This window comes from Ascidiella aspersa, chromosome 1, assembly GCF_963924565.1.
Source record: "Ascidiella aspersa chromosome 1, kaAscAspe10.2, whole genome shotgun sequence".
In the NCBI taxonomy this organism is placed as follows: Eukaryota; Metazoa; Chordata; class Ascidiacea; order Phlebobranchia; family Ascidiidae; genus Ascidiella; species Ascidiella aspersa.
Window position 1 is genome coordinate 29,145,165 of NC_139447.1, and position 57,040 is coordinate 29,202,204.

The 57,040-nt window shown below is 39.2% G+C and overlaps 2 protein-coding genes across 2 annotated transcripts in view; one reads left to right on the forward strand and one right to left on the reverse strand.

Annotated features, from left to right (window-relative positions):
* Positions 1–1,494, reverse strand: part of LOC146169619 (uncharacterized) — a 6,041-nt gene extending 4,547 nt beyond the window's left edge. Inside the window, exons 1-3 of the mRNA XM_083389363.1 lie at positions 1,278–1,494; positions 818–1,047; positions 93–414 (exon numbers count right to left, since the gene is read on the reverse strand). Coding sequence (XP_083245489.1) covers positions 93–414; positions 818–1,047; positions 1,278–1,472 — 747 coding nt within the window. The 5' untranslated portion in view covers positions 1,473–1,494. The remainder of the gene's footprint in view (positions 1–92; positions 415–817; positions 1,048–1,277) is intronic.
* Positions 1,495–5,634: 4,140 nt separating this feature from the next.
* On the forward strand, positions 5,635–51,526 carry LOC146169620 (uncharacterized). The gene is made up of 53 exons (XM_083386590.1): positions 5,635–5,740; positions 7,511–7,653; positions 8,737–8,891; positions 9,328–9,455; positions 10,920–11,024; positions 11,775–11,858; positions 12,329–12,510; positions 13,293–13,386; positions 14,720–14,854; positions 15,719–15,947; positions 16,575–16,804; positions 17,237–17,362; positions 17,765–17,998; positions 18,379–18,483; positions 19,152–19,401; positions 20,517–20,752; positions 21,410–21,532; positions 22,017–22,139; positions 22,274–22,381; positions 22,904–23,198; positions 23,686–23,909; positions 24,551–24,730; positions 25,062–25,169; positions 25,453–25,563; positions 25,906–26,013; positions 26,457–26,522; positions 26,833–26,943; positions 27,281–27,388; positions 28,180–28,332; positions 28,635–28,745; positions 29,083–29,190; positions 29,984–30,121; positions 31,144–31,455; positions 32,151–32,369; positions 33,009–33,221; positions 33,419–33,625; positions 33,995–35,629; positions 36,575–36,799; positions 37,398–37,619; positions 38,135–38,371; positions 39,423–39,653; positions 41,343–41,511; positions 42,158–42,348; positions 42,859–42,997; positions 43,362–43,449; positions 43,604–44,024; positions 44,168–44,257; positions 44,364–49,177; positions 49,306–49,435; positions 49,612–49,695; positions 49,863–49,947; positions 50,315–50,505; positions 50,997–51,526. Exons 1-53 carry the CDS (start codon positions 5,635–5,637, stop codon positions 51,122–51,124), a joined length of 14,748 nt encoding a protein of 4,915 aa, XP_083242716.1. The 3' UTR covers positions 51,125–51,526.
* Positions 51,527–57,040: the final 5,514 nt, after the last annotated feature.

Below are 57,040 nucleotides of genomic sequence, written 5' to 3' on the forward strand. Positions count from 1 at the left end.
AAAATCTGACACGGCTGGCTGCAAGGGCTTGATGATTTGACATGGAATACCCCCACTTGAAAAATATACAATTGCAAATGTACATGGCCTACCTCGAGCATGGTCTGCATTACAGCCATGATTTTCTCCCCCACATTAGAAAGATCTGATTTCTCCAACAAGGCGTCTTGCTCTTTTTCAAGTTCCACTGTGGCGCTTTGTCGATTCTCTACCTCATCTAATCTCTCTCTATGTTCGGTGGCAACCTCGTCCATGCGTGACACAGATTTCAGGAGCAAGTCATTTGTGGTCGAAGCTATGCCTTCGTTGCCACCATCTTCATCACTGGAGTCACTTTCAGAACCAGAGTCATCGCTACTTATAGGTTCATCATCAATAGATTTGAGATTTGGCAGGTGGTTTATAAGGGATTGCCTAGAAAGACAGAGGTATTGAGTAGCTGAAAGGGAAAATTTAGGATTGAAACCAGGTGTTTCTCAACCTATGGGTTGCGACGCAATATTGGGTGGTTACTGGTTACACTAATGTTTAGTATTTGGATGTGAAAAAAGGTTCCGAAAACTGGTTAAAACTATGTACACAACATATATATATATATATAAAGGATATGAAATTTATTTTAGAACATTTTTTGTAATAAATGGACTTAACAATGTTGTTAAAAATAAAGTGATTAGGAGGTGTTCCTAAGAGAAACTCTTTAGGTTACAGTTAAGAAACTTAAAAATGCAGCTTGACCTAAATACTACATGAAACAAGCTGTAGCGCTTAAAATTTTCACAATAAAATATTAATATTTAAAAAAATAAATATATACCTATAGTTTGATTCCAAACAGCAAGGATTGTTTTTAAATGATGCAAAAACCAAAGATACTGGCAACTCTGACAAAGTTAATTTTTTGATATGGTTTTCACTCAAGTCAAGAAACCTTAGTTGCTTTAACACAGCCAATCCTTCCAATCGTGTTATCTGATTTCCAGATAAAGTTAGGAATCGAAGAGTTGATGCCAGACATTCAAGGTTTTGTATTCTTGAAAGGTTGTTCTATAAAAATTTAGCGTTAAACTTTTAACAAATAAAATTAAAACAGGAGTTAGTTGATAAAGCATTTAACAGTTAAGATACTTTAATAAGAAGAAAAAGTTAGATTTGATTAAACAATTGTTATTGGACATCACCGTGTAAAAAAGGGACATTTTGCAATATAAATTCAGTACAAAGATGTATTAAATTGCCAAATCTTGTCTTTAAAACATTTGGTTGTATTAGCACACCTGTTGCAAATAGAGGTTCGTCACAGACCCAAGACAATCTAAATTGTCAATTTTGCTCAAGTTTTCGCGATCCAACCTTATATGAGTAAGCTGCATTACTCCCTTTGCCACATCTTCGCCATCGGTGTTTTCGGATTGATGTTTTTGCTTTAAATTCCTCCGAATGATTAGATCAAGTGTTAAATATCCTGACATCTAAACGTATTAAAATACGTTAAAATGTCTAATAAACACGCCTTACGGTATTAGGCAAGCATTCTTTCGTGACCTATAAATTAACACTACACCCAACACGATATTCATGCAAACCTATTGCAACGCACACAGCAACTCGTTGCCGTTTAACATTAAAAACAGCCTGTTAAACACTTTAACACCTACGTCAAGACGATGTTTAACATACATCCATTTTTGGTCTTTATTATAACTTATAAATATAACCCTTAATCATTTTAAAAGAGAATGTAAAAGCAATTAGAAAATTTATAATAAAGTTTATTCACGTAATGGGAACGTTTGGATTTGCTTTTCAGCAAATACTGGTTTAATTTGCTGGAAACGGCCAAAAAACAGTTAAAATAAACCGCATCTTCACAAAGACAATTTTCGACCGAATTTAAAATAAAACTTAAAGTTATTAAATATTTAAGTGCATTTGCATGTGAGTCAGATTAGAAAACAAGAAAAACAAATTTCTTTACTCTAGAGTGAAATTTTATTCCCTGAAACTTATCGCGTGTTGCTTTGAGAGAATTCCTAAAACAACCAACACCAAATTTGGGAAAGCCTATTTTTAGATAAGAACTTGTGAAATTACAAGTAGGCTACTTAGGTCGATATACATTGAAGAAAATAGTCAATTTGGGCAAAAAATGTTGTTTAGGATTTGTTTCTAAAATTAGCACTTGTGTTTCGACGTCAAATCGTCAAAGGTTACCGGTATAGTAACAAATGATGAATACAAATTAAGCGTCGATATAGGGCCTAAAGCCGGGAGTAACGTTAAACACCTATGGTGTGATAACGGTTATGCGTTAGTGAAATGACTAAAGGTGGCGCCGTATCGAATATCTAAATAAAGTAAATTACCTATATCAACTTAACTCGAGGAACAAGAATTTAGGACTTTAAAAGCGGTTAAAGAATGTGCGATGATTTCACTAGACTTTTATTTTATTTTTAAGTATCCCCTTTAACTATTTATTTTGTTATGACTTTCACTTTGTCGAATAGAATCGTTACAAAATTTATCCGCGACGCAGGGACTACCAAGTGTATGTAAACTTTGCGCCACCCGAAACCGTAAACAAAATTCTTGCCAAGCGAGATCCTGAATGAAACCGCCCCCAGATTGGCAAAGAGCACCGCGTTTAGATTCACATGACGTCTGAAGGCGGTCGTGGTAAAAGGAGATCCACCTGGCTCGCGTTATTTTGTCTTCTCCCTGCAATTTGCACGAAAGTAAGAAAACATATTTTCCCAACCTTTCCAACGAAAGGAGCGGCCGTGTATATTTATCTAGGTCTACTTTTGGAGTCGAGGCGGGTGAAATAAATGAAAACGGCGGCGTATATGGCGAAAATACGGTCTACAAGTCCGCCGACGAACTTTCCAACCGAGGCATAATTGCCGCGAGTGATCGCATTGCGCCCAAGGGCATCTGAAGGTCGGTTGACGGGAGCGGCCGCCGCCTCGATTTCGACCAGCACCGGGCTTCCAGCAAATGGGAAACAAGTTCACGTTCAGCAGCTAGCTCTACACCTGTCCTGTTACTGTTTGATAAAGGAAAGGAAATAAGCTATTCTCTGGTTTTGTGTTTGTCTCGAGTCAGGCGCAGTAAGTTATTGCTTCTTGTTATTTTTCTGTTCGAGAAACAGGCCAGCTTTAAAGAATCAACTTCGCCTAAGTCGCCGTTAGAACGATCGACCACGTTTGAAAGAATAGTAACAACAGCGGCTATGTTATGTAACCAGACAAACATAGATGATTGAAATATTCAACAGTCCAGTAAATCACTAGTCACAATTTTTTTTAATGTTTTTTATACCGTAGATAAATTGTTTCACTTAACGCAGGAATTTGTTTTTGTTTTTAATTGTTCGTCGTTATCTCTTGACATCTCATTCGTTATCATAGCCCAATATCAGTGTGTGCATACAGGTTCCGTTTAAAATTATATTGCGGTTTCTTTCTAGTTTACTTTTATTGCTTTATTGCACGCGTCCTAGCGAAATCACTTACATCAGCACGTGTTTTTGAATTTACTGCATTTTCCCAAGGAAGCTGCTGTAACCGCCGGGCCACGAATATGACTGCCTGGATTTTTAAAACGTCGTAAAACATTCAGATTTCTCGCCAATTCAAAACTGAGTAACTTTTTTTTCGGTAAACATTTACCATCAAACAGTGTTTTTATTTAACTATAGTAAAGATTCTGATACTGTATATTATATTTTAATTTTGCGTTCACAGCGGGCCCAATAATAAAATCCATGGTAATATCGTAATATAATTATTGTGGATAATAAGGCAGAGTGCGCAAAAATAGTTAACGTAATTTTAGTTTTTTTTAATTTCGAAAAAAATGTTTTTATGTAATGAGATTTTTAATCTATATTTTTTTTTCTTAATTTTTATGTGACACCACATATATTAATTCTCCCAAGGATTACCATATGCTTCAGTAGTTACCTAGGGGATGTAAATTAAAAAAAAATAAGTTTCTGCATTTTGTACATAAATGTAGTTCCACTGACCTGATGCTCAAATGTGTTTAGATTACTTAACAAACAGCAACAGTACGTGATATAGTTTGGCGACGATATGAACGTTGCCTGTTGACTAAATTTTGGATAGAAGTTTGCCTCCTAGGAAACGATCACAGAAGGAACGTAAGACGGTCGTCAGGCTCTTTAAGAGGATTAACCGCAGCGTTTAGCCGTCTGTGGACTTGACCAAGGTAAGAGCATGCACCAGTCCGCCTATTGTTTGCATTCACGCGCTACGGAATGCTGGAAGATTATACAGAGTTCGATTTGCCGGGGAAAATGTCAAAGCCAATAAGCTGTGCTTATAGTGTGTGTTTTACGGACGACATATCAGCGGCTCTGCGCGCGGCCACTCTGGTGACCTAACACTCTTCGAGAAGTTTATATACGCCCCCTCTTTAGACGTGGGAGCGTGAGTTTTAATGCCACTATTTGGTGATTCATGCCATGCAATTCTGAGCCTGGGCTTTTGATAACCTTTTCCGACGTCCGATAAACCACGGGATAAATCAATTTTAGTTTTTATTTGTGATGTAATTAAAAAACATCCATCATATTTGTTACCACAATTTGTTAAAAAAAAGACTATCATAATTGTGAAGAAGAAAACAAGTTTATTGACGCTAATTTTTTTAAGCTGATATTTTTGGTCTGTATCTCTACAAATATTTAAAAATGAAATAAAAGCTGAAGTTAACTGGGCTGTATGGAAACAAAATATTTTAATGGGACCGTTTTATGATAAAAACTATTGTCATCTATCTTGGCAAGAATTTGCGTCATCTTTATGAATATATACCAAAATTGTCAGAACCCTGAACACATGAGTGATGTCACTGCGTATTGACCGGGTTACGCCAGGGCTTATATAAGCAGGAAACCCAGTAGTATCGAGCTTTATAACGCATAGATGTGTAGTTATCACAGTGCTGACACAGAGTCTTCAGCAAGGGATATTACAAGGACAAATTGTTACGTCACGACCACCCTTTCAAATCTCTCCGGCGCTCATAGTTTTGATGAAGCGGTTTAATGGTTCCCTCGGCCCAAGCTGCTATTGCTGGACACACCCGATCGGGCGCACAAGCGGCGCAACGGCGACGTGTCTGGCCGGTTTAATGTTGTGAAGGTTGCGGAACTTTAGCGTGGCCCGGGGCGGTCGGCCTCGCGTCGCCTCACGTCATATCGCGCCTCGTCGATTTGCCGGAATCACGGCGGCAATTTGGGAACACAGGCTACTGCTGGCGACCTACCGCACAATTAAGTCCACCGTCCGAGGGAAAAAAGAGCCTTGAACCGGTCGAAAGACTCCGGATTTACAACTTAGGCTCCAAACGAGGGAAAACGCGCCACGATCTCGGCTCTTTTGTGCACTGGAACACCCGTCCATCTAAATTCTCTCTAATTTGTCGGGCCCGAGGATGTGGCAAGCGTTTCATTAGCGCTGGCGAGTGGCGAGTGAAAGGCGCGGCACCGTTGCCCTCCATTAGCAAATACTATAATTGCCTCATCAGCGTTTTCTTTGTGGAGACCGGTTTGTTCAATTTCAATCTAAACCTTATCACCGTTTGTTTTTAGATCGGTCTGGCATGGCTTCGACCAATCGCGATCTGTTTCTGCTAGCTGTTGCTTCACTTTGTATATTCTCTGCTGTCGCGCAGGATGCTGCAAGCAGTGCGAGCGCCACAGAAAAACGTAAGTTGTGACTGTTCTTGCCTTTTATCATGCTTTACACGCGTCGTTAGTGTAGTGTTCCGGCTTCCAAACAGTCCACGTTCACATTATTTTGGTAAAAATGCACTCGACAACCGCATACTGATATATTAGTCTTTGGCCCAGACTTTTTTTAGGCAGATTTTTCCTGTCTATCTTGATTGTTTGACCATTGTTATTTTTGGCAAGGTTACCCTACTACCGGCTAACATTTATTCTGAATCCATATTGTTTGAGCATGAGAACAGCTCTATAAGAGCCTTCAGGATTGTTTCCTGGTTGTTCAATTGCACCTAAATTTTTTACTGGCCATATAAACACGACTTATTTACTTATATTTACACGTGCTTACACGTTCGTGCGTGGCTTTATGCCATCGTTTTATCCCGAAGGCGTTTTGCCCAAGTACGCCTGAATGACGCTATACATGACTATTTGTCCACCAAATATAAACATCTACGATAAGTCATGGGAACATTACGCGGCATATAGGATACAGCTTTGTCAATCTGATATTTAGCAAAATCTCGCTACGTAACATAATAATTTAAAAGGCTTTTGCATTACTGCACTTGTGTCACAGAAAAAACTATAAAAATATTTAGTTGCTCCATTGGGCACAGACAAATACCACTTCTATTGTACAGTAGGGTTAGTTATATGTGGATGAAAAAGTTGGAAGCGTATCCAATTTTTTACACAAAATACACCAAATTATTTGTCCAAACACTTCACAACATTTTTTTAATTTTTTTTTGTTAAATTATTAGGACTGTTGATGTTAATACACTCTAACGTCTTATGTTAACTAAAGTTGGAAATAAATTCTAGTATTGTAAACAAATCGTTTTGAAATGACGTAACTCCACGTCAAGTCGTTTTCAAAAAATAGCAAGCCAGTCAAAATCCAAATCAACAATCCCAGTCCATCAACACATTGTAATAAGTAAAATTCAAGTCACATCATTTACATAAAACAATGTTAAACTTAGAAAAATTAAAAAGCCCATCAAATAGCAAGTTTATAATAGTGTACAAATTAAAGAGATTTGTATTTCTATTTTTTGTTCCTGATCGTACAACGAAATCTGTGGCCCTTTAATAAATTAGTGCAAAACGTTTCTCCTCTATCTCGAAAACTTGCTCTTTAAGTAAATTGAATAGTTTTTTTGACACAACGTAATAACAATGAAACCCTTATATAATGTGGCGCAAAAAAGCTTTGTGTTTGAATTAAATACAGAAATAGTTGTTAACCTTGGCGGCCAGACTCAAACCTGCTATAGTCACACATACAATGTTTTTTTAAGGTGTTTTTTTTTTATTTCTCCAGCGGTTTCCCAAATTTTGGACTTGCAACTTTTTGGTATTTAAATGAAACACTTGCGGTCTCTTAAAACTACTTAGCGGTCACCCAAACCAAACCTTAAAAAAGCCCTGCACACATATATGAACCGCCCCCATTGTGATCTTCATACTTTACTAAACCCAACAAACTTTGAAGCGCAGATATCCCGTTATAATTGTTTTTGCGTCAGTAACACGCGTCTTGGCGAACATGTGCCTGTGGATATGTTAGACCTCATCATACCTATCGTCTTTCACTAGCACTTTTTCTTCTTATTCGTTCATATTATTTATTTTCATTTCTGCTTTGACCTGATGAAACACGGTTGTGCAAAAGCTTGTCGAGAATTGAATACAGTTTGTCGTCAAATAGTACCAACTTATTGCCCTATTTATACTTTACAGCCAACGTCGCTGGAACCTGTGGAGGGGTCATAAGCGGCAAAGCCGGCGGCAGAATAGCCAGCCCCAACTTTCCGAACTCCAATTACCCACCCGAGATTAAGTGCGAATGGGAAATTATTGCTCCGAGCGATTCAGTTGTTGTGGTGAGTATACGTCGGTTCCTAACCCTTTTTAACCGTCCTTTTTTACAATCGTCCTAGCTTTGCCTTGCATCCTCCTCCTCAGACTTAATAATACCAAAAGCAATTCGGTAGTTGTTGATCACACAACAACCAGAATAACATGTAAATACTAAAGTTGATCGTTTGCGTAAAAATGCGCGTAGTTGGTGGAGATCGGCTAAACTTTAATTTAAGAAACGGACAAATCGGTCACACAAATGTGTGAATTGCTCGTGTTGTAATCAATCTGATATTGACAAACATGTTGTGAGGCTAAGCTAAATAGAAACCACGTGAAAAGTGGCCAAAACTGTGTAAAAAGGTATACATTGCGTAATCTTGTCTTAAAAGGTGTAATGCACAAGGCAATGACCATATTGCAAGAACATCATAGATTTACACAAACTGGGTAGCCTGGGTAACCCGTGTATACTTTAGGCTAAAACACATGTCATACAATGTTATGCGCAGATATAGTTTGAACTAAAAATGTCTATGAAAGACAATAAAATAAAAGCGTTTTTTTATTTTTGCAGTTTTTTAGTGTACTTTGTGGTCGGGATGTCGTGGTACCGAACCCGTGACAAACAAATCACAAATCGATCGTTAAAAGTATAGCAAATTGAGAAAAAGGGGACCAAACTCCGGGAAACTACTTATAATTACCTCATATGCAGTTTAATGGCTTGTATTCCTACAGTGAAAAATACAGCTATTAAACTTACAAAAAGGTTTATTAAATGTACATGTGTAATTTTGGAACGCATAAAAGAAGAATTAACACAATACACCAATCGCAGCATGAAATCAATACAAAAGGTAGATATCAGAGAACATCACGCTGGGTTGGCGCCATCTCCCCATTTTAGGGGTATCGTAAAGTACTAAACTCAGGTTTAAATTAGGTACTTTTCACTTCTTGATTAAAGTGATTACTATTCGTTTATTTAAATGCAATTTTTTGTCAATTTTAGTACTCAACACTTTCATTCTGTCAATTTAAAGAATAATACTAATACTTTATTGTGTGTGTCTTATTGTCACATTTCTTAATCTTTTAATTAGTTTTCATCGTCGTATATGCATCTTGAGCCGTGGGACAATGATCGGTGCTACGACGAGCTCCTGATTTATAAAACGGCCAACCTGTCAGACAAACCTGACTTATATTGCGGAAACGACACGATCTATACTCAGACCTCTGTTGGACCAAAGTTAATGTAAGTTGTAAAGTAAATGCATGAGAGCTGCACAATCTTTGGGCATGTTTTGCGGACACCGATATTTGCATTCTGCATGTTTACCTGACTCTAATAGTTAATATAATACATTCAATGAAAATTACAATTTAATGTTTACAAATATATTGCAGTTATGTTAAGCTTCACCAAACACTTTTAATTTATAACATATGTTTACAAAAAATTGACTAAAATAGGACCGAACAGCGTGTTGTTTTAAATATAAAAATAAGGGTATGCTTTGTTTTCCTTGATTTAGCGACCATCCAATGATCGTCTTGTGACTTGACAACGCCTTTTGCTGTGTCACATTTTTCAGCGAGAAAAAGTGTAAAAAAAAAAAGATATCAGCAATATAAAAAAGTCTGACGGCAATCTACAGGTTAAAGTGTATAAACTTTATTTTTATCTTCAGTGTGAGATTCACAAGCGACTACTCCAACCAGACGTCAGGCTTTGTGTTGAACTGGTACGTGTTGGACCCCAGTCGAATGGCACCTGTGATCAACTGCGACTTTGAAGGCCCCCTCGGATTATGTCCTGGTGAGTTGAACAACTGTCAAATTGTTATTGTTCGTTAGTTAAAAGAATTAAAACGTAGAGATTCCTGCATATTTAGTTTGTTTGTTTCGGATATTGTGTCCTGGTGAATTGAACAATTCTCAACTGTTATTAGTCGTTAGTTAAAAGAATTTTAAAATCGTCATTTTTGGCGATTAGATGCGTCCGATATCTGATGTTTTAAAGACAACGCGATCCAAAACGATCCGACGCTAAATGACGTCATCACTATGTAAAACAAGCGAAATCGGCCAAATTGAAGTGCAATGGTAATGTTTTTAGGGCATTGCGACGATATATAGGTTTGATTTACGAACCCGATTTATTTTAGGTTTTATTGTAATAGTTTCTAAGAAATTTAGTAAAACTACAGCATGGCTTTAGTACACAAATAAAATTGATGGAAGGATTATAAAGCCAAATCTTAAAGATTTCTGGTTGAGAACCATTTTCATTACCTTAACGTAATACTTACACTTCCTGTATAATTGGAATTCTTGTTTTTATCGCGAATGATCATATTAAACAAAATTGCGTAATTCGATTTACAAATTACAAAGGACACATCGCTTGTTACGTACAGGGCAACTTTTAAATCGAATAGTTGGAAACACGACACTGCCTAATTTTTCCATGTATATATAGTTGGATCACCTGATCATTTGTTCTCCTCGTGAGTCACTATTGAAATTAAATCTCGTTTTTGACGATATATATGAACTTTTGGTGATATCACATAAATCAAACGTATACCTGACAGATCATCAGTCTTCGAATAGCGGCTTACTTTCGGTATTACTATATAATCGACTTTGGCACCTTAAAAAAGTACATCTTTTTTTTGCAAAGCAACTCAAGTGTATATGCCAGTGTTGTACGGAATCACGTTAATAACTTGACGTAATTCGTTTGGGTAAAATTACTTGACTCGACTTAATTCTTGTGCACAAAGACTTTTCTTGGACTTAAGGCATTGATTTAAGTGACCTGGGTCGATATTAAGTTTTTCATTTAATATTTTGATATAAAATTGATACATTTAGCTCAAGGTTTCCGCGTAAAACGATCAGATCTACATGATTTATTTGTTACTTTTAGTTGATGTAGTGCTCATAATTGGTTGAGTTCACCAATTTTGATAGTTTATCATTTTACTCGCGTATTATAGTTATTACGTTTGACTTTGAGATGCCTTGCTTTAATAATGATTTGACTTAGACTTGACGTGGGCAACTGTTGACTTGGAATTAGACAAATACTTATTATTTTTTAAAAGGCTTGACTTGGACTATAGTCATTTAACAACTTTGGGGATTTAAGCCATTTCAAGATAACTTGTTTCCAACACTAATACATGTTAAGCAAAATTGGGCGCCTATACTGAGCTCGAACCGCCTATCGCTGATAAAGTTGCGCCCGTGGTTGTAAACCTACTTTTATTCGCAGGTTGGACACAGAGCGCCGACGACCAGTTTGATTGGACGATCACCCGAGGACCCACGCCGTCAAAAAACACGGGACCTTCAGCGGATCACACAACTGGCACGCAAGGTTGGCACCGGCCGATATTTAAATTTATCGGTTACACGCGTGTTTTATAGTATGTTTGCCTGCTAGGTTTCTCATTTTGCCTTTTCAATCAACCACTAACTTTTACGTCGGTCGGATATAGGCATTTGTTTAAAATATGCGATTTGGAAAGACTAAATGAAAACCAGAGGCGGATCCAACGTGCCAATGACCAATTTTTTTGTCTATTTCAACTACTTAAAGGCTTTTTTTCTCGCTCTGCGTGAATATAAATTATGTTTTATTTGATAAAATCGCTCATTTTGACGAAATCGTTTTAGCCCAAGGCGTCCTGCGTCCCAAGGCACCCACATAAATAAACGTTTGGGCAACTTGAACAAAATTAAAGCGTTTTTGTGCTTTGCGTAAACTAATAACATCTTTGTTATGTAGCTTTTGTGTTGAAAATAACACCCCCAACCAAATATTTCGACATAATAAATAAACTGTGTGGTGTTGAGGTTACTTTTTATGACGTCTTTTGACGTAGCTTTGTGACGTCACGTTATAACGTTGCATAGTTACGTCATCTTTTAAAAAAGTTTCATGCCCTCCAAAAAAATCAAAACCTTTTTATAGGATTCGATATACTTGTTCACCGCTATCCTATATTTGTACAAACGCACATTTGTCCAAAATTATTTCTTTTGCCCTCAAGCTAATTATCTAAAACGCAACAGGATTTTTCTGTATTTCGATTTGCAAGCAATTTTTACCGTTCGTTGTTTACAGCGGGAAGGTATGCTTTCATTGAAGCATCGTCAAAGAACGCCGGAGTGACTGCTGTACTACAGACACCGCAGGTTACGCTCAACGGTATGCACAACTTTAACGAATGTTTAAACTATTTCTCTCTGCCTTGTTTAAACAAACTAGCAATTAATGACAAAAAAGTAATACGGTAACCTTTTATGCTTCTGAAATATTTTTCACGCTTTTGTTGTGACAAGTGCTCTAAAAAAAAGTTAACTTCTAAAATTAATTGGATAAGAATTTTTCAGATCCATGTTTAGAATGACACGTTTACGTGAATAACACATTAGCATACAATAAAAATGTAAACAATTGCAAGTTGGGATAATAATTTTTTGTTATGATTGGTGAAATATACTTTGTCATTCAGGGTTACAAATACCACCGTAATGTTGTCAAATTTATTCTTTTTGGCAATTAATCACAGACTATAAGAGCCACAGCTATAGAGAAAACCGGGAGACTCACTAAATATAGAAGGCCTGAAAAAGTTAACGAAATCTTTTGCCAATCTAGAAAAACTTTTTTCTCAGCCGGAACCGATTACTGCCTCGACATGTGGTACCACAAGTATGGCACAGGGAACGGAAACATAAGCGTGGTGCTCCTATTTCCCGCCGGCAACGGTAGGACACTGCAGTCACTGACCAAAGAAACGGACAACAAATGGGAGAACGTCTTCGTGCCTCTCCCGCCAAGCGACGTACCCGTTCGCGTAAGTGCGACATGTTTGGGAAGTACTTGCCTCGGCTCAACATGTTTTGGCTGGATAATTGTCGGGTGACTTGGTTTGATTCACTGCATACCTGTACTTAGGGCAGCGTTGCTTGGTCAATTAAACTGCAACGTGGATTCGTCTTATAATGGACCTACAATTTGTTATCAATAAAAATATGGAAATTTCGCCAGAAAAATAAGTTTTTTACGTTTTGTAAATTGATTACCTCTTTGTTATTGTTATACGCGTATTCCACTATAGTAACAACGAAAAAGACACACAATAAAGGAAAATGTAGTTGGAAAATTCACACTATTTCTATTTAATGTATCCCTTAGCTTAAAGGCTTAAACGTTACAATAAAAAACATAGATAAGTAAAAAGCTTCGACGTGGTGCAGTCGCGGAAAAAACATTTGAATTAAATCAGACAGTATCCTGGAAAGAAAAAAACAAATATAATTCTGCTACAAATATAAGCAACAATAAACACCAAACACAAAATATTGAGGACATTTGAGCATTTTGCAGTATCCTATAAGGTGACCATTTAATTTTGGAGAAATACGACAAATTCTCCTAAAAGGGGATTTAATGCAATCCTATATGCTATATAGCTTACAGAAATTCGAAATATTGCCAAGTGTTATGCAAAACAACGGCAAAATTTAATGTTCCAATATTATTCACGACAATACATTTTGGTTAATCCTATTCAGGAACGACCTATTCCCAACGAATGTATTTTAGTTATCTATGTTGTTATTTTAAATGGATTAGATTGGATTCGAGGGCATTGTGGGAAGGAACTACAGATCGGACGTCGCCATCGATGATATTAAGCTGATACCCGAAGCGTGTAAAAAGGAAGAAGGTAAGTTGAACTAAACTTTTAACTTCTTAGTAGATTTAAAGAAGAAATAGTCTCCCTTTAGATTACAACACACTAAAATACAACCTTGTCACTTATAGATGTTGATAAACTTTGTTTATCAACAACCGAAAATACATTTCATTAAGGGCGAATATTCATTAAGGAACTTGGATGCATTTCTAATATTTATCAATGCGATTAATCAATGAAAGTCAAAACTGTAGAAAACTTTTGCATAAATCGAACAGCAGTTCACCTTTTGTAAGTTCAAGTCAAAGTGTGAAATTGGTAGTTGATAAACAATGTTCTAAAAGTCTAAATTACTTAAACATACCTGAACGAAATTTTACACCAACGCCGTGTGTGTAAACCACAGGTTTCGATTTACATTTGTTTACATTTGCCTGTCGTTAGAGAATTTCTAGTTAACCTGGACAATAGAACACCTCTGCAAACAAGGTTTAGCAGAGGGGTTCTTAAACTTTTTTTACCACGGACCTCTAAATTTTTGGGGGGCTTTGGGTGGACCATGGTTGGCAAATTTTTTCAAAAATTGACGTCATAAATTTTCACCACAATACGAATAGACTTTCAGAAATATGCTGATAATTTAGCTAAAAGTCTAAATACATTGAGTGCTAAAACGTTTTATTTTTAATTAAACTCTTTCCTTAAGTACTTTCTTAAAAATACACTAATATTTTAATTTGGCCTTCATGAACCTCCTAAAATTAGTTCACGGACCCCAATGTGTCTATGGACCCCAGTTTAAGAACCCCTGGTTCAGCAGAATGGTTTGGGTGTGTACCACTAATTACAAGGTGTATAGAGGGCAGAGGCGTAGGCTACTTGTATTTTGGTAGAAACTTATATTTGTTTAAGCTGTGGAATAAACTACTGCAAGACGATGCTTACAGATATAATATAATAGTATTTTTTGTTAGTAGAAATCAGGGGTCAAAGTAAAAACGTTTTATGACCAGATAGATAAACATTTTTTTATCAAAACGCATAGAAGCTTCACAAAGTTACGTCATAATAGAATGTCTAAAGCAACCTTGGCAAACCTAAACGGTTTGTCCAAGGTCGATCACAAATTTGCAACTGAAATTGTAGTTCAAACAACATGTTTAAGAAGTTGGTGGAATTAGCCTAGTCCAAAAGATGGATAACGTTAAAAAAAACTTTTTTATCGGTAAGGCCGACCTGCAATTTATTTGCCGGAAAGCCTACTTTTATACTTGTGGTTAAAATGATTTCAACTTAGGTCTTATGTTGTCCGTTTATTTTCATTGTTTAACAAAGGAACTTATCGAATTTACTTTTGCAACAGTTATCAACTGCACCAATGAAGAATTTAAATGCGCGACGGGCGATACGTGCGTACTTGAAATCTATAGATGTGACTCCACTCCTGACTGCCCCGACAATTCGGACGAAGAAAACTGCGACGAGTTTGTTTTCGAAAGTAGGTTTTTGCCGTTCTTTTACTAATTTGTTCTTCCAGGAGCAGTAACGTTCACTAAACCATAATGGATAAGGCTTGCTACTAAGGCGTTAATACAGTGTTGTAAACAAGTCATTTTAAAATGAAGTCCCAGTCCAAGTCATCTGTTGCGCAAGTCAAGTCACAATTAATTCGTACTTAGAGCATGTCAACGTTAAGTTAAGTCCCTGTCACAAAAATAAAACGTTAAACTGGAAAAACTGGTAGACGCGTCCGTATATATATATAAATATAAAATATATATAAAATATAAAATATATATATATATATATACCAATCATTTTACTAGGCCCGCGGATCAATTGGTATTTAAACTTTTATAGGGAAAAAAAGCTTTGACATTTTTTTCTTATAATTTCCTAATTTTTTTAACTAATTTCACTTGTAAGGCGTTCTTGCCGATTAATAGTACCAGCTTTGCCAAAAAACCTCTTTTTTCGTTATATATGTAGGCTATTTCAGATGCCCTTTTTGACTCGGCCCTCCATATAAATTTTGTTTCTTATGTGACCACCTGTCTTAAATAATTACCCATCCCTGAGATAACCTTACGCCAACACTAATAATCCCATACATATTTTAACGCAACAATTTTTTTGAATGCCTCGCAACCTTTAATTTTACAAAAATTTTACGCACACATATAGGTAAACATCACTGGGTTTCGTGTCTAACAAAACATAATTTAAAAAGCTAAAGGTTATAACATAAGGATACACATAGAGCTTCAGGTTAACAGGGTAGGTTGCCGTTGTTCGAGGGCCGAACTGAAGCGTAGAAATTCCGAAGACAAGATTGTTAATATGCCCTATTGTTGATGAACAGACGAAACGACAACAGCGGCCAACCTCGCTGAGCCTGTCACTACGCCGCAAACCGATGCCACCGGCGCCTCAGATCCGAAGGTCTGCGGTTCGAACCAGGTGTACGTCGTATGTGCCAAGTCGTGCGTCCATACCTGCTACGATGGGGAAATCGCACCCCCTTGCCCGGCCCTGCAATGCGTTGCCAGATGTGCCTGTCCTCCGGAACTACCAATACTTTACCAGGGAAAGTAAGTGTTTATATTTTCCTGACAATAATTGTTAATCATAAACTTAATATAGAGTTGACATATGTTCAAAATTTTCCATTAAAAAAATATTTTTTTGTGTCTTAGTTAAATGAGAATAATTCTACAGACAAAGTATGCGTAATGGGCGCTCCAGGAAACGTTTATTGTGATTGTGGGTATATAATGCCATAGTTTTGCTTGTTTAGATAGTCAACGCCTAAATTTTCGGTAGAATGTAAAATCCTATGCGTTACGTTGCAAACATTTTTACGTATACCATTGCGTTGTTGGTAGCAGTACCAATCTGAATTCTAGATCACCTAAAACAGCGGCAAAGTTAAGTATTGCAACAAAGCTGTTAATAGAGCTGTACCGGTCATAATTCCAGCACTTCGAAATAGGATAATAAAAGCACAATTTTCTAACAGCAATAAAAAAACAACTTATAACGGAATGTCGAATGTCAACCACGATTTAGGTTCAGCGATTTTTTCAAGAATCATTTGCCCGCACCGCGCTTCCACGCTCAAGCTTGCTCGGTTTTCAACTAAAACATCAAATGTTTAAAAAAAACATTACAGCTCTTTGTGAAAGAGTTATCACGCTTAACCAAACAACGTTTGTCAGGTGTATCGAGTTCAAAGATTGCCCCGCGAAGCCTGAAGAGGTTCAACTGACGCTAAAGAGGACCGGACCCTCAAAAGTGCAGGTCACATTCAAAGAGGTGCCCAACGCGGCATCATACAGGGCCATGATTTACGAGACCGCAAACCCGAGCAGATCTGGTCTTTCCAACGTCAACGCCTCGTCAAACCGCAACGCGATTGTTACAGTGTCGTTTGCCGAGCTTTTTTCAGGTGAGCTATTCCTCCTAAAAGAAAAAAAGCTTAAGTTAGGCCTACTAGAAGAAACAGTGGTAGAACACAGTGTTTTATTTAAATACGACGACAAACAAAAATCAAATAAATACTACTCTTCTGCTTTGTGTTTAACGTCTCATATTTAAAAAGTCGATCGGCGGAGAGATAAGTAATTTGTTTATTTCGGTCCCATTTCCAAAGCCTAAACATGAGTCGCGATATCCCACTTTCAATCTACGGAATAAATCATCGCGAAACCAGGAAGCAAAATACTTACATGTATTATGGTGGCTGATCCGTTGTATGTTCAGGAATAGATGAAACCTGCTGTTTGACTAATTTTATTAACTTGGTGGTAACTCGAAGTTTAAAGTTGTTTACAACGTTTTCTAAAACTCCGATGGTGATTTTACTTTTCCTGTTTCACAGAGACTGAGTACTCGGCTCAGGTGTTCAGCATAAACGAAGGTTGGGAAGTTGCTTCCAAGATCATCTCACTCAAAACAAACGCCACCACTACGGCGATGCCCAGCACCACAACCCAAAGCGGAACTGGTTAGATGGTTTATAATGTTAAAGCGTAAGGGCGAATCTTAGGATAGGCACCAGGCCCTGTTGCCATACTATTTTTTTACTTAACAGTGCTCATTTGCAAATTATTCTACCTGTGTGGTTTTCTAGTATGTTTTCAGTATTATGCTAACCCTACTATATTCGAAAGTAATCTTTTGACATTTTAAACTTAATTAACGGATATTTTCTCACTTTAAGCGATACGACGTAACTTCAATCACAGAGTTACACACTATTTCGATATTCTGAAACAACAGTTTTGCTAAGGTTGTTGGTTTAATAGATAACTTTTCAGCTACAAGCAAAATTAGTTAAAATTCCAATAAAATTGAGATTAAACACACAAATACAGCATTACATACAGTCGCAATTCCTTAATTTCAGTATTTTCCACCACCGAAATGCCAGCTCAGTCACCCCTGAAAGTGACTCAGATCGAAATCATGAAAGCCGGTCCCACCAGCGCCAATGTATCCTTCATCGGGGTGGCCAACGCCGATTCGTACCGGATCAAGATCTTCGAGACGGCGAGGCCGAGCAATCAGGGCGAGCAAACCTTGGCCGGGGCGGGTACGGACAAGGCCAACATCACGATGGTATTTAGCGGACTATCACCCGGTAAGAAATCGGTCGGTCTGGAACCAAATCAAGAGTGTATTGTTTGCTGCGAATGTTTCTACCGAAAGCGGGAGTGCTAATATGATGCTGAAACGTTAACTGATAAAACGGATGTCTATTAAAATTTAGGATGTCTATTAAAATAAAAAAAAATTTATTAAAATAAAAATCTCCTTATTTTGCGAATAACGCCAAAAGTTTTTACCTAACGGATTGTCAAAATAAATTCTTGTGGTTTATATTCTGTTTGATGATGTTTTGCTAAGTTGACTTACAGTAAACTCTTGGATCATATTTAAACCCAAATTTATTACCCAACTTTTAACCGCGTACTGTACCTGTCTCTTGACTTAATAATCTTCATTTTGTCTACTGTTTAGAAACATCTTACTCGGTGCAGATTTTTACAATCGGAAACAACACAGAAGTGGCATCTCGTGTAGTTACTATTGCTACTTCTGTGTCGACGACCGCCGCAACTTCTAGTAGGAACCTTTTTGTCTTAATTGCACTTAACACATTTCTTTTTAACTGACATGTGGCATTATAAAAGTGACGTTCTCGCTTATAGAAACAGCCGGAAAATAACATTAAAAATGATCAGCTGGTAACCTGAAAATAACATTAAAATAACTAGCTGGAGACCAGCTGGTGACTGCTTATTTTTAACGATGAAATTGTAAACATTTACCATTTCTTATTTTCAACTATATCACACGTCAATTCCAGCAAGTGAAATATATATTTTAGACTCTATCTTTTTTTTATTGTGAATATGGGCGGAATCAGGGGGATGGCACTACTATACTTTAAGCCAACTATGACAAGTTAAAGCAAGAAATGGAAACCTTTCGAATCGTTTTGATTTGTTAATATATTTAAATCCGTTTGGGAAAATAGTTTGAAGTCTGCTTTAAAATATATTTCTACCAAATAAACGCACATTTGTTTCGCGATGCGCGTATCTTTATTGTGTTAGTTATGATAATGTTTATGTCCCCTCCTCGAACAAAAATTCTGGCTTCACCCCTAACTGGCTTTAAAACTTCTAACCTACCACATTGCCTTGAGTATAGGGCCTACTGTTCGTTACCTTCACGTTAAAGCACTGCCAGTCTCACCGCGTAAAACCGTTCACTAACAAACTTTCCAGGTACAACGACTTCGGCGTCGTCCACCACAGAATCACCTTCATCGACGCCAACACCGACAGCACTCACGATCGCCACAACCCGAGCAACCAGCACTGCTGCGGTCCTGTGCGAAAGCAACCTGGTGTACAATATGTGCGCCAGTCCCTGTAACCACACCTGTGCTGACGGAGAAAGTCCCCCGGCATGTGATCGACGATGCGTGTCGCGATGCGCCTGTCCACCCGAAACTCCAATACTGCTCAAAGGAAGGTGGGCGATCGTTTAGGGTGGATATTATCCCATAAAAAACTCAATGGCTTTCAATAACCTCTTTTTTAAATTATAAAGTAATGGAATGCAATTATTTTATTGAAAAATCAACAAGAAAGTATAAAACTTTAAACCAGCGGTTCTTCAACTTTTTTTACCGCGGAACCCTAATTTTTTTTTCTTTGCATGCCAAATGTAAGCAAGAAATTTTTAGAGATGACGTCATAAATTTACGTCATAATACCAACATACTTTACAAATTTGCTGTTTTCTGTCCTAAAAATGTGAAATAAAATGAAGTCTAAATATATTAAGTGCAAAAAGTGTTTATTTTTAATATATTCTACTTTTTTCGTTGAAAAATTGATTGGTTAAATATACGCTAATAGTTTAATTAAGCCTTTCATGGACCCCTAAAACTATTTAACGTATCCCCAAGGGGTTCATGGACCCCAGTTAAGGAACCCCTGCTTTAAACAGTCGAAAGCCTTAATGATATAATCTCCTATCATTGTTAAATTATCCTCATAAAATACCAAACGCTCCGTATAAGGGCATTACTGGCAAGTTAAGAACCACTTGTATAATACATGGAAACAGAAGATGTTGGATAGTAAACGATGCCAGCGATGTCATGGGCTTGGGATTTTTGTTTTATAGTAGTTTAATTTTTTTAGATAATTAATTGTTATGCCTTTACGATTAAAACACATGCTGTTTTTATGCTAAAATCAAACAAATACAGACCACAATTTTTTCAGGATTTGAGGTCGAAACTTTCGTGTGGAAAAGTAATGTTACTTTCATTTTTTGACGTGATTGTTTAAGATCCTTCTAAAGAGATCACAGTTTTGGATATTGATCTCTTGTTAGGCGTCTGGGTTTTGTTTTTATACCTCTTTACTTTTGCGGCCAGTGTGAAAGGGTAACCCAGGCAATTGTTTCAGAACCAGCGATGCTACGGGTTATACTCGAGGCCTGTCGTCGCCTTTTATTGTTCAATTTTGATGCAGAAGTCCCACTTAAAATACTTAAGGAAAACATATAAAAGACAAAATTGAGCAGAGTCGGTAAAATGCCACTTAAAATTTGACCCTCTTTTTGATCCATTCCAGGTGCGTGACGTTCCAAGACTGTCCTGCGCCAACCTTGGGCAAGGTGGAAAACATCCATGTGGGCCAGGCGACTCCAACCAGTGCCACCGTTTCATTCAAGGAGATCCCAATGGCAAAATCGTACAAGATAAAGATCTTTGAAACATACAACCCGCCGAGCTTTGGTGAGAAACAGGTCGACGCCTCCTCTTCGCGAAATGCCAACGTGTCGATAAACTTCAGCGGACTGGTTCCGGGTAAGATTTATTAATAATAACGTATTTACGTTAGGGTGCCATTAATTTGGCGGATATTGACAACCAGTTTGCTTGCATGACACGTTACCAATGTTCAAATTATAAACGATTTGCTCGATTCTCAGTTTGCGCCCAAAGTCATCTATGACAGTAATGTAAAATATATGACAGTAACTATAAGAACCAAACATCGCTTATCATATGAATTGTCGCTAAAGTTAAGTTGTTTATTTAATAAAAAAATATTAATATGTACAATAAAACATCTAAACTTATGTTCGATAATGTAAAACCATGAAACTTTAATGACGAGTTTTATACCTAACGTCCAGCGGGAGAAATTTAGCCAGCCTTATAGAACACGCACACTAGTGCAGGAAAGGCATAATTTTGGTAGATTCTAACTTGAAATTCAGACATGCCGCTGTCAATATAACAACACAGCTGTTACAGTATATGCCACATGACGGTGGTGATTTTAGTTTTATAGAAGGTACTATAAAGTTATTTGAAAAATACTGAATGTACTTTTTTATGTTGTCAAAACTTTAATTTTTTAAGTAAGTACGTGAAATAGCTTTTGTTGCATCTATTCGGTAGCTTAACTTTTTTTAGAGAAACTTTAATGACTTTACTAAATTGTCTTTGCTTCGACAGAGAGATCCTATTCGGTGCAGATTTTTAGTTACGCCAACGGCAAAGAGACCTCCTCTCGTATTATTGAAATTAACACACCAAAAACGTCTATGGCACCCGTGATTACAACAACGTCAGCTCCAGGTAATCACTTAAACCTCTCCGAACCACTTTATGTTGCTAACCTGGCAGCAATAAGGTTTATTTTTCAAAAGTATAATCTCATGAAATCTTTTGTCATTTGAAATTTCAATTACACAATATCAATTTAGAAATGATTCGGTAATTGAAATTTTTGGGGGAGGTTTAGCGACATCCCAAATTGTTTACCGTTTAAACAAGAGTTGTCCCATGAAATCGGGTCTTAAACCATAGTCAAATGTTACATTTAATTATCGATGTTAAGTTGATTTTAAGGTCGTTCTCTTCCCGGAAAAGATTGAAAAAGGGGGATTCACAGCTATGGTAAGCTGTGCAACCCATAATTTATCACTGGTGAAGATGCTGATCGTTTAATTGCTAAGTTGTAAAGATCCAACTGCGGTCACTATAGTTCGAAATCCACTATTTTGGTAACTGTGTCATTTGTAGGCTACCTTAAACAAACGAACAAATGCCGTGTTTTCAGGCTTGAAGTGCAGCGATACTGAGATTGCCTGCGACGGCGGGTGTCTTCTTTTGGAGTTCGTGTGTGACGATAACAACGATTGTGTGGACGGAGCTGATGAGAAGGACTGCAGCAATTCAACAAGTAGGGTCTACTCTATAAAGAGTCTATTGTCTTTGACCAACGTATAAACATTTTAATCCTTACGTTTTTATTTACGACTGAATATTTTTTCAACTGCTGACGTTTATTTATTGTTTGTGTTTTTTTTAATTTAGGTTGTGATCCAGGTCAATTCAGTTGCTCTGGCAAATGCATCGAATCGAGTGCAGTGTGCGATAATGTTGTGGACTGCGACGACGGAACAGACGAAATTGACTGTGAAGGTTTGGCAATGTTTTATGAAGAAAATTTACAATAAATGATTTTCTGATTTTCTACTTTGACCTGATGAAGCACGTTTGTCCGAAAGCTTGTGAAGATTTAAATACAATTTGACTATTTATAGTTCCACCTGATTACCCTTTTTACAATAAATGAGAATAATTATGCAAAATAGCCAATTTTCACAGTAGCAGATTTTTGATCATGGTAATAAGATATAAAAAATAGTGTCAAATTGGCAGTTTTTAGGAAATTATAGCTTTATGAGGAAATAAAAACTTGACATTGAAAAACAAGGGATTTTTGCCGTTCAAATAACGATTTTTTCCAAAAATACTTTTTGTGATATATATTTTTCGGCATCATTTTTCTGTTACAAATTGGAACACTAACATAAACAAGCACTTTCCCTCTAACCTATGATCGAAAGTGCACTGGCAAATTACAGCGGGTATAACAAACAGCAAAACTTAAAGTCACTGTTATACCTATTCATCTGTAAACAATCTGTCGCTTATAATTAGAAACCACGACAACACCTTCGACCAGCACAGCGGCAGAGGTTATCACAACACCGACTAGCGCTTTAACGCAAGCCGGACAAAGTCCCACCACCCTAACAACAGCATCAACAGCAGCGCCAGCAACGCAAAGGCCAACGACCCCCGGAAACAGCTGCGGTTCGAACCTGGTCTTCGACACCTGTGCCAGTCCTTGTGACCACAAGTGCACCGACGGGGAAGCCCCGCCACCCTGCAGCAAGCGTTGCGTGACGAGATGTACCTGCCCCCTCGCCGCTCCGATCTTGCACCAAGGAAGGTTTGCATCGCACTGTTTTAGCGCTTTTCTTGAGTTCAGAAGTTTGCAGCCGTTTAAACTCCTGTTTATGAGTGAACCTTATAACTCAACAAATTTTCATCTCGAAGTAATGCAAACTTCTCACTTCAAACTTTGTAAAACAGGCTCCAATTAAATTCTGATGAAAAAAGCAAGTCATATCTCAGTTTTACCATTTTAAATAATCATATATTCTTGTAGGAAGGAGACTAGTCTCCACCAACACTGTAGAAAACCCACATTCAGGAGTTTTTGTTTCTTGCTTTAACATCATATTATGCCAATCGCAACGGAAGAGTTATTTTAATATTTATTTTCTATAACAAGTTAATTCTTGGATGTAGACTTCTTTAACACTAGGCTATACAACCAAGAAACTGTAACTATACGTCGTTATCATACAGTGCCAAATTTTCATAACAACGCTTTTCAATGTACTACCCTTCAAAAAAATATTATTGCTCCAAAGGTGCATCACGTTTCTTACCTGTCCGGAGCTTGAACCGGTTACGACGCTAACGGTTCCAAAGGTTACCGACACCTCAGCTGTCGTATCGTTTGGCTCCGTGCCATCGGCGGGAAGCTACAGGGTGGAGTTCTTCCAGACCTTCAACCCTTTTGACACGATCAGCAAAACCGTGCCACCCGGCAACGGTTCTAGGACGGAAGTTCTTGTCAGCAACTTACAACCAGGTTCGCTTGGTGAACTTGTAGTGTATAACTACTGCTTGTTTTACTTGTTTACAATGTCCAACATTGCAAGTTGTCCATCCATCTTTATACCAATGCTTTTCGATGAACTTATGCTGTTTTAGGGTGTAATCCCAACCTTGGTATTTTATAACTTTTGTTTCTTTGACAATGAAAAGTAGTTCATAGATATTTCGACTTCTTAGTTGTTTAACTTAATGTATGCTAAAAAGCAGGCTAACTTTATATTTAGACGAATAAAAAGCATCGTTTGGAAGTGGTAGGCTTTAATGTCATTTGATGCTTTACAGATACAATGTAGGAGCCAATGCAAACATTGCTGCTAACATAATTGTCTGGCATCAACATAAAATGAGATGACATTGTTATATAGCCAAAACGTTTTACATATAGGCAAATATCACGGCGAACGGCATAACCCGTTTCTCCAACAATTGATATGACGAAAATAGGGATAACAAATTGTTTCAGAGTATAAACGACTGTTCTCCGACTAATTGTAAATCATTTTTAGTAAGGCTATCTTATAGAAAAAAACTTCCATCAAGTGAAAAAGTCATTTTTTAGTTAAGTAAGCTGTTAAACCCGTAGGCGCACTCCATAACTTGTATTTTAATCTTCAGACACGCGCTACTCGGTTCAGGTGTTTAGCATCAGAGGCGAGGAGGAGGAAGCCTCCGCCTTCGAACATTTCAAAACCGAAACGAAGCCGACCAACCCACCTCCCGCGACGACCACACCCCCTCCAACAACGACTCGTACAGCTCCACCGACAACGACCACAGCCACTACCACCACCACTGGTAAAATTTATATTCTAAGCAATGATGGCGCAAACCAGTGATTTAATGCCAAGTATAGTTAGTGGGAAAGTAACAGATTTATGTAGGCTCTACTACTGAAAATTGATAATCTCCACTATAAAACGCGAGGCTATAGTGATGCATACCCATGTGTCGAAGCAAGACGTTAACCAATTTATTTCTTTTGTAAATTCTCAACACATGTCTATAGTTGGCAGAGTGACTGCAGTTTCTATGAATTGAAATCAAACTATAGTTTTGTCTGACCCTTACCGATAGTGTTTATATATATTTTTAATTATATCTTTCCAATGTCCACCAATTTCGATAGGTTCCTCATCTTTTGTTGTGGACACAACCACAACTTTGCCGCCTGTTCAGATAACATCCGCCATCACCAGAACGCCGACAGAACAGGATGCCTCAGTCAATGCGGCAGGTAAATGAGAACTCTGAAAAAGTGCTGATTTTTCTGGAGCTTTCTAAACAAAGTGACATATTTCATTGGAAATTAAAATTGCATATGAAACCAAGAGAGTTACATTTCTCTTAACTTCATCTTTTCTCGCGGATTGACTTCCAACATTTCAAAGAAATGGCCGCATGAGCAGCAGAGACCGGTTGAGATATTATATAATTTTCTTCTGTCGTAGACATTTTGAAGGTCACTATCAAGTTCGACGTTTCCCTCTTTCTAAACATGCTCTATTTCTATTACGTAGGATGTTTGACTGACGAATTTACCTGCAAAAACGGCCAGTGCATTCAGGGGAGTTTCAAATGCGACAATATACCCGATTGCGACGACGGATCTGACGAAGCTAACTGCACAGGTAAAGGGAGTAATATGTATTTTCATGCTGCAGACAATAACTAAAAGTAAACTGTGAGGAATTACCGTCACGTTAAATCCAGTACAGGTAAGTGTCACGCCATTGGAAGTTTATTCATTATAGTTTATTTTACTCTTACCGAAGTGAATTTACATTAGTTTGTCTAGTCTGATGTAAATGGATAGTTCAAATACGGCAACAAAACCTATTTCGAAATCCTGACCTTTATGCAATACAACACGCAAATCGTATTTCATATGAGGATTTATCCAGTTAAAAGTTTTTTTATAGCCTGTACAAAAGCGATTACTAAATGAAAGTTCTCTAATGGAATATTTGCAGCTTGTCAAGACGGCCAGTTCGCTTGTGTCGACAAATGCATTGAACTTACCCAACTCTGCGACGGGGTAATCGACTGTGCGGATGCATCCGACGAGAAGTTATGCCCAGGTAAATCAAAGGCACGTCTTACCTCAAGTTGTGTTTAATACTATATTTATTATGGCACAACTCATTCCCAAACAGCCTAACCAGTAGGCTTACAACTGATGGTAGTTAAATTTCTTAATATTAGTCTATTTTGATTGTTAGAGCATAGTAATGACGTCATTGATATCGGATCGTATCGCCCTACTTTTGTCTAAAATATCAAGTATCGGTAATGGATTAAACTAAGTATCGGACATCTCTAACAGTGAACATAGCTTTTAGAGATTCTTTGTTACTATAAGACCAAACAGCTATTTGTAACATTCTTCTAATGTCCTTTTAACTTTTTGTTGCCTTAAACTACTATAAATTTTTTCCAATAAGAAACAACAACAACTGAAGCCACGACCACTCAAACGACGACAACACAACCAACAACCACAAATCCTTCCACTACCAGCCAGCCAACGACAACCAGAGCTACGACTACCAGAACAACAACCAGGAGAACCACTACGCCACAAGCTACAGTACCAGGTTTACCAACAGCACCAGCGATCACACATTTATTGCGGTTAAAGATTAGTGTAAAGCCCATAAATGTTATCTAAAATAGCTTAAAATCACAACAAGGAATGCAATTCGAACAGGAGCGGTGACACTTATTTAGTGTGAGGCAACATTTCTATTATATTGAACTTAAACATCGATAATAGCCTTATTTCATATCAAACTGCATAACCTGTCTAACAACAATTGACACGACAAAAATAGGGCTAAAAAATTGGTTCAGAGTATAAGTTTACCCCTTGCTCAACATGCCCTTTTTCTGTTATGCAGGATGTTTTCCCAACGAATTTACCTGCAAAAACGGCCAGTGCATTCAGGGGAGTTTCAAATGCGACAATTTACCCGATTGCGACGACGGGTCTGACGAAGATAACTGCACAGGTGAAGGGAGTAATATGTATTTTCATGTTGCAGACAATAACTAAAAGTAAACTGTGAGGAATTACCGTCACGTTAAATCCAGTACAGGTAAGAGTCACACTGTTGAAAGTTCATTTTTTATAGTTTATTTTACCGAAGTGAGTTTGCATTAGTTTGTCTAGTCTAATGTAACTGAATAGTTCAGATAGGGCAACAAAACCTATTTCAAAATCTTGACCTTTATGCAATACACCACGCAAATCGTATTTCATAGTAGGTTTTATCCAGTTAAAAGTTTTTTTTGTACCCTGTACAAAAGCGATTACTAAATGAAAGTTCTCTAATGGAATATTTGCAGCTTGTCAAGACGGCCAGTTCGCTTGTGTCGACAAATGCATTGAACTTACCCAACTCTGCGACGGGGTAATCGACTGTGCGGATGCATCCGACGAGCAGTTATGCCCAGGTAAATCAAGGACACGTCCAAGTTGTCTCACCTCAAGTTGTGTTCAATACTATATTTTTTATGACACATCTCTTTCTGTTTGCTTTGCCCAAACAGCCTAACAAATGAAATTGTTGACGAATTGCTTAGCATAGACCGGCAATAGGATAGTTTTCTTACAACTATTAGACAGCACTACAACGATAGTGACCAAAAGGTATTCCAACTGCCATTAATGTTCTGTAACAAAAGATAGGCCTAAGCCTGCTACAAAGACCAAATGAATTTGGCAAAAACTCCTAACAAAACCCAACTCATATATCATAAATCTTAACTATAGAAATGAATAGAGATGTCCGACTATAACGTATTGGAACCGATACCCGATGCCGAGTGGCAGTGTCGGTACTATAGAACCCCACTAGGGTAGTATCGGTACCGATCCGGTACCAAATTGTTATCGGTATTTTTAACCTGATTTGCCATTCAATGCAGTAATTCCACATGTTAAGGTATAGATTCACAAAATAATACTAGGCTTACAACTGATGGTAGTTAAACTTCTTAATATTAGTCTATTTGGATTGTTAGAGCATAGTAATGACGTCATTGATATCGGATCCCATCGCCCTACTTTTTCTAAAATATCGAGTATCGGTATTGGATTAAACTAAGTATCGGACATCTCTAACAGTGAACATAGCTTTTAGAGATTCTCTGTTACTATAAGAGCAAACAACTATTTGTAACATTCTTCCAATGTCCTATTAACTTTTTGTTGCCTTAAACTACTATAAATTTTTTCCAATAAGAAACAACAACAACTGAAGCCACGACCACTCAAACGACTACAACACAACCAACAACCACAAATCCTCCCACTACCAGCCAGCCAACGACAACCAGAGCTACAACTACCAGAACAACAACCAGGAGAAACACTACGCCACAAGCTACAGTACCAGGTTTACCAACATCACCAGCGATCACACATTTATTGCGGTTAAAGATTAGTGTAAAGCTCATAAATGTTATCTAAAATAGCTTAAAATCACAACAAGGAATGCAATTCGAACAGGAGCGGTGACACTTATTTAGTGTGAGGCAACATTTCTATTATATTGAACTTAAACATCGATAATAGCCCTATTTCATATCAAACTGCATAACCTGTCTAACAACAATTGACACGACAAAAATAGGGCTAAAAAATTGGTTCAGAGTATAAGTTTACCCCTTGCTAAACATGCCCTTTTCTGTTATGCAGGATGTTTTCCCGACGAATTTACCTGCAAAAACGGCCAGTGCATTCAGGGAAGTTTCAAATGCGACAATATACCCGATTGCGACGACGGGTCTGACGAAGCTAACTGCACAGGTGAAGGGAGTAATATGTATTTTCATGATGCAGACAATAACTAAAAGTAAACTGTGAGGAATTACCGTCACGTTAAATCGAGTACAGGTAAGTGTCACACCATTGGAAGTTTATTCTTTATATTTTATTTTACCGAAGTGAGTTTACATTAGTTTGTCTAGTCTAATGTAACTGAATAGTTCAGATAGGGCAACAAAACCTATTTCAAAATCTTGACCTTTATGCAATACAACACGCAAATCGTATTTCATAGTAGGATTTATCCAGTTAAAAGTTTTTTTTGTACCCTGTACAAAAGCGATTACTAAATGAAAGTTCTCTAATGGAATATTTGCAGCTTGTCAAGACGGCCAGTTCGCTTGTGTCGACAAATGCATTGAACTTACCCAACTCTGCGACGGGGTAATCGACTGTGCGGATGCATCCGACGAGCAGTTATGCCCAGGTAAATCAAGGACACGTCCAAGTTGTCTCACCTCAAGTTGTGTTCAATACTATATTTTTTATGACACATCTCTTTCTGTTTGCTTTGCCCAAACAGCCTAACAAATGAAATTGTTCACGAATTGCTTAGCATAGACCGGTGATAGGATAGTTTTCTTACAACTATTAGACAGCACTACAACGATAGTGACCAAAAGGTATTCCAACTGCCATTAATGTTCTGTAACAAAAGATAGGCCTAAGTCTGCTACAAAGACCAAATGAATTTGGCAAAAACTCCTAACAAAACCCAACTCATATATCATAAATCTTAACTATAGAAATGAATAGAGATGTCCGACTATAACGTATTGGAACCGATACCCGATGCCCAGTGGCAGTGTCGGTACTATAGAACCCCACTAGGGTGGTATCGGTACCGATCCGGTACCAAATTGTTATCGATATTTTTAACCTGATTTGCCATTCAATGCAGTAATTCCACATGTTAAGGTATAGATTCACAAAATAATAGTAAGCTTACAACTGATGGTAGTTAAACTTTTTAATATTCATATATTTTGATTGTTAGAGCATAGTAATGACGTCATTAATATCGGATTGTATCGCCATACTTTTTGTCTAAAATATCGAGTATCGGTATTGGATTAAACTAAGTATCGGACATCTCTAACAGTGAACATAGCTTTTAGAGATTCTTTGTTACTATAAGAGCAAACAACTATTTGTAACATTCTTCCAATGTCCTTTTAACTTTTTGTTGCCTTAAACTACCATAAATTTTCTCCAATAAGAAACAACAACAACTGAAGCCACGACCACTCAAACGACGACAACACAACCAACAACCACAAATCCTCCCACTACCAGCCAGCCAACGACAACCAGAAGAACAACCAGGAGAACCACTACGCCACAAGCAATAGTATCAGGTTTAACCAACGTCAACAACGATCACACATTTATTGCGGCAAAATATTAGTGTAAAGCCCATAAATGTTATTGTATACCTTAAAATCACACCAATTATGCAATTCGAATACGAGCGTTGACACTTATTAATTGTGAGGTTTAGCATCGGTAATAGGCTTATTTCTGTGTGTAGAGTGTACACTAATCAATAATAAAACTCAAAGTTTAAAAACCAGAGTAAAATCAGGATAAGACATACTGACATCGTCAGTTCCTATAAGTAAAGTTAAATACAACGAAAGATATATCCCTTTCAAAATATTGTCTGATCCTGATTTTACTCTGGTTTTTAAACCTTGAGTTTTATTGTTTATATGCGCGTCAGCGGAACAGTGATCGACAAGCAGAAACCTGCTGCCAATGTTTTTGGAAAGATACGCGCTTCTATATACACTAATCAAAGTTTGTTACAAAAGTGTAATTTAAGGGAAATTGATATTTGCTTAACTCACACAATACCACCCGAATACGTAAGTCTACCTAGCGCCACCCATCAGATTTTCCTAAGTTGACTGTTTATATCCCCTCACTAGCAAATTAACTTTAGATGAAGCGATAATTATCAATAAAGCGATAATTAAAATATTGTGCAAGTAAGAATTTGACATATTTTCGAGTTCGGGTGCTGCCACATAAAGTACAGGTCGAATATTGAAACCGGTATTTGCTATGTGGGGTGAGATATCACTAGGGGTAACTATATTTGTTGTGCAGCCACACTAATGTGAGAACAGGCGCGCAATGAGTATATAGGTAATATTGAATACCAAAGTAAATCGGCTTAAAAGTTCGTACTCCGATTCGCAATTCCAGGCCAAGCCATTAGAAGGCAAGAGTCGGTTTTCCTGAATAAGTCTTAAAAAACATTTAAACTCCTGGAAGTCACACAATCGTGACTCAAAAGAAATGTTTCTTTAACGATCTGATATTGTAGCAAGTTGATTAAGTGTTATAATCTGCCAATTGTGAAGTTCTTTGTTAGACATTTTTGAAATCACTTTTGAGAGTATTGAAACCGGCAATCGTTATGTGTGGTACAATATTACTAAGGGTACCTATATTTGTTGTTGTGCAGCCACACCAATGTGCGAACAGGCGCGGAACGAGTTTCTACGCCAACTGCCAACCAACCCAAGTCTGATGTCGCGCTTTCCAGACTGCACCGGCCCCGGCCTGTACAAGGACGTGCAGTGCGACCGGGCCGCCCGGACCTGTCGCTGCGTGGTGCCCGAGACCGGCACCACAGTCCCTGGCACCCTTACCCCGACCAGCGACGGAACGCCGGACTGCACTGGTTAGTTGGAAAATATATTTGGGCAATTTTGTTTCTTTTGGAAAAGTGATGAAAACATTGGAAAACAGAATATAGAAACGATAGGTGTTATTGAACAGTAGTGGTATATTGTATTGTTGGAAATTTTTTAAAAAGTCTTTGGTTAGTTGTGAAATGAGTAAATACTTGTTGGTGTTGTTGGAAAACAGTTGAAAATTAATTTGTTTTGTTGAAAACGGAAAACTTTTCGGTTTTGTTAAAAAATAATTCAAAAAATTGTTGAAGTTGTTTAAAATTTAGTTGAAAAATGTTAGTGTTGGGAAAATCATTTTTGGCGCCGCTGTGCTACAGTAAAAAAAAAACAATTTTCGAACACAAATGATTGAGAACTCTTTGGTTTTCTATTATGTAGTCATTTGGTCTCCATTGTAATAAAATAGGTTTATTACGTATGTTCGCTTTTCAACTGCACCCAGTGTAAATAAGTGTTTTGTGTACTGGCCAAGATGTTTTTTGATAGTTCGGAAACAATATTTAAAACTTATTTTTACAGCTGTGTTTGTGCAATTCCCACATGCTATTTGCTACGGTTTACTTATGTTTATAGCGGAAAATGTTCGACTTTGTATTTAACTTTATTGTGCTCTCTATAAGTCTCTATTAGTGTCTGTTTTCGTACCTCTAATATCCGCGTAAATAATGTCTTGTTTGTGCAGCGCTTACCGAATGTCAGAAGCAATTCGTCGCGGTCTCCCGGAACCAGTTCCAGAACCCCACCAGTTCGACTGGCGAGCTTCCGAAGTGCAACGACAAGGGCTTGTTCATATCTAAGCAGTGCAATAAAGCCCTGGGTAGTTGTTGGTGCGTGATTCCGGAGACAGGGGATACAATATCATCGACCGAAACGAACGATGGAAGTCAGCTGGATTGCAGCAGTAAGTGGCATCTACCCCGAATTTTGGAGCAGAAGTTGAATTGTATTGTAGACACTGGAAATGTTTGTGTAACCTAACGTATTGGAAGAATGTACAATAATCTTGACGATTGGTCTTTGTGGTATTCTAATAAAAGCCGAACCACTTACATTCTAAGCCTGTTTACATGTTCTATATACGTAGTTTCTTTTTATATAATAATTTTGTAAACCGATTGTATTTTGTCATTATGTCATGAACAAAATTTTGGTCGACCAATATTTCACAATCATGAGAACCCTACATTAGGAACACAACACAGGACCAGGGCCGGATTTAGGGTACTGTAGGCCTAAGGCTGTTTACTAGAGAATGGCCTTATTTTGCAATCCAAGGTACTAAAACTCACACACAAGGCACACATTGAATCGACTCAGTCATTTCCTTTTTATGCAAAATACTGTACTGTACTGGTACTGGATCTGTATCACGACCAGCCATATTTATCCCTAAAAAGATTGGGGACCGAATTTTTCCAGGCCCTAAGGCTATAGCCTTCGCCTAATGGTTAATCCGGCACTGCATAGGACAATGGTTTGTGTTGCCATTTCCAATAAACTTGTTTAAATAGCAAACGTAATCCTTTACTGCCTTTTACAGAACTAACGAAATGCCAGGAACAGTACTTGGCTACCGGGAAGTTTATAGCAAAGAACCCTACGGTTCAAGATGGTCCGTCCTACCCTGACTGCGCCGCCGATGGACTTTACTCGCCCAAGCAGTGCAACGGCTTCACGAACGTCTGTTGGTGTGTGGTTAAGGAAACTGGCGATGCCATTCCCGGAAAAGATACCGCACCAGTCGACTGTACAGGTATGAATGACCCTATGAAAAGTAATTTGTTTTAGCCCCATGTTACTACAATACGGATGCGTTTTCACGATATAGATAACACTCGGTAAAGTTTTACTTTTGACTCAACTTTAAATTTAAGCTTAATCATATAGCGCCTGTGTGCTTGCGTTAATTTATTTCGCAGCATTTGTACCAATTTATTATTTAACTTGCAGCATTCACCAAGTGTCAGGAACAGTTCATAGCGAGCAGCCAGGCAAAAGCAAAGAACCTAACGGATCCGCCGTCGCCCAACTGTGCCGACAACGGCCTTTACGAAGCGAAGCAGTGTTCGGAGGGCGTTTGCTGGTGCGTTGGGCCTTCCACAGGGGACATCGTACCGGGAACCGGTCGTGCCTTGGAAACTCCACTTGATTGCTCAGGTTTGGTTTTTAGTCACGACTATAGTTTCCGTGATATGTATTGCGAATTATTTCCTTATTTCCAAGGAACTTTAGTAGTTGGAAATGTGATGGCGTATGCGACAGGTTTTTAGAGGTTTGTGGAATAATTTTATTTAAACCACAGATGTTGTTGTGTTTTTATTTTATTTATTTATTTATTTTTCTTAGGGTTAAGGTGTACTGTAAATGTATAATGCTCCTGAAGGCTCGAATATTCGTATTGTACCTTTGTTAAATTGTGTGGTTCGCTTTTGACCAAGTCAATGTGGCCCGGCCTGTCAAAAAATCAAAAAGTGTTGTTAAGGCCACAACATCGTCGTTAACCAATCTAACTGACATGTTTTGCAGAATTTGCTCCAACAATTGAAGCTCCAACAACTACAACACAAACAGTTACTTCCACTTCGACTACCGAAGTTGTTCCAGAAACCACAACCACCAGCCAGACCTCCACTACAGCAGAATCTACTACGAGTGTCGAAACAACGGAGGAGAACTTTTCAACTTCAAACGACATTCTATCTGAAACAACCACACATCGAAGTACGATACCGTTAGCAGAGACAAGTACTGAAACAACAACAGAAGCTATAGCAGCCTTATCGGAAAGTTCACAAGATGTCACAACGTCAACATCATCTACTCCATTTCATTCTTCTACAGCATCATCTCTACCTACTACGGAAGTTCCAAGTAGCACAAAAACTGCTACATCTTCCCTTTTAACGTCACCACCTACAACAAAAAATCCTGCCGCTGAAACTCCTAAAACAACCAGCGGGACAGAGGCGCCTAGAAGTGTTACATTTACCACAGAAACTCCCACAACGACAGAACTCCCTTCAACCACAATGGTTACAACCGAACCTCCTACAACAAACACCAGAACAGAATCGTCTACAAGTGTGACATTTACATCGGAAATTCCCACAACGACAGAGCTTCCTACAACCGCAACGGTTGCAACCGAGCCTCCTACAACCAATACACCAACAACCACCAAAACGTTTGCTACAACTCCAATTCTAACTACGCAAACTCTCTCTACTGAAACCGAAACTCCCAGTACAACAGAGACAACAACAACGCTTATTCTTCCACTTGTTTCAGAAACAGAAACAACAACAACACGATTTGAACCTCCTATAACAACAACAAGGACAGAGGCGCCTACAACTAAAACGATTTCAACTATACCGCCTTCCACGCCACCACTACCACAAACAACAACAACAGAAAGTCCTTCGCTGTCAACAGAAACAGAGACATCAGCAAAAACTGATCCTCCTTCAACACCACTCCCACCACCTCAAACAACGACAACTGGAAGTCCTGCGCTGCCTACAGAAACAGCAACAAGAGAACCAAGTTTAACACCACCACCACCACAAACAACCACAACACAAAGTCCTCCGCTGCCTACAGAAACAGCAAAAATCGAACCAAGTTCAACACCACCACCACCACAAACAACCACAACAGAAAGTCCTCCGCTGCCTACAGAAACAGCAACAACCGAACCAAGTTCAACAACACCACAAACAACCACAACAAAAAGTCATCCGCTGCCTACAGAAACAGCAACAATCGAACCAAGTTCAACACCTTCATTAGCAACAACAACAACAATGCTTGCAACCCCAACAGAAACCTCGACAACGACAGAGGCGACCACAACCGTAATTCTTCCACTCATAACAGAAACAGCAACAACAGCAGGAACAGATTCACCTCCCCCGCTACCGGACACCAAGGCTCCGACCGCTGCAAAATGCGCCGAAGAGAGGCAAAATATCCTCGACCAGCTTTCGACCACGCCTTCCTTGATGTCGAGCATGCCTAGTTGCGCGCCCGACGGCACTTATCAGCAGGAGCAGTGCAACCGCAAGACCAACATGTGCCGCTGTGTAGTACCGGAGACAGGCGACACCATTCCCGGCACCGAGAAGCCGCAGGACGGAGGACCAACTGCAGATTGCAGCAGTAAGTATTCTCCTTCTTTTTTTCTAAAAAGGATGTGCTCTTGTCGTTTGGCGAGTCGGAAAATACGCGGCGATATATCCATTGTTTGTTTAGGATAATTGTCCTGTTCCGTTGATTTAAGTGTGATATCACAGAGGCATTCCAATTTAGGCAAATTAAACATTGACAAGGAAGCAGATTTAGGTAAAACACCAAACGCTTTTTTATTCCACCGAACGTATTATAAATTTATTTTTAAGCACAATTGGTAGACCTATTGCTTCTAAAAGTTTCGAAATCTAAATATTTGCCAGAGATGAAAGATACACATATTTATATACGTGATCAACAATTGTGGTCTAGCCCTTATAAAGTCGCTTTTTGGCCAACGATAACGGCGGCCGTATCATATACACCGGAAGCCATCACAGATTACCTGAATCTGTCGATCAATGGTGCAATCAAGGCAGGCTAGAAAAAAACACCTATAGCCTGCAGTAAGGTTCGAACTCACCTCCGGCCGTACCGGGACCTTCGCTCTGCCAACTGAGCTACCCACGTTCAGAGAAGAGCGAGTCGCGAAACAACAATGGCACCGTTGTCACTGCATCCCGTTTGTAAAACTAGTCCGCAGTGAGGTTGGAACCCGACCTCTGGTCATACCGGGACCGTCGCTCTGCTAACTGAGCTACATAGGCTTAAATAGGAAGATTCGAGAAACATCGTGAGTTCAAAGCTCACGGCAGGCTAGTTGTTTTTCAAGCCTACCATGCTTGCATCACTACTGTAATTAGTCTACGATGGCTTCCGGTGTGTATTTATCAGAAATCGGCAAATTGCCTTCGGTTAAGATGTACTAAATCTCCGAAAAATGTTTCTCGCAACAATAAGTTTGAAAACCTACAAAAGTTCAAAACTGCAGTTGCGGTTTCTTTGCCAAACTATTCATCTTCGTCTCATTGTCAGATCTCTCCGAGTGCCAGAAACGCTTCGTAGGCATCGCCCAGTTCATCCACAACAACCCGGGCATCGCTGACGGCCCGAGTTTCCCGGAATGCTCAGCAGACGGGCGGACGTTCGCTCCTAAGCAGTGCAACGGAATGACCGGCAGCTGCGCCTGTGTCGTACCAGAGACAGGAGCCCACATTCCAGGCACTGGCAGGGAGAACGGCAGCGAACTAGACTGTTCGAGTAAGTTACCTTTTTTTGTTGCGCCAATTTGTTGATCCAAGCGGACTAAAAATATGCTTTATTTGAAAAACGCATACTAATTCTAAACAGGCAAACATTTAGGTCTAACAATGCAGTAACCAGTTACAAAAAAGTGTTATTTCGTGAATCACTAAGTGAACTTAAGTCACTGTTTTTACACAATTGGCTCACCTAACAGAGTAGCATTTGTTCTATAGAGACAATTCGGAAAGCGCCCAATTTTTCTAAAAATTAAATTGACAAGAATATTAGGAAGAATAAAAGTATGTTGAACTAAAAGGTTCCGTTTTCGCTATCATCAGTAGAGCTGACCCATTTTATTTGGTACAGTAACCTGTATTCTACAGGGAATTGGTGTTTGAAACAGCTTTACAGTAAACTTAAAACGCAAACTAACGCAATTGAATCTAGTAAAAATAGCTATTGCGTTACAAAATTATTTCAAATTATGTCATTGCTCAAAATGTGCAAAAATGTGTTGGATTATGTTTAAAATTGTCCTGATCGGAGGATTAATTAAAGGAACACTTTGTAGTCAGTAAGGAACCAATGCTACATTATTCTATTTAATATGCAGAACTGACGCCGTGTCAGGCGAAATACAAGCAGACCGGCCAGACGATCGCCGCCAATCCGACCCTGATGGACGGCCCGCTGTACCCCGACTGCGACCAACAGGGTCAGTACAAGACCAAGCAGTGCAACGGCTTCACCGGCACCTGCTGGTGCGTGCTGCCAAACAGCGGAAAGGTTGTACCTGCGACCAGTAACGAAAACGGCAGATCCGTCAACTGTTCAGGTAAGCGCAAAGACTGAGCTAAAATCCAAACAAAAGTACACACAGCAAGAAATGCGCCAATAGGAAATATAAAATATGTTTATTGGGGCGTTATATATTAATCTTTTACATTTAAACAAATTAATTTCATTTTTTAAGTTTCATAGTTGGTCAGATTTTCAACCATTAGAAATACAAATATTTCTACTTTTGAAACGTGATCCATACCTAAAGGTTGTTTTTAAAATTTAGTTTTTTTGCGATTAAACTCCAAAGAAGAGAGTTGTTTTAGCAGTAGCAAAACACGGTACCTAAAATTAGCTAAAATGTCGTCCTTATTGCGGACTTAAGCCTTTTGAGGCCCTACTGCTTCATAAGCCCGTTTTATCGTTCATTTATGGAAGAAATATCGAAAAAAGGCGTACAAATCCACAAAATATCGTGGTCCTATGAAGATCGTAAATCCTTTACCAATCCGTGAAACACCATCAGCGTCCTTCATAGGTTTTGTTAAGCGACGCATTTTTTCTATGCAGTGGCAAAGCTGACCAAGTGCCAGCAGCGTTTCGTTGAGATCGGAAAAACAATCGCCGACAACCCTTCGCTGGCGGACGGGCCCGAGTTTCCGAGCTGCTCTAACGCCGACGGACTTTTCGATCCCACGCAATGCCTTGGATTCAGCGGTGTGTGCAATTGCGTCGTGCCAGAGACTGGCGATGTGATTCCCGGAACGAGCTCGCTTCGATCCCAAGGGGCAACGTTTAACTGTTCTCGTGAGTTCCATTAGTGTCGATTTTATTTTTTTGGCGTGAAGTTGTCCGCTTGCTGCTCAATTTAGGACTTTAAAGCAGTGGTTCTCAACCGCCGGTCCGCGTCAACTTTCCTGCCGGTCCGCCAAATATATTACAATTTTATATCTCAATTTCAAAATGTCAAATTTAGAACTTCGCCAGTTACGTAATCCGCAACAGTGTTACGTAACATAGAGTTAATGGTCTACTTTTGACTTTATCGTACGTCACAATGCTGCAAGTTTTGTGCCTAATTGTTTACGAGTACAAACTCGTTCAAGTCTTAAACTTTAAGACCAGTTTTATGCGGAAAACTTTAATAGAACCACGTACAACACATATAATGTCAAAAAGACAGTAGCAAATTGCTCATTCAATTAAAGTTTCCATTTATGCTTTTAAGTTGCATACTTTTGTCGTAATTACATTTTGGGTAGATTTTGAGTTTTGAAGGTCCACCGGTCCGCGGAATTTGTTTTGAAATTTTACCAGTCCGTGAGCTAAAAAAGGTTGAGAACCACTGCTTTAGAGTATTCGTTAATGAATAATAATAATAATTTATGATTCTTGTAAAAAAAAAAACTATAAACTCTAACTTGGAGTTATGTGTTGATTTGGAATAATTTTCAACCATGCAGGTAAGCAATATAGTCGTAACAAACAATTTTTAAATTCATTGCGAAATTATAATACGTCGCTGATTCTTAAAAACCACAAGCAAATTTAAATTAGCAGATTTTGTAAACTTTTGTATTCGCCTTAACCATAATTTTGCATTTTTTTTTAATTTGTGTGGTGACAAATGGCTCTAGCGCATAGGGCGTGATAGGTCTAGGCTTACAATTCTTCAAGCCCAGCATAAACAGACAGTAATGTCTTCTCAACGGTAGGATCACAACAACCCTAAAATTAAAAGATTATGGCCTTAATATAAGAGTTTACTACGCAACATCAAGTCATAACTAATATACCTAACAGGATTTAGGACCTCAATATCAAGGAATACGTAAACATAACATTCGGTTACATTTAGAGCTCACCAAGTGTCAGAGCGAATACAAGTCGACAATGGAGTTTGCGGCTCGCAACCCAGGTCTGATGGACGGGCCCATCGTCCGGGACTGCGATCCAGTTAGCGGCCTGTTCCTTCCCCGCCAATGCAACGGCTTCACGCAAGTGTGCTGGTGTGTGCTTCCCAACAGTGGCGACATGATTCCCGGCACTCAGACCGAACCCGACCGCGGTTTCGCACTCAACTGTTCAGGTAATTTTTATTTAAACTCGTTGTGTGTTTTGTAAGACCGTTGGTTTAAATTCAAAATCAGTTATTCCTTGGATTGGACAGTATATCCCCGACGACTCATCAAAGTCGATCATGTCATGGGATGTTTGAAATAAGGCTATTCCTTGTTAAACGAATTCACATATATTGCATTAACACTTGCTTTGCTGACCACTTAAACTTAACAATACAATCATTTGACAGAAATTATGGCCGTGTAATTCTTTATCTATATGTGTTGTACGTTAAATACGTATATCAATATCTTAAAACTATACAAACATATTATTTGTCATATCAAGTACCAGTCTAAAGTACAAATTAAAAATTTAGTTACGTTTTTCACACTCAACAACACATAGTGTCTTGAGTCATTTTATGGCAAATCATAAAATCATCTCAGGGCATTGCAATCGTACAGTACATTCGCACGCATACTGCCATCCTTGCTTGCTATAGCATGCCAGTTATGAAGCATGATGACATAACTTGATTTGACTCGAACCATTGCTGTAACCTAACCTCTAACGCTTTAAACATTAAATATGTTGAGTAAATTCAAAATGTAACAGTTCAACTAGATAAGTAATTAAATAAATTAATTTGGTCTCGATCTGCTAATTTTGAAATATAAATGGGAGGTTACTCCATGGTAGTTGTCTAATTCATTGGGCTCTTTTTATCTTTATAAAATAATTGAGAAACCTATGAAACTTAATGAGAAGGATTTGTTCTGGCTTATATAGTTTACCAAGTCACATGATTTTAAATGGGAAATATCACTTTGCCTTGATGTTTGGTCATAATTTATACAGAGTTTGTCAATTTATTGCGTCCCCCTTGTGAACCACCCCCCCCCCCCACACCCCCCGCCCCAGTTTAAGAACCACTGCTCTAATCCACTTACCCAAGTTTAAGAACCCCTCGTCGCTTCCACCTGGAAATAACACTAACTGCAAATACTAACCGCAACCTCTCTAACGCGTATGACGCAGCGCTCAGCAAATGCCAGCGACTCTACTTCAACGTCGGAATGTTCGTGGCCGCCAACCCGGACCTTGCGGGCGGCGCCGTTTTCCCGGCCTGCGGCGCCGACGGAACCTTTCTGGCCCGTCAGTGCGACGGCGCCGGCCGGTGCCGGTGCGTCGACCCGGACACCGGCGACACGGTGCCGGGCTCTGACGCGGAACCGGGAAAACCCCTGAATTGCGCAGGTAACCTTCTGACTTCGGTACGGCAAAGTTCATTTTGGGACTTCTCGTGCTGGAAGTGGAGTGGTTTTAGAATGTAAATAAGGTTTTATGAATCATCAATCAAGTACAGCACTTTCAATTTTAAAATCAACAAAAGATAATTCTTGCTCATCTTTGGTTCCTTTACATACCTGTATTTAAAGGAAAAAAAATATATGTTTGCCAAGAGTGTGATAATTTATTGCATCTTGCAGACCAACAATAAATAAACATTGCATGTTGCTTTTAATCCAATTTAACCACAACTGTAATCCGCTGCGACTGCGGTCAATTTGGCAAGGATCATAACGCAAGCAAAACACTCTAATTTATTAATTTTTAATAACAAAGGAATCGACAGCATTGTAATCATATCACTACATTAATAATTAAATTATAGATATTCAAACCTTTAATTTGTTACTGAAAACGCCTGCAGATGTACCTCCACCCATGACCGTTAAGTGCGGGGAAAACTTTACCGCCATTTCGGGTACGATCGAGTCACCACAGTACCCGCAAATGTACTTGCCCGAAGGCGAGTGCGAGTACAAGATACTCACTTCCGATCCGGGGCAGTACATTCAACTCAAGGTCAACGATTTAACGTGAGTTAGCTATTTTTTTAGAAAAACAATACAGCTATAAGTTTATAACTACACGACAAGGCTGTGAGAAAATTCTTATTTTTAACAATTATCCAAGGTAGCCTACATTGAAGTCTAACATACATTTTCAAAACTTACCACCTGATGTGCCTCGACACATGGTTTAACAACCATTTTTCTAACGTATATATTTTTCTTTAGAGTACGGATTGCAGGCAAATTTTCCGAAACGACGTCACAATATATATTATCACAGAACATCTAAAAAATGTAACCTAGGAAACATTCAGTTATCGTTTTAGGAAACATTAGGTTGTCGATTTAGTGCACAAATATACTCAACTCAAATCTTGGTTTAATTACATTTAAGAAGATAGCGGGCGGGCCCAGTTGTGAAAAAGGAACCTAGACTGACACAAAAGGCATTGCTTTACCGGAACGGCGCACCCGGTGCAAAACTTATTTTGACCGAAACGCCGCTCCGGGCAGTTCCGGGTAACTTTTATGACTTTTTTAGTGTAACGCTTTATATACAACGTTCAAACAATAACATAATGTGCTATTCGCGGGTTCACTCATGCTCTTTAATGTCCGAATTCAATCGCTTACGCGCAAATAAGGGCGTTGTTCATTTTTTACATAACAGGATGCCGCCGCCCATCACCAATGGCGTTTGTAGCGACGCCAAGCTGGACTTCAGTTGGTCGAATTCGCGTGGCTTCAGCTCCTGCGATCCGTCCACCATTCCTCCCGCGCCCAAATTCGGCTCGGACCTTACCATTCGTTTGGTGCCAGGCACACAAGCTGTCAAATACTCGATAAACTACGAACTCAAATGTAAGCGAACTCTTGCTTGATGAACTGAACCGCATTACTTTTTTCATTTATTTCGTGTACATTTAGATTACCCAAGATTGGGCTAGCGGTTAAATTAGAAAAGCGTATACCTTGCAATACCATGTCTCCAACTATAAAACAGTATTTTATTTAAAATTTTATTTATAATTTTTATGCATATTGCCTGAGTTTCCACAGCTATCCTGAGTTTCCATAGCTATACAGTAATTGTAATTCGGTCGAATGTCTATAGTCCCTGTTTGGAACAATTGTGCGAAACTAATTGTAGTACATTTTCCTATTGAATATTGCAACTGTCACGTATAGTGTTTCGAGTTTATTAAAATAGTGCTGTGTATGACATGTTATCATAACAATATATTCGATATAGCAAAAAGGTTAAAAATTTCACTGCTTTAACATCTACACTAAATTATCCATCTTCAAACTTTGAACGTAACAAATCAAACTCTGGTGGCCAAGCGTTTAAAACAAATTACTCCCTTTTAGATTGTGATGTAGCCGACCAGCGATACAGGCCTGGTTCGGCTTGTGACATCACGTGCGAGAATCCGAGCCCAAGATGTACATTTAACGTGGTAGAGCGATGTATGTGCCCGCCTGACCTACCGGTTCTCCACAACGGAAGGTATGCAGCGGGGACAAATAGTGCATTTTAAACTTTAAGTATTAAAATAGCACAGACCACGATTTAATGAACGCTGATAAACGGACTCCGTATAAAGTCTAAGTCATCAGTTTTCCAAGTCCAGTCCCAGTCAAGTCATTGTGGAGCAAGTCAACTCCAAGTGAAATCCTTAAAACTAGTAACATTGATAAACTTATTATAAGTATAACGCAACTAAAAAATTAGCAAAACATAACATTTAGCAAGTAAATTGTTTTATATGAATAAATTCGGATAAATAACCCAATTTTATAAAAATAAACGAAAACACGTTATTTTAACGTTGTGTCGTAATCCGTTTTGAACTTATGTTTTGTACGTAAAGGTGTATCAAATCATCAGAATGTCCAGCGGCGCTGCAGAGCTCTGAAGGATCAGGCGTGACTGATGCTGCTGCCTTTGCTAGCGCAGAGGTTTGTGATTTCCATACAAATATTGTAAAATGCGAGTCAACTGTTACGTAAAAGTGTAGGCCTAGATATAATGTGTCAGCATATCGATGCCATTGGGGTATTTACTATGACAACATATAGCTTGTTCTATTAACTGGTCCGCCGCAATGTTTAGCCTTCGACATCTACATCGCAATACTCTTCAACGCAACGCACCACCGAGCCATCCTTGGATTCCAGTATGAGCCCCTCCTCAGATTCCTCTTCCAGAGCACCCACGGGGTCCCCCACTAACCCGAGTCCATCCCACCGAGCATCTGGGTCGACTTCATCCCAACCCACAGGCACTACCCACATGCCGACCCCTGACGACGCAACCTTTGGGTCCCCCGACCTGCTTCTGCAATCCTTGTCGGTCGAAAACGTCACAGCGACCAACGTTTGCCTTAATCTTCGCGGAAACAAAAACGCCGAGATGTATGTGATCGAATTGTACCGCAGCGACAAGCTCGATTCGCCGCTTGGTTCATTCAACGTCAGTCAAAACAAAAATAAGGGCATTCTATACGTGACGTGCATCAACAAGCTACCGAAAGGTGCGTTAAGTTATACTTTGTGATTAAGATGATTTTTCAAAGAGTTATCATATTTGTAGGGTGATTTAGACGACAGTATAAGACCAATTGGCGTAAATTTCTAGTATTATTGTATACGAAAAAATTATTATGTTTTGGTTTAGATACGGATTACACAGTCGTAGCTTGGGCAAGAAAAGGGTTCGACACTGGAATGTCAAGAATGCTTCATTTCACAACCAAAATGAACCAAGGTAACATTTTGCTCATTCATAAACCTAAGTGCATAAATTTTGTGTTTACTCCACTATTTGTGAAAAATATTTTTTATAGGTAATATATTTTCCGATTTACTTGCAGCATCAAACATCAGTAGTACGGAATCAACTGGGACTTTAATGTCATCATCGTCAACTAAGGCAACCGGGGTTAAAACGACAGCTGCTTCAAATCTGGACACAGAATCGAAATCAACCAACATACCAGCTTCATTGACAGATGTACCATCTTCACCAACCAATACACCTGTCAAAACAACCGGTGCAACGGTATCATCAACCAACGTTCAACCATCTACAACTGATGGTTCCATTGCATCAACAGATGCATCGGCATCTCCAACTAATGTACCTGTTACATTAACTAGGAAACAAGCTGCGTCAACAGCTCTGCCAACCCAAACAACCGATCAAGCAAAGGCCACCTCCGGCACACAAATGCCAACAACCGATGGACAAGTGCCTTCAAATCGGCCACTTGTGTCATCAACCAGCAGCACACCATCCTCACAAAACACAAGTCCAACAGAAAGTTCTGCCCAACTTCGGGAAACAACCGTGGTTTCAAGTTTCGAGCAACCAAGTTCCATGTCAACTGATCCAACCATGGATGGTTCCGGGTTTAGTGTTGATGGGTCATCAACTGACGCACCAGTGTCAATGCCAGATGCATCAGTGTCATCAACAGATGCACCTATGTCATCAACCGATGCACCAGTGTCATCAACAGATACACCTATGCCATCATCAGATGCACCTATGTCATCAACAGATGCAACTATGTCGTCAAGCGGTGCACCAGTATCATCAACCGATGTACCAGTATCATCAACCGACGCACCAGTGTCATTAACTGACGCACCAGTGTCATTAACCGATGCACCTATGTCATCAACAGATGCACTAGTATCATCAACTGACGCGCCAGTGTCATCATCTGGTGTACCAGTGTCATCAAGCGTGCCACTATCAACACAAAAAGTCGATCCAACAAAAAGCTCTGCCCAAGACCATACAACAAGCGTGGTCGTAAGTTCTGAGCAGCCAAGTTCACTATCAACTGATCCAGTGACCGATGGTTCTGGCTTTAAAGCTGACGGACCATCAACCAGTGCAAAAATGTCATCAGCCAGTACTCAAGCGTCATCAACAGTTGCACCAGTGTCATCAACCGGCGCACCTATGTCATCAAGCGGTGCACCAGTATCATCAACTGACGCACCAGTGTCATCAACTGACGCACCAGTGTCATCAACTGACGCACCAGTTTCATCAACTGACGCACCAGTGTCAATGCCAGATGCACCAGTGTCATCAACTGACGCACCAGTGTCATCAACTGACGCACCAGTGTCAATGCCAGATGCACCAGTGTCGTCAACAGATGCACCAGTATCATCAACCGATGCACCAATATCATCAACCGATGCGCCAGTGTCATCAACTTACGCACCAGTGTCATCAACTGACGCACCAGTGTCATCAACTGACGCACCAATGTCAATGCCAGATGCACCAGTGTCGTCAACAGATGCACCTATGTCATCAACCGATGCACTAATATCATCAACTGACGCGCCAGTGTCATCATCTGGTGTACCAGTGTCTTTAACCGTGCCACTATCAACACAAAAAGTCGATCCAACAAAAAGCTCTGCCCAAGACCATACAACAAGCGTGGTCGTAAGTTCTGAGCAGCCAAGTTCACTATCAACTGATCCAGTAACCGATGGTTCTGGCTTTGAAGCTGACGGACCATCAACCAGTGCAAAAATGTCATCAGCCAGTACTCACGCGTCATCAACAGTTGCACCAGTGTCATCAGGCAGTACTCAAGCGTCATCAACAGATGCACCAGTGTTATTAACCGACGCACCAGCGGCCGCAACAAATGCAACATCTTTATTAATCGACACACCAGTCTCATCAACCAATGCACCAGTGGTATCATCTACTGGTACACCATCATCACAAACAATTAATTCGACAAAAAGTTCTGCCTCACTTCAGGAAACCACAGTAGTCGTAAGTTCCACGGAGACGAGTTCATTGTCAACTGCAGCGCTCACGGATGGTTCCGGTTTTAATGTTGATGGATCAAACAATACACCAATGTCATCAACTAGTGATCCAGTGTCTTTAACCGATGCACCAACACCAACAACTGGCGTACCAGCTGCCACAACCGACGCATCACTGTCATCAACTGGTAGTCCAATGTCATCAACCAGTGAACCAGTGTCTTCAACCTATGCATCAACGCCATCAACTGATGTACCAGCTGCATTAACTGAAGCATCATCAACAGATGCATCCGTGTCATCTACTAGTAACCCAAATTCAGCAGCTACCGAAGCATCAGTTTTATCCACAGCTGTACGAGTATCATCAACGCCAGCGTCACCAACCAGTGTAACAGTTTCATCTCCCAGTTCACAAGTTCCTTCAACCAGTTCACCAGTGTCATCAATTAGTACATCAGTATCACCAACCAGTGCATCACTGTCATCCACAGACGCATCACTGTCATCAACCAGCACACCAATGCCATCAACAGTTGTGCCAGAATTATCAACTGATGCACAGGGTTTATCAACTGATGCAGAAATGTCGTCAACCGGTACAACAGTTTCATTAACCGGTGCACCAGTGTTATCAACACATGCATCAATGTCATTAACCAGTACACCAGTGTCATCAGCCAGTGAAACAGTGTCATCAACCAGTACAACACTATCATCAACCGATGCACCAGGATCTTCAACAAATACAGTATTGTCATCCACCAATGCACCAGTGTCATCAACAGATGCAGGATTGTCATCAACCAGTACATCGATACCATCAACCAGTGTACCAGAAGCATCAACCGAAGGGTCGTCAAGCGATGCACCAGAATCATCAACTGATGCAGAAATGTCATCAATCGGCACACCATTGCCATCCAGCGGTACACCAGTACCATCCAGCGGCACACCAGTTGCATCCAGTGGCACAGCAGTATCATCCGGCGGCACACCAGTTGCATCCAGCGGCACACCAGTGCCATCCAGCGGCACACCAGTACCATCCAGCGGAACACCAGTTGCGTCCAGCGGCACATCAGTACCATCCAGCGGCACACCAGTACCATCCAGCGGAACACCAGTTGCATCCAGCGGCACACCAGTTGCATCCAGCGGCACACCAGTTGTATCAAGCGGCACACCAGTACCATCCAGCGGAACACCAGTACCACCCAGCGGCACACCAGTACCACCCAGCGGCACACCAGTACCATCCAGCGGCACACCAGTTGCATCCAGGGGCACACCAGTTGCATCCAGCGGCACATCAGTACCATCCAGCGTAACACCAGTTGCATCCAACGGCACACCAGTACCATCCAGCGGCACACCAGTTGCATCCAGCGACACATCAGTACCATCCAGTGGCACACCAATGCCGTCCACCGGCACACCAGTACCATCCAGTGGAACACCAGTTGCATCCAGCGGCACACCAGTGCCATCCAGCGGCACACCAGTTGCATCCAGCGGCACATCAGTACCATCCAGTGGCACACCAGTGACGTCCACCGGCACACCAGTACCATCCAGCGGAACACCAGTTACACCCAGTGGCACACCAGGACCATCCAGCGGCACAGCAGTTGCATCTAGCGGCACACCAGTACCATCCAGCGGAACACCAGTTGCATCCACCAGCACATCAGTACCATCCACCGGCACATCAGTACCATCCAGCGGCACACCAGTTGCATCCAGCGGCACATCAGTACCATCCAGCGGAACACCAGTTGCATCCACCAGCACATCAGTACAATCAACCGGCACATCAGTACCATCCAGCGGCACACCAGTTGCATCCAGCGGCACATCAGTACCATCCAGTGGCGCACCAGTGCCGTCAACCGGCACGCCAGTACCGTCCAGCGGAACACCAGTTGCATCCAGCGGCACACCAGTTGCATCCAGCGGCACACCAATACCATTCAGCAGCACACCAGTTGCATCCAGCGGTCCATCAGTACCATCCAGTGACACACCAGTGCCGTCCACCGGAACACCAGTACCATCCACCGGCACACCAGTTGCATCCAGCGGCACACCAGTGCCGTCCACCGGCACATCAGTACCATCCAGCGGAACACCAGTTGCATCCAGTGGCACACCAGTACCATCCAGCGGAACACCAGTTGCATCCAGTGGCAAACCAGTACCATCCAGCGGAACACCAGTTGCATCAAGTGGCACACCAGTACCATCCAGCGGAACACCAGTTACATCCAGTGGCACACCAGTTGCATCCAGCGGAACACCAGTTGCATCCAGTGGCACACCAGTACAATCCAGCGGAACACCAGTGCCATCCAGCGGAACACCTGTTGCATCCAGCGGCACACCAGTACCATCCAGTGGCACACCAGTGCCGTCCACCGGCACACCAGTACGATCCAGCGGCTCACCAGTTGACTCCACAGCGTCGTCAATTCCCTTGTCCTCAACCACAGTTGCAGTTAATCCCACGTCGGTTAGCGAACAAACAGAAACGACAACGGTTACAACGCCAATATCAGTGACAACTTACATGGTAGACAGCACGCCAGAAACACTTGCTACAACTCAAGTAACCTCACCTAGCATAGACGCAAGCGTTGCAACGCATGTTTCCACAACAATGCAGGCTACACAAGCCGAAACAACTCCTGATGCTAATGCCGCAACACACACCCGTTCTTCGACGACTGCAACCCAAGTAGTCACAGTTACGACAGTGGCAGCCGGGACCACCCCCGAGACCCAGCCACCTACCACTGCTCCCCCCAAACCGTTGCAAACGGAAGTGATGAACATAGCTCCTGACACTGTTTGCGTAAAAGTTAAGCACGAGTCGGTAAGTTGCTGTGTTTATAAAAATATATGAGAAATTATAACTGGCAACAGCATTACAGCCACATATATATAAAATTGCGATTTTGCCGGATAAAACACCTAGTAAAAACTATGTTCGCTTATTTCAAGAATGTGGATGCTTACCTTATCTCAATTGACCAATCGTCACAACCTTCGGATCAAGGATTTTCAGAGAACTTTGCAGAAGTCAAGGCCATGTATCCCAATACATATAAGTGTTTCTTTGACACTATACCGGGTAAGTCGTGCTAACATTTTAGGGTATGGGGTAAAGTAATTGTGCGCCATGAATTTTATCAAAACATCAACAAATTAGATTTAATAAAGCAAACTGTATTAAAATATCTATTTTTCCTAATTTATCCATGTTTTGACATTTTTCTCCGAACAATCTCCAGTTTTTATATTCTTTAGATCAAAAGTACGTTGCCACAGTGATTCCTAAAGAGAAGGGTACGACGGCCGGAAAGCCCAAAGATATCAACTTCACCACTGAGAGTACGAACAAAACTTGCTATACTGCTACTGTTTTATATTTGACATAATGCTATTCAATCGTTAACTCGAGGTTTAAGTGACTAAGGTGCAATTTGTATTAGTTATGAATTATTACACCAATATTCATATGCGTTTCTAAATTGATGGAATACCTAATATGCATTTAGGTAATCCGCCACCAACTGCAACACCTTCCAGCTACAAACAAACCAACGAAACGAAAAAGTGGCAAAAGGATTATAACCAGTGGAAGTAAGAAATCTAAACATTATAAATTCAGTATAACAACACAAAAGCCTATATAAGTTAAAGCGAGCAATTACCTTAGTACTATAGTTTTATATGGCGTCAAAAATAACCCATATATAGTCCTCTAGTTTAATCCCCATTTGCCTGTTACTTCCGCGGTTCATCATACTTATATCAAATATTCCCGTTTATAAGTCAGCGAAAATCCAACGAAAATTATTTGGCGATATTATGTAAACTGCTCTTGAGAAAAATTTAAATGAATCGATTTTAAATATTAGGAAATCGAATGTGTTTTTGGCGTAGCTATATTCTCCGGCTGTCCCTATGTTTTTCGGATCTGAATTTATAGCTGTTATTTTTTGCGCAGAAACGACACAGTCAACAAATGGTTCAAGATGGCGTCGGACTACATGAACGCATTTGGATCCAAACTGCCCGGAATCACGCCGGATCCTGAGCAATGCCCGCAACCTTATAAGCCAACGTGCAGTGTTACGCCGAGGCCGTTCGTCGACTACAACGGTTGCCTGTTTTTGATTTGCGACTCGCCTAAGCAAGGTAAGGATGTTTTGCGTTGGATTTTCAAAGCTAACGTGTGCAACGTTAAAAGCAAAGCTAGAAGGAGTTAGAATATTTTTTGATTTTTTTGAGAAAAAATGAGTGAAACTGTACTTAAAGCGCCATCGAGAAAAAAATAGACATGTTACAAATGTAAGTTGTAGAATGTTTTAGCATAACGGAGCACAGTATGAAACATGTATTTTTTCTCTCGATAATTATTCATTTTTTGTTTGAATTTTACTAGAGTGGCACATTTCAATTAAACTCGTCTTTGTAAAAATTAAACTTTGTAAAATAAAAGAGGCGCGTCGGCAGACATTTTCGCGTAACAGGATTTATGCGTCACTGACGTACAGTCTTGCTTTGGTAACACATATAACCGAAACCTAACAAGACTTTATTTTACCTATACAAATGTTATAACTTGCTTGTCAACTGATTAGGCAAAGTGTTTGAAAATCCACATACCGGTGTTTTTTTACCTATAGGAGATTTCACGCCGAGCGACGTGGCTAACTGGGAAAAGGAGTACGCCACCTACACGGAATACCTGCTGCCGCAATGGCAGAAGCTACTCGCTTCATATTCGGAAGCCTACAGCAACAATAACCCGTAACAAACTGCCGCGTAAATCAAGCGAGGAGAAGGCCCTGGCTCTCAACGAAGAGAAGTTTCGAGTGAATTTCCCACCGAACGGTGTTTTCCCTCAATCGCGCCTTGCTTTTCGCCGCGCCTTTTTTCGGGCTGATGACTTTTAACTGACGAGCGCCCCCGCTGCTGGCTCGCTGCCTCGTTTTCAGCACTTATCGCTCGTTGTTTATTATGCTTGCTTACTGCAGTAGCTGGAAAGTTCCTATAATCCTATGTTCCATTTCGCTATATACCCCGTGAAATGCCATTAATGCAGTTTACTGTGGTTGACTAAATATAACTCCTAATGGAATTGAATTTGCCTTTTTAAACCGTATAGTTATGACTTGGTAATTCATAAAGGAATTCGTTATAAGCCATACAGATAATGAAAAGTAGGCCGAAATTACCCGATGTCTACATGAAATATATGGCTAGGTAAAGCTTTGATTTGTAACAGTTAACGACCGGACTTAGTTTTATCTACTTTTAAGTAAGAAAATTGTCATTAGAGTCGATCCGTTATTATTTCGGTATTATGTTTGAATTGAAGCGCTCAGCATAGTTGCCATTTTTTCTTGCAGTAAACATCTAGAATCACATCAAATTTATCTAGATTTTTTATAGAGAAATCTAAAAAATAATCTAAAAAGATTTTTGAAAATATTCAGTACCTTTGAACAAAACAATCAACATTGAAGGCTTAATGCGGTATAAAGTTACAGAAAAGATCTTGCTTGAAGCTTTGAGTCTGTGATTTTCTGCTTTATGAAGCATTTTACTGAACATGACCAGTTACTGAAGATTTGATTTTATACCTCATTATTTTTTATAAAATTCGCGAAACTTTTAAACTTTTAAAATTACTGAAATATTTATCGTCGATAGCGATTTTGTCACCAACTTAGATTATACAATATTTTTTTGTAATAATCTAAAAAAACATCTAACATCTAGATTGCATTCTCTTACATCTAGAATTAAACCAAAACATCTAAATCTAGATTAAAATAATCTAGAATGGCAACTATGGCGCTCAGCGCGTAAAAACGCATTTCTATCAACACACGGCCGTCGGCAGCCTTTATGTTTAAATGATCTCCAAAATAAAATTAAATATGTTAGATAGCAAATAGGAAACAATGCACTTGTACTTAAAACATATATAATTTAAGACGTGGCCCTTGGCTGTTACAAGTACAGAGTCAGGGGCTTCAGCGTAGTTTAGAAAACATTATCGAGTTATTATATTATTTATATGTCATATAATTTTAAATCGACCTAAAATGTGCAAAGACCTTGCTGTGTCTAACGCTGGACTTTTATTCGTTGATTATGTGGTTTTCTAAACATATGTAAAGGCGCAGAAAGTTTAAAAAAATTTTCTGTTCAGTTTTGCATTATCAGTTTGTCATGAGCCCTTGTGTCTCTTTCGCACTAGTGCACCCGCGGGTGCAACGTGCATAGCCTACCGGTTGAAGAGAACTGAATTACAGTACAAAACTAATTGTCGCTTTCCAATTAATTATACACAAAGCTTGTACGACAAATCACACAAAAAATGCTACTTTCGCGAATTCAATAAAAAAAGAAACATACGTTGATAAGGCGATAGCTATTGCATAATAACAATAGCAAGTTTTCAAAAAGTTGTTTACTAAGAAATCAATTCACATTTCTCTGCATGGTATTGTTCAACAGTTTATCTTTTGTAGAACACGAGATGAAATTCCAAGCAAGTTGTCCTAGTTAATTACAATTTATCATTTACTATTTAAAATACTTAATGGTCGTTCTAAACTTGGTTTAAAAATAGTTTTCATTCTGCTCATATTTTGATTAATGTAGGGCCTAATCCTATATCCTAAAAATGGAAAGTGCTATAGAGACAAGGAATCAGTGCGTAATTAGGCCTGCATCTAAAAAAAATACGTAATTCCATCTAAAACAAAAAAATTAAGTAAAAACTATATTTTTAGAATTTAAATTGAAAATACGGCTTATAAAAGGGTTCACTACAGCAACTTGTAAAGTATATGCAGTTTAAATTTGCATATTTTTGTTGAGTACCGGGCCCAACGAGCAACTACCCCTTTAAAAAGGTAAGACCTGAAAATAGCGCGACACGCTTTACGCGGTAAGCGTCATTTATTTCGCGGGACTTTTTCAAGCGACTTGCAACTGTGTAATATTGTGAACCGATTTATGATTCCGTATTTGCGTTAGATTTGTAATTGGAAAAAAGCAATATAGTATTTAAAAGTAATAAATTATATTAAAAACATTATACTCGTTGTTGTTAGTGTTTGTGGTCAGCTTAAAACTGCATTGTAGCGATATGGGCGCTGGTCTAGAATCCTAGACCACACAACTATTTGTTCAACGCAAGTTATCGGGGTGTGGTTTAGCGTTTGGGTTCGGGTTGTTTAAGTATTGTTATTATGTTTATCATATATACCCCTCGCACTTACAATTTTAATAACTTTATTTGGTTACTGTAAAAAAGTGGTAGTGGACCATTTTTTAGTATTTGACTAAAACTTACTGTTGCGTTGCAGTGGTGTTGCATACATTTCACGTAAACGTATGTCGTTGCGATAATAAGGGTGCACAAGCGTTTTACATATAGGGTGCAGTTCAGATTTTTTGGCGGTGTAGTTTGGACTTGTTGGAAAAAACTTGTAGGAGAACTTGCAATACTTTCCTATGTGGTTCAGTGCAACAAAACAGTATCTACATAATAAAAGAGAAAGCTTGTGAGATGTGTGTGGCAAGATGTTCGCCCATTTATTTTACAATATATTTGTGTTACATCACAATGGAAATGTTACGTCACACTCAATGCAATTTACAGCATGGTACAATGTTACCAAGATTGTGTTTAAGCATGTATCCCAAGCCCCAGCGTTAGTTAATTTAATATAGGTATATTGAGAAGTTTTTGTGGACCCCCGGTTGAGAATCACTATTATAAACTATGCTAACAAACATGTGCAACGTTCCAAGTAAAGACTTAAGTTTAACAATGCCAAATTTAGGCAGAGTTCGTAAAATATCATGTTTGTTGTCGCAGTAGGTAAAAGATGGTCCAAGTTTAATTTACCTGCCGGGAACTTATTGATGCCTGTTTACGCGTAAAATTTAGGTAGAGTTTGCAAATTTACGAATAATTGAATTTTTATTTTTAAGCCGTTTGTTAGCAATAGTGGGTGAGGCCAAAGCCTAATGACTTCTTACAATGTGTTTACCCATCACGCAATACTTAGCAGAGTTCGCGAAATATTGCGTTTATTGCAGAAGTTAACAGTAAGCATTTATTTTTTCAATGAGAATTTTTCTCACGTTTAACGCAGTTTAGCACCGGGTTACGTATTTGCTTAAATATGACGCTATCAAGCAAGTCTACGCAATTGCTGCTGCAACCTAAAGTTTTACGTTGGGAGTTATTCTCAATTGACAAATGTCACAGGTTTACGTTACTTAAAATATGTATTACATGTTTAGCCAAATGTTGTGCGCTATAGTTGAATATTTAGTTGTACCATTTCAAAAACATCACACAGCATTGTAGTTTGGTTGCATGTCAGATCCAAGGGGCGCACGTGCGACTTCTCGAAAAACTTTTTGACGAAAAGGGTAAAACGTTTTTAAACATTTATGAGGCAATAATCTAATTTCATGTGGCCCTTGACGCGGGGTTCAGGCTTTCCACTAAGATTGCCCGGCAAAACCTACGCCTTACTGTTTTAACCCTACTTAACCTGGGAAACACCGGGTATTTCGTCTAGTTATATATATTTTTAATACAACTATTGCATGACAAGGAGTATTTTGTACAACACTTGGGATTTTTTTTCAAAAACTGTATAATTTCTTTTCAAAACTGTTTTTTTGAATGACTGTATACTAGGGTTCCTCTTTTTCCCAGATTTTTTCACTCCCGGGAAACTGGATTGAAAAATAAAAATTCCCGGGAATCCCGGGAATCTTGAGGTAATTTTTTTTTGTCCTAATTACATCATTAGGATGTTTAAAATTACTTTATATTAGCTCTAAACATTTAATTAAGCTCATTTATGTTCTGTAGTATTGCTTCTGCAATCTTACAAGACCTTCTCGTATTAAAGGCTGGACCCTTATTTGCTTTTATTTAAAAAACACGCGCAAGCAGGCGCATTTTTATCGGGATCGTTATTTCGCAGGAAATCCCGGGAATTTCCCATCAACATTCCCGGAGAGGAACCCTACTGTATACTAAAAATAGCTATGTCAGTCTAGTATGATTTTATTCCTATTTTTCATTATTTGTTTTTTGTTTTAATAACAAACAATATCCAGTGAAGGCCCGCCAAGCAGTTTCAAATTAGTTTTACGGAATACTTGCTTTCACCCAAGCCTTAAATTACACTTCATGTGTTTTTTTTTACCTTTGTAATTTTTTACCATCACAAACCCTTATTATCAAACTGTTTAGGTAAACATTTTACTTGTGGACTTACATATAATATTTTAGTTGTGGCCTTATAAGAGGAGTCACTGTATAGCTCACCTTAATGAGGAGCAATGCATCATTCTACTCCCAATTGTCGCAATCCTGTGGTCAAAGAACCTGACAATAGCGAGTACATGTTCGGCTTTGAGAAAATACTTGCAAACAATAGAGAAAAAGCTTTTTGCCTTGATTATGAAGCATCGCCAATCACTAAACCTTCATCCAGAAGAAGGAGAAGTTCTAGATTAACTAATAAAATTTCTGTCAGAGATGCTGACTCCTACGCAAAACCTTGCGATGGATTGCTTAAGCCCAAGTTTACACAGTCAAACTCCAAAACAAACAAACTTTCTGCCAAAAGTCGTTCAAAAACAGTAATAGTTAAAACGTCACCAGAAAAAGGTGACAGCATTCATTTGTTTGGTGAGGGTGATGGATCTCCAACAGTTTATAGAAAAATAAACAAAAAGGCAAGCAAAGATCATGACAAGCATGATGCAGAACTGTTTGCTGAATGCTCAGTCTTAACAAGTTCTACAAATGTTCTAGGAACCCCGTCAAAGAAAGGCAAAAAACAAACAGTGCACACGAGAAAAACTAAAAAAGAAAGTGAAAATTTAAACATTAAGAAAACAGTAACAAAAACTGCAAAAAATGGTTCATTAAAAAACAGTAAATATACACCTTTTGTGCCTGATATACCTTGGAAAGAAATAGAAGAACATGAATTGGTAATAGAATAAGTTTAATGTGTACTTCAAAATTTTAACAACTAAGTATGATTCTAAACATTATTACTTTTAAAATACTAACGATCACATTCGTTTTTATTTAAGTTTATACTTTGTTTGTTGGTTTTTTTCATTGTATTCTTTTTTTAGTTTGCATCTTTGTTTTAATATTTGTTTAAAGCATTTTTTTTTGTTAGACTGTGATTTTCTTTTAAATAGTGAGCACATTTGTTGGTCGTTAGTTGTAAATTTGGTTTCACTAATCGTGCACCATGTAAGACTTTTTGGTTTTTCTGTTACACCTATTTAATTGATATTATTTTACTGTTACTATTGCATTCCGTTTAAAAAGATTTGTGTTCTCGTACAAAACGTTAACCTTTGTTTCGGCAAACTAAAACAAACTGTATTTGGACAGTTTTACTGTAAAAGTAAATGCACTCTTACACTTGCATAACTGTTGATTCGGTGGCATTATTTGGTGCTGGTGACAAATCCTTAAATTGCTGTTGTTTTGTTGCGTTGTAAATTGCATAGTGTTGCACCCTGGCAGGTGGCCGCCGTATAAACGCGAACTTTTCGATTATCCGATTGGTGTTAAGTACCAATAATAACAGCGTCATTATTGCTTATCGTGAATTTCTTGAAACCTTACCTTCGTGACGATTTAAGTTTTTGT

What these genes read in the sequence shown, in the direction of transcription:
- LOC146169620 (XM_083386590.1), top strand. Translation starts at nt 5,635, where the DNA reads ATGGCTTCGACCAATCGCGATCTGTTTCTGCTAGCTGTTGCTTCACTT. An exon ending in CGAGCGATTCAGTTGTTGTG is followed by an intron (nt 7,654 to 8,736) that starts GTGAGTATACGT and finishes TCTTTTAATTAG; the next exon opens with TTTTCATCGTCGTATATGCA. An exon ending in CCGGTTCTCCACAACGGAAG is followed by an intron (nt 42,998 to 43,361) that starts GTATGCAGCGGG and finishes TTGTACGTAAAG; the next exon opens with GTGTATCAAATCATCAGAAT.